Here is a 71,733-nt window from a genome sequence, read left to right as displayed (position 1 = left end):
ATGCTTCTGGCTTCTATTCCCTGGGCACGGATCGGCATGGACGGCGGCCGGGACAGCGCGAACGGAGGCCGGGGACGGCGCGGACCGGCTCTACAGTCGCGGACGGCGGCCGGGGACGAAGCGGCGGCACGATGAGGACGGCACAGACGGCGGGCGGGGACGCAGATCGACGACTGGGATGGCACGGACGATGGCCGGGAGAGACCGGTAGCTGGGCGAGGATGGCGCCGAGGACGGAACGGTGGCCGGGACGACGCAGACGGGATGGGGTGTGGCGGCGTGTGGCGTCAGGGAGGTCGACGTGATTTGGGGCGGGGGGTGGGGGAGAAGCGATGAATTTTGAATCGGGTGTGGGGTAGGAGGGCGCGCCGATGCTCGGAGGACGGCCCGTGGGTGCGCACCGGCGGGCGGGCGGGCGAGCTGGCGTAGGACGGAGGTGTTGACACTGATCTGGTCAACACACCAGAGCGCTAGTTCGTGCGGATCGCAACGATCGTCACCAGCGGGCTTCAGAGAGCGACCGGTCAGACCGGCCGCTCCAACCAGTCAGACCGGTTGAAGGCAGAAACACGCGAAGACCTAGAACCTCGAGCTCGGGAGGAACCCTGTCGGAGCTTGAAGAATTAGGGTTGTCTTGAGGTCGGCAGGCCACTCAAGACGCCCTTGAACGCCGTAGAGACGAGCAAAGAATAGCAAGGGGGTTGGAAAAGTTTAGGGTCTGAGAAAAAGGATAAAAGAGATTGTATTGATTCGATTGTGGTTCAAAACCTTTATATTTATAGGCCGGGGAGGACGTACCCCTTCCAAATCGGGTTACAATAGGACTCTCAACACAAAACCCTAACCCTACTCGGATTACTGGCCTAGACCGGTCTGACCGATCGGCCTCGGTTATTGCCAATTTTGGCCTCCAACATATGCCCCCTGCCTTTTTAGTGAGCTATGCAAGCCAAAAAGCAAGTACCTAAACATGCTCTAAGAATACAGAATTACAAAACAAGCATTGGCCTAAAATAATGCTAAGGGCGATATCCAATTACCGGCCATCTTTATCTTCAAGCGTCTTGCCAAATATTTGGGTAGTATTTCTTCAAGTACCTTCCATTCAGCGCCCTAGGTAGACGTTCTCCTTGCAGCGTCTCCACCATATAAGAATTTTCGAAGAAAACCTTGACAATCTTGTATGGACCTTCCCAACCCGACAACCACTTGCCAAACTTATTGCTCTTTGTCCCAAGAGGCAGAATTGTCTTCCAAACCAGCTCACCAACTTGAAAAGATTTAGGTCTTATCTTTTTTGTTGTAAGCTCTAGCCACCCGAAGCTTGTCTTTCTCAATTTCCTTCAAAACTTACAACCGCTTGTCGCTTACTTCATCAATATTATCCATCATCAAGTTATGATAATCAACAGCGGAAAGGTCATTTTGTTTAGCCAATCTATAAGCGTCCAGATTTACCTCAACGAGTAAAATGGCCTCTTGACCATAAACAAGCTCAAAAGGAGTAACTTTGGTAGCACCATGCTTAGATATGCGATGAGCCCATAATAGTTCGGATAAAACCTCATGCCACCTCTTAGGATTCTCTTCTATCTTTTTCTTGATGAGCCTTATCAAAATTTTGTTACTAGACTCGGCCTGACCATTGGCCTGAGCATAATATGGAGAAGAATTGAGTATTTTAATTTTGTAATATTCGGCAAATTCTCGTACCTCCTTTGAAATAAACGATGAACCTTGATCCATTATCAAAGTTTGAGGAATGTCGAATCTATGAATAATATGCTCCGTAATGAACTCAATTACCTCTCTATGTGTCATATTCTTTAAAAATACCGCTTCGGTCCACTTAGTAAAATAATCAGTCACTACCAACACGAAGCGATGCCCCTTTGAAGAAGGAGGGTTAATTTGACCAATGATATTCAAACCCCATCCTCTGAACGGCCAAGGCTTAACAATAGGATGCAATAAGGCAGCAGGCACCAACTAAATATCATCAAACTGTTGACATTCTTCGCACCCTTTATAATATCTAAAGCAATTCGAGATCATACTTGGCCAATAAAAACCGGCTCTCCTAAGCAACCACTTCATTTTAGTAGCCGATTTATGTGTACCACAGATGCCTTCATGTACTTCTCCCATAACAACACGGGCCTGATCGGAACCCAAACACTTGAGAAGAACATCATCGGCGGTCCGACGATAAAGCTCATCGTCAACCAAAACATATTTAAATGCCAAACGCCGAATATTTCTCTCTGCACCATGATCAGAATCTTTCAAATATGCTATGATAGGCACCCTCCAATCTTGCACTTCAGCCTCAACCTTTTGAGTAGAATTTTCGGCCGAACTGCTGCTCATGCCGCCCTCAGCGGTCAGACCAGTCTTTGGACCGGTCAGACCGGTCGGAGCGGTCAGACCGGTCTCAGCGACCGGTCGGACCGGTTCGTCTAGAACCAGTGAATCGGCTTTAATTCGCATCAGCTTTCTAATGCTGAAATATTTTTTCGTCACATTATAGCCTGATGCTTGTTGAGCTAGAGCATTAGCCTTTTCATTATCTTCTCTTGGAATATGTCAAATTACAAATTCATCAAAGCAAGAGATAATATCAAGACATTTATCGAGATATGCATTCAAAGCTCTATTGTAACATTGGCATACCTTGGATACTTGTTGCACCACCAGAAGTGAATCACCAAAGGCTTCAACATGCTTCACGCCCATGGATTGCAAAAATTCCAAGCCAAATAGAAGTGCTTCATATTCAACTTGATTGTTTGTGCAAAATTCTTCCAATCGGTTCGATAACTCAAAAATAGCACCACTTGGAGAGATAAGAATATTACCAATGCCAACTCCTCTCCCATCATCACAAACTAATCCGTCAAAATATAATTTCTATGGTGTGCAAGTAATATAGCCAACTTCTAAATCATGCTCATCATTAATCCGATGTTCAACAATAAAGTCCGCTACAATTTGGCCTTTTACAGATTTTAAAGATTCATAGACCAAATCATATTCTACAAGTGCATAAGCCCATTTACCGACTCTCCCACTCAAAATCGGCATTTGCAACATATGCTTAATAACATCGGCTTGACAAGTAACTATGCATGTGCTAGATAACAAATAATGTCTCAACTTGGTACAAGTATAGTATAATGATAAGCACAACTTTTCAATAAATGTATACCTTGTTTCCGCATCAATGAGCCGTCGACTTAAATAAGTGATAATATACTCCTTTCCTTCGGTCTCTTGAGTCAAAACAGCACAAATAATTTTATCTTCTGCAGCCACATAAAGCCTAAAAGGAGCCCCTCTCTTAGGCGCCATAAGCACCGGTGGCGAAGACAAATAATTCTTAATCTTCTCAAATGACTCTTGTTGTTCTGCCCTCCAAGTAAATTCGGCTTCATCTTTTAACCGAAGAATAGAAGTAAAAGAATCAATCTTCCCGGACAAGTTAAATATAAATCTTCTCAAATAATTCACCTTGCCCAAGAATTTTTTGCAAATTCTTCTAACAAGTCGGAGCCTCAACACGCTTCATGGCTTCAACTCGCTTTGGATCAATCTCTATGCCTTTCTCATGAATAATAAATCCCAAGAACTTCCCAGCCGATACTCCAAAAGCACATTTGAGTGGATTCATCTTCAAGCCATACCGACGCATCCTCTCAAGAGTCAATCTTAAATCAGCCAAATGATTACCCAAACCGGCCGATTTAATCACAATATCATCAATATATACTTCCAATATAACACCAAGTAAATCATGTAAAATCAAATTCATAGCCCTTTGATAAGTAGCACCGGTATTTTTCAAACCAAAAGTCATGACAACCCACTCAAACAAACCGATCAATCTAGGAAATCTAAACGCCGTTTTAGACATGTCTTCTTTGGCCATAAATATTTGATTGTAACCAGCATTACCATCAAGAAAACTAATAACACGATATCTGGAAGCTTCATTAATCAACATATCGGCAATAGGCATAGGATATTCATCTTTAGGAGTTGCTTTATTAAGATTTCTGAAATCAATGCACACTCTAATCTTGTCCGAATCTTTCTTCTCAACGGCCACAATATTAGAGATCCACTCCGCATATCGACAAGACCGAATAAATCCAGCTTCTAGTAAGCGATTAATTTCTTCTTTAATTTGGTCATTCATAGTAGGATTAAATCGCCTAGCAGGTTGTTTATAAGGTCTAAAACCGGCCTTAATTGGCAGCCAATGCTCAACGAAATCACGACTCAAACCAGGCATTTCAGAATAGTTCCATGCAAAACAATCAACATATTCTTTCAATAACTTTATTAAGTCGGCTTTATATTTAGCCGATAAATTTGCATTTAGAAAAGTCGGCCTAGGAACACTACCATCTCCAATGTCTATCTTTGTAAATCCCTGGCCTAACTTGTCCATGTCTTCAATGGCCTCGCACATATCGTTCGTCCGCGACCGATAGTGCTCAATCCTCTCCATCAACCAGTCTACGTCAGACCGGTCTAACCTGTTAGACTGACCGGTCTAACCAGTCGGCTCTGCGTGCCAATCTGATGACCGGTCTCACCTGAGTTGCTTGCTGCACTTATTTTATTTGCAATAATGCATCCGATTCTCCATCGGCTTTAGAGTAGCAGGCACGAACCCGTCCTTGGTGCAACTGATCAACTCAAAATCAGACAAATCCAATCCCGATAAGCACTTGATGTCATCATTCACCCCAAGAGTGTTGGAATCGGCGATTGCAATGAAAGATGAAGTATCACCATGTACCACTTCAATCTCATCACCGATCCACTGAATCAGAATTTGATGCAAGGTAGAAGGCACACATTGATTGGCATGAATCCAAAGACGTCCAAGTATCAAACTAAAGTTACCTTGCACCTCGGAAACAAAGAAGGTTGTCGCTAGCGTCTTGCTCCCCACGGTCAACTCCATCGAAGCCACCCCTTTAGCACCAATAGGATCGCCTCCACCAACGCCGCTGACCATCATGTTCGTCTTGATCAGCTCTTCATCAGTCCCTCCGAGTTTCTTGTATAATGAATAGGGCATCAAATTCACAATTGCCCCTCCATCAACAAGCATGCGAGAAATCGGTCTTCCATTAATGTGCCCCCTCATATAAAGGGCTTTCAAGTGATTGTCCGATTTCTTTGGCTTCTAGAATACAGCCTCGCGTGGCCCGAAATCCAGAAGAGCCACTTCCTCCTCCTCCGAAATGGCGTAGTACTCTTCGGAGAAACGCACAACATTTATCTCCATGTTGCTTTGCGCTGGAGAAGCTTCATAGTCCACCAGTTCCTCATCACCCAAAGCTGCAAGAAATACTGGAACTTCATCGCGTGAAGCCGAAGTGGCTGCTTCGGCTTTCTGCTCAACAACAGGCTCGACCGGTCTGAACGGTTGCGCTTGGCGGTCAGACCGGTCCTCTGCACCAGTCGGACCGGTCACCTAGGGCGGTTCGACCGGTCCTGCTGACTACACAGCGGGCTTACCTCACCATACTTTGCCCTGAGGAACCATTGGCCGATATTTGTTGAAGTGTTCATCTCTGAGCTTTTCGGCCTCTTGCTCCTTCTGCTCCTGGCGCCTCAAGCGCTGCAACCTTCTCTTTTGTGAATGGCTTAAACCCGACAGGCACCACCTAGGTTGATGATATTTGCTCATCGAGCTGCTGCTACTGGCCTCATGATCATTGGCCAACACACGCTTCTGGGAACCCGTTTGAGCCGATTTGCCAAATACCATCGGCTTCTTTCCAACATCTTTAATGACCACATTCACATCACCGACTTTCACAATCTCGTCGGCAGTGGCCTTCCCAGAATCAACTTGCATGGGTTGATCCTCACCCTCCTTCTTCTTGACGCGATATTCTTGCTTCGGAGGATGAGATTGGATTGGCCTCTGTTGAGACCGGTCTGACCGGTCAGGCTGGACAGGCCTGACCGGTGCAGCATGCTGCTGCTGACCAGATTGGCGTGGGCCCAATCGGTAATGCACCGGCGTTCTGGAGCCTTCCCTCTAATAATGTGGAGGATATGGCATGGGGAAGCACTACATCTTGACATCTTTGTGTTTCCACACCGAATTTGTAGCATTTGATGCCGGAGGCATCCATGGCATGGTAGCATATGCCTTTTGAGGTGGGAACATAGTGACGACATCACCTCTGCGTTTGTTGGGTCCTTCCTTCATTGGAGAACCACCTCGACGTGGGGGTGACCAAAATCTCTTTTTTAGTGGTCGATCTTGTTGAACGGCCTTCGTGTACTTATTCAGAAGCTGGCCAAAGGTTGGTTTCTGAGCAACAATCTTCACTTGAATCTTTGGCACATTCTGTTTCCATGTACCCTCTTCCGGGTGCTAGGGCTTCAAAGTCCTTGGTCGGCCCTGGGGCTGACCGATCGGACTAGTCGGTGAAACCAGTCTAACCGGTCGGTCCTAGACAGCAGGCCGACTTGCAGCAGCGGAAGAACTTTCTTGCCCCCCGGGCACTTGAGCTTTGACAGTAATTTTTATTAGCTCCTTGCCATCAGGAGCCTTTTTCCAAAACCACTTCCCTGGCCAGAATCTTGTCATTGACATTCTTCGGCCTTATTTCACCAATCACCACATTTTTGCCTTCTGCTCCTTCGGCTTGTTCCGTCTGAAGCAGCACCTTTGCATTGTCAGATCAATGGTATGTGTGTTGGCGTGAACAGGGAACGGTGTCTTATCAACTTTCATCTCAGGAAAGATCAATCGTCCTTCATTCATGGCCGATTGAACCTGGCGACGGAATACATTGCAATCATTAGTAGCATGAGAATGAGAATTATGAAATTTACAATAAGCTCGCCACTTTAACTCCTCAAGCGGCAGTATGACATGAGTAATCTTAATATGTCCAAAACGCAATAATTCATCAAATATACGATCGCATTTAGAAACATCAAATGTAAATTTCATCTCTTCTTTCCGATTCTTTTGAACCGGCTTAAGTGAAGCACATGAAAAAGGTTTGGCCGCCGATGGCCAAACAAATTCAGCAGTGTAAACCTCTTTATCCTCATCGCTCGACAAATCAGAATCATACTCAACAACATGGATATTTGAACGATGAGGCTTATATGCATCTCTAGAATTTTAAACTTAGTCTCTTGGCTCATAGCTCGAAGTTGCTAACCGTTAATAGAATAATAAACAAGACCTTCGAGTCTTTCCCTAAGATGCGAACGCAAACCACCAAGAGCAATATCAGCTAAATTCTTTTCAGGAATAGTCAAGTTGAAGCATCGGTTTTTAATATCCTTAAATCTTTTGAAATAATCCAAGACTGATTCATCTCGGCCTTGTCTAGCCGATGTCAAATCTGTTATTTTTGCCTCATTATCCCCATTGTAAAAGTGATCATGGAATTTTTGCTCTAATTTGTTCCAAGATTGGACCGAATTCGGGGGTAAAGACGCAAACCAAGAAAAATTCGTCCCAATTAAAGATAATGAAAATAATCGTACTCGCAAAGAATTACTGGAACTAGCCTCACCAAACTGAGCCACATACTGACTAATATGTTCCCAAGTTGACCGATTATCATCCCCATTGAACATAATGAAATCAGGAACCCTCCACCCCGAAGGGTAAGGGACTAAATCGAAAGCGTTGGGATACTGTTGCTGATATAAGCGGCTTTTACTAGGAGCTAACCCTAATTGACTCAGCTCGCTTCTAAAAAGTTGGCTCAGATCTTCTTTTATTTTAATTAGATATGCCTTATAATTCTCAGCATTTGATGTTTGAGCACCAGAATTTAGACGATTTACTGCTGGAGCAGTATCGCTCATCGTCTGTACTGCATTATGAGGGCTATTTCTAGTCAAATCGTCCCAAACATCCTGTGGCATAGCAGGTGGAAAAGTTGGCTCGCCATATGATCTGGTGGTATATGGCGGAACAAAGCCCTCCAATTCATCGGTTCGGCCAGTAGCAGCCGAACTTGGAATTGGCGTGAGCGCGGGAATGGACGCCGAAGCCAGCACCATGGTACTGGTCTGACCGGTCTGAGGGACCGGTCTGACCGCACCTGCCGCTGATGCAGTGGCCTGACCGGTCGATGCGACCGGTCTGACCGGTTCGGCCGTGGTTGGCTGAACGGTGCCTGGCGGTGGTGTTTGCCCAGCGAAATAATTCGGTGGTATACCATACTGTACATTAGCATTAGAAGCAGGCACTGCCGAACTCTGAGCAATATCCTTAGTGGAATAAGACGTATTCTACAGATTTGCCCTTTTCCATCTTATCATGCATGTCAAACAAAAGATTTTGCGTGACAGTTTGCGACTTCTCAAATTTATCCACAAATTCCCTCAAGAAGTGAACAAGAGGGTCTTTAGGAGTACTTACATCGGCCGTAGGAGAAGTTGACGTAGTAATAGGTGGAGCGGGCGGGATAGTAGATTGGATCCCCGGCATGACGAATTTTTCCTTCTCGATCACACCTTGCCGGGTTTTCCCGTAGCATGCAAGCATCCTCGCCTTGATCTCCTCTTTCTGCTGCTTCAAATCAGCTTTGAACTTCTAGCGTTGCTCTTCAAGTAGATCTTCATAACTGACGTTGATGGTATTCGCCGGATCCACCTTAGAAGCATATCCTAATTCACCGGTCCTTGTAACCGATGTAGATTGTTTCTTCTTCCCCAGCGGAGTCACCAAAAAGTATGTTGACGCTGATCTAGTCAACGCACTAGAGCGCTAACACATGTGCGGATCGCAACGATCGTCACCAGCAGGCTTCAGACGGCGACCAGTCAGACCGGCCGCTCCAACCGGTCAGACCGGTTGAATGCAGAAACACGCAAAGACCTAGAACCTTGAGCTCGGAAGGGACCCCATCGGAGCTTAAAGAATTAGGGTTGCCTTGAGGTCGGCAGGCCACTCAAGACGCCCTTGAATGCCATAGAGATGAGCAAAGAACAGCAAGGGGGTTGGAAAAGATTAGGGTTTGAGAAAAAGAGTAAAAGAGATTGTATTGATTCGATTGTGGTTCGAAACCCTCAATCGGCCGCAGCCTTTATATTTATAGGCCGGGGAGGACGTACCCCTTCCAAATCGGGTTACAATAGGACTCTCAACACAAGACCCTAACCCTACTCGGATTACAGGCCTAGGCCCAACCGGTCAGACCGGTCGGCCTCGATTATTGCCAATTTTGGTCTCCAACAGGAGGTTCGATACACCACATGGCGGCGACGAAGAAGAAGGGAACCACTGGTGCCGCTTCGGAGGACACAACGACAATGACGACGACGACGACGACACCTTCGCAGGTCGAAGCGGCAGCGACGCAGGCCAACAAAACCAACAGCGATGACATCTCCGTCGACACCATCACAGACGGCCAGCACGAAGTCAACCTGCTCAACCTTGGCATCTCTGCCGAAGACATAGCGGCGATGCGCCGTATCGACGCTCGCCTCGAAGAAGTGTGAAGGGCTCAATAGCAGGCCTTGGAAGTAGGGCCTTCACAGCGACAGATGCTAACGAGAGCGAAAGGGAAGGAAACCATGCTAACCGAAGCAGAGCGACAAGAGCAATACAATAAGCTAAAAGAGGAAGAGCTTCGCTGAAGGGCGCTGCAAAAGAAGCTACAACCACAACGAATGCTGTTTGAGAAAATGCAAGCACAACCACCACCACCACCGAAGGAGACGGCCACAACCAACCCGCGGCAACACGAGCCACCAAGGGTCCACCCAAGGATCATACCGATCGAAGACATCTCTGACCGTTCCGAATCGGACGGCGAAGAGAACTACCGAAGGGGGCTATCAGCGAAGAACAGTATTATCCGAAGAACTGGAGGAAACACAATGGCCCCATCGCCTCAACCTGGCAGTATTGCCCAATTTGACGGTGAGTCGGACCCCGAAGAATTCCTCCTCAAGTACGAAGCCACCATAGAAGTAGCAGGAGGAGGCACCGCATGCAAGGCGAAGGCATTCGTCCTAGCGCTGCGAGGCCTGGCCCAGCGCTGGTATGCAAACAACCCCCCCCCCTCCCCTGGAATCATATTGTCCTAGAATTAGCTTCGCTCTGAGTTGCGCATGAGTTTCCGAGCCATAAGGCCCGATGAAGTCACATCATGCGACTTCAACAATTTGAAGCAAGAAAGCATGACTCTACAGGAGTACCTTCAAAGCATCATGAAGCTTCGCGCAAGAGGGCCAGATGTTGCCGACCAGAGCATCATCAATTCAGTAGTAAAAGGGATCAATCTGGGCCCATGCGGAGAATACATATCCCGCCGCAAGCCGAAGACAGTCACCAAGTTATTCGAAATAATGCAAGAATATTGCATATCTGACAGTGCGAAGAGACGCAGGCTCGAAGAGATGAATGAGCAAAAGAAACCAAGAAACAATGACAGATCGCACTCAAAACATGGCACGCTGATCAGGCGAAGCACCAGAAAATAGTGAACAACGTCTCCGAAGAAGAACCTCTAGACTCCAGACACCATCGCCGGGGAAAAGGCGAGAGGGACTGTCATGATGAAAGATCCAGCTACGATGATCATCACCATCGCGAAGAGTGACACCACAAAGGACGAAGAGACAACGGTGGCCGAAGAGAGAAAATCCCATTCTGCTATTTCCATGGTAAGGCTAAAGGTCATTGGACAAACGAATGCCCCTTTACCATCGAGAGGAAAGAAGAGTTCGATCGGCAGAATTCCCAGCCAGCAAAGCCAGTCAATCACACCTCGTAGTTGCCGCAATAGTCTTCGACGTCGGCTACCACTTGGGCTCCAACGCCAAATTGGCCGATGTCATATCCGGTTTACAACTACAACCCGCTGTCGTACGAGCACCAAATGCCACCTCCTCAACAACCAATGCCAATGCTACCCCCTCCACAATATAGTTAAACATGGTCGAGGAGCTCCACACCACAGTCTTATGACCCAACAGGTTTACCCCCACCTCCGAAGCTCGAGCCGGGGTAGATACCAGAAAGAGCAAGCGATGCACCCTCCGGCAGCATGGTTAACATCATCAATGCCATCTCCAGAGGATCCAATGAACCAGTGCACGAGACGAAGAGGCAACGCAAAGAACACTTCAGAACTATCTCTCATGTGAGCAAAGGCAAATGCTTCTGAACACCTTGGTCGCATGTTCTGATATCCTTCACACAGGCAGATCTTCGGCTGCAACACTACCCCCATAATGACCCCCTCGTCGTCAGGGCCAACATCGGCAAGAATTTAGTACACTTCGTAGGAAATGATGTAGGGCAAATTTTGGTAGACAATGGAAGTTCCGCAGACATCCTGGTGTGGCAATGCTTAGTCAAGATGGGATTCACTGAAAAAAGGCTTGCAGAAGTCGCAGTACCCGCTCATTGGCTTCGGAGGAAAGAGGATCGAAGCTCTCAGCAAGATAGAGCTCAATGTCATGTTCGGCGAAGGGGCCACACAGAGAACTGAAGCAATAACCTTCGATGTGGTGGACATCAACCACCCCTACAACGCCATCTTCAGCCGCAATACTCTAGTAAACTTTGCAGCAGTGATCCATCAGTCATATTTATGCATGAAGCTACCTTCGGCCGGTGGAGTCATTACAGTCTTCGGCAATCAAGAAGAAGCAAGAAGATGCGAAGACAATGCATCTAGCGCTAACATGAGTGTCCATGTTATTGAAACACCAGGAGAGGACACCGAGGCTGCAATTAGCGAAGACCCAGAAGAGTCAGGAGGAGTATCTCCAGCAGAGCACATGAAGAAAGTATCTTTGTGCGAAGATGTGCCCGACCGAATGGTAGTCATCAAAAAAGGGCTCGAAGATGCCGAAGAGGCCAGACTCATACAGTTCCTGCGTAACAATCAAGATGTGTTCGCTTGGTCCTCATCGGATCTGTGAGGAGTCAGTCGAGTGGTCATCGAACACAAACTCAAAGTAAACCCGAAGGCGAAGCCAGTAAAGCAGGGCCAGAGAACAATGTCCGAAGAACGGCAGAAAGTAGCACAGGCCGAAGTGCAAACATTGCTGGACGCGAGCGTCATCAGCAAGGTTTAGTATCCAGAGTGGCTGGCAAACATTGTCATGGTGCCGAAGAAAAACGGGAAGTGGCGAATGTGCATAGACTTCACAATCCTCAAAAAGGCATGTCCAAAGGATGAATACCCGCTACCGCGCATTGACACGTTGGTTGATGCGGCGGCTTGCTCGGAGATGCTGAGTATGCTAGATTGTTTCTCCGGCTATCATCAGATCTTCATGAACAAGGCAGACAAAGAGAAAACCAGCTTCACCACTCCCTTCGGGGCATATTGCTACGTGAGAATGCCAGAAGGCCATCAAAATGCAGGGTGCACCTTCAACAGAATGATCAAGACTGTACTGGGGGAGCAACTGGGAAGAAACATCTCCGCATATGTCGACAATGTGGTGGTCCGAAGAAAGAAAAAGGAAGACCACATTCAAGATCTTCGCGAAATGTTCGCGAACCTTTGCCGGCATGGACTGAAACTGAACACAGAAAAGTGTGTCTTCGGCGTCCGGAAAGGCAAACTACTAGCCTGCATGATCACTGAAAGAGGAATCGAGGCAAATCCGGAGAAGATCGAAGCCATCAGGCAGATGAAACCGCCAACTACAAAGAAGGGGGTGCAAAAACTAACAAGCAGGTTGGCTTCGCTAAACCGATACATCTCCAAGTCAGTAGAGAAGTGTCTTCCATTCTTTAAAGCATTGAAAGGCTCCGGCAACATGGAGTGGGGCGAAGAGAAGGTGAAGACCTTTGAAGCCCTCAAGCAATACATTGAAAATTTGGCAGTCATGTCTAGCCCGTCAGAGAAGGTAGAGTTGCTGTTATACATCGCTACATTAGGCGCAGCTGACAGTGCCGCTCTCGTCGAATAGTGCACAGTCGAAGGGGCATTGATGCAGGTGCCCATATATTTTGTTTCCGAAACCCTCAACGGCTCAAAACTGTTGTACTCAGAAATGGAGAAGATGGCATATGCTGTGGTCATGGCAGCGCGAAAGTTTCACTACTATTTCCAAAGTCACAAGATCAAGGTCCCAACCTATTTCCCTCTTCGAGACATATTTCAGAACAGAGAAGCATCCGGCAGAATTGGCAAGTGGGCTACGCAGTTAGCCGAACACACTATTGACTTCGTCTTCAGGTTAGCAATCAAGTCACAGGTCTTGGCAGACTTCATCGCAGACTGGACTCCAGCTACACCTTCACATGAACAGCCAAAGATTGAAACAATATGGCAGCTCAAGTGTGATGGGGCTTATCAGAGAGATGGAGCTGGGGCTTCGGCAGTCTTGACAGCCCCCTCGGGAACGCAGCTGAAGTACGCAGTCAGGCTCGACTTCAAGGGGTGCATGAAAAACATCGCAGAGCACGAAGGCCTACTCCTGGGTCTTCGGAAAGCAAGAGTGCTGGAAGCACGAAGGTTATCAATCTGGTCCGATTCCGAGTTGATCACGGGCCACATCAACAAATCTAACAGAGCACTGAAGCCAGAGTTGGCGAAGTACTTGGCAGCAGTACGAAGTATGGAAATGTATTTCCTTGGGTTCAGCATACGCAGCTTCCCCAGATCGCAGAACAAGTAGACCGATCAGCTGGCGAAGGCAGCAGCACAATTTGATCCCTTACCATCAGATGTGTTCTTTGAAACATTAAAGCAGCCCTCCATCAATTGTGCCGAAGAGCCTGCAAAGTTCATCAACGCCATAACCAACGAAGACTAGAGGGCTACTATCATGGCCTACCTTCGCGGGCACTTCGTCCCGGAGGATGAGAAGGAACAAAAGAGAATGGCGCTCCGCGCCCGAAACTTTAAAATCACCGGCGAAGAATTGTACCCAAGGGGGGTCTGCGCACCACTTCTAAAATGCATTTCACGAGACGAAGGCAGGCAGCTACTCCAAGAGATACATGCAGGGATGTAGTCTTTGCACATCGCAACAAGGGCCCTAGTAGGCAAAGCATTCCGCGAAGGTTTTTACTAGCCTTCGGCGGTGGCCGACGCACACGAGGTAGTGCACACATGCCCAAATTGCCAAAGGCATGCACCATACAGTAAGTTTCCGCCAGACGAAGTACAATTACTGCCTCCGGTATGGCCCCTCGCACGATGGGGCATCGACATTGTTGGGCTACTACCTACAACACCAGCAAACTACAAGTACGCTGCAGTCGCAGTTGAAAATTTCTCCAAATGGGTCGAAGCCAAGGCGCTCAGAGACATCACGGCCGGAGCCCTACAGAAATTCTTTTGGCAGAACATTGTATGTTGCTTCGGTGTTTCGAAGGAGGTTACAGTGGACAATGGCAAGCAGTTCGACTGCGCAACTTTCAGGGAATTCGGTACACAATTGTGTACAAACTTGTGTTTCACTTTGGTCTACCACCCACAATCAAATGACGCGGTTGAGAGGGCCAACGGCATCATCTTCGCAGGCATCAAGAAAAATATCACCGAGCTGCCGAAGGAAAAGTGGGCAGATGAGCTGCCAAGGGTCATATGGTCTCATAACACAACAGAGTCTATGACCACAAATTTTACCCCATTCAAGCTTTTGTACAGCGAAGAGGCAGTAACACCAGAGGAAATCAAACTCAAATCTTGGAGAATAGCCGAAGGGACAGACATGATCGAAGAGGACATGAAGCAGCAATCAACCTAGCAAGTATCAAGAAGAGACACGAAGGTGGAAGAACAAGAAAGTGAAGCCCAGAGATATCAAAGAGGGGGATCTGGTGCTTCAGAGAATACTGAAGGCCAAGCAAAAAGGCAAGATGTACAGCAAGTGGGAAGGTCCATTTATCGTTGCATCCATGGCAAGGCCGGAGGCTTGCAGGCTTCGCACGCTGGAAGGCACCGAAGACCCATATTTATGGAACAAGGACATATTACAGAAGTACTATCTGTAAGAACTGTGTAAGAGCCACCGGAGGAAAATAACCGAAGGGGCTCGTAGATTAGTTTTTTCTTTTTTATGCAAATTCTTTTTTCGTTTGCGAAGATTCGCACAATGTATCCAAGGGCCCGTACACTTTTCCTCTCGGGGGAAGCCTTCGCGCATCCAAGTTGGGTGTCAAAGGTGTCAGGTTTTTAACGAGATGGAACCCTATGTAACCCCTTGTGAAATATAAACAAGGCCCCCGCAAAAAGAATCTAAAAAGCACAGGCATATTCAGAAGGCGCCGAAGCGTCTATCCCTCTTCGTCGAAGCGAAGAGGGGAGTCATCGGCGCAAATTGCAAGCTATGACGCTTGAAAGAAGTAAGCACGGGGCGCAATCCCGAATAGGGGCCTCGCCCCCCTTAGCTTCACTTCCAAAGAAATAGAGAGAAAGTCATGTCGTGCGAAAGCCGAATGCTAGGGGCGACCTTCTCCGGCTAAAGAGCCGAAGGCCCCTAAGAAAGTCCTTACATGCAAAAGCCTAAGATAGGAAAGTCTGGTCGTGCGAAAACCGAAGGCTAGGAGCAATCTTCTACGGCTAAAGAGCCGAAGGCCTCCTAAGAAAGTCCTTACGTGCGAAGGCCAAAGGCGAAAAAGTCATGTCGTGCGAAAGCCGAAGGTTAAATATATCCTCCTCCGGATAAAGAGCCGAAGGCTCCAATAACAAAAAAAATGGGGTAACCAGCCAATCAGTTCATCGCCCCCGCCAGTCGAGCGAAGGGGGGGTGGCGCTTCGCAAAGTCAATTCGCGCGCGACGGCCGCGCCGATGAACAAAACAAGACACGTTCACCCTCGCCCGCGCAAACGGGGAGTGGCACTTCGCAACACAGATTTTGCGCAGCCAAAGGGTAAACGAAGAAAAACAATACATTCATTACAAAGTACAGTTTGTTACAATAAACACACATCTCGCACAAAGGCGAGAAGACACAACGAATCATACAGTTACATCCGAGGACTCCTCCTCTAAGATAATGCGGTCCACCTCAGATATGACTTCGCGGACCGCGCAATCTAAAATTTCTTCGGCAGTTCGGCGAAGAAATGCTTCGAAGCCGTCCCCTGCAATTGAAGGCAGCACAACATTAACCAGAGCCTTAGTCGAAGACGCCTTTGCGGCAATACATGAACTCATGAGGAGACAAAGGTTCTTCATCCAAGGGCTCTGGTTTCGGTTCAAGGAGACCGGCGGGAGCACTATATGGCCTATCTGTGTCGAGGATTCGTTTTGTTTCGCGACGAAGCGTGCGGTCAGCGAGAATTTTAGCATGCTTCTCTGGATCGCGCTGAAACTCAGCAAAAAAAATGCTTCGTATCGGCATTCCGACGCTCGTAAACTCGTTTTCTATCAGACCAAAAGTCTTCAAATGAAACCCAGGGTTGATAGGTATGAAACTTCGCCCAAGATGCACCAGCAACATAGAAGTCCCCCCGTTTCAGAACTCGAGGAAGGATACCTTCGGTCACCTACGCATGGGCCAACGCAGGGTCCTGCGCTGATACCGAAGATGTTAGTTTTCAAAAATATTATTTACAACCACAAAAGTTGTTCGCACAATCACGAGCCGCGACCCTCACACCTCACCAGCCGTAGGGCGAGAAGAAGCCGCCATTGTATGGTCTTCGAGCATCGGGGCTTCGCCGGCGGCCCCCCGACCTTCTTCGCCAAAAGGCGGCACGACGGTCCCACCAGCTTGACGATCTTCGCCTTCAGGTCCTTCTTCGGGTGCCACAGGCGCCATAGCTTCGGCGAGAATGGGTTCCACTGCGGCATCAGCTTTAGCTTGGAGCTAAAAATATCAATACCCAGAAACGGTGAGCAATGCTCAAAGCGAAGAAACAGAGGAATCACAGAAAACAGGAAATCACCTGGGGCTTCATCCGTTCGACTTCGCGTCGCACAATAGCACGGCCTTCGCCCTTGAAGAAGTGGTCCATGAAGTTCTTGGCAATGTTCTTCACCAAGGCCGGCAGCATTCCAGGACGGACAGATTCCTCCCCGGCCAGCGAAAGCCTTTGTCGCAGAGGGAACGGAGCTGCGCCTTCGTCACAACGCCGGTGTTGCCAGCTTCAGCGGGAAAAAGACCATATACTGCAGCGCTCAGCGTGCGAACGGCAACAACATCGCTGATATCTTTGTGGAAATAGGCCTCAGTGTCCAGCATTGCGACACACGCACGAAGCCACTTGAAGAACACCTCCAGTCCAACAGTGTCAGTATCTTCTGAAGACATGTCGGGGGCCACAAGCCCGTATTTCTCAAGGAGATCAGGCAACTCCTCCTACAACTTCGCAGCACCAGTCTTTATTGCCTCCTTAAAAGTATGAAGCCAAGTCCGCATCAGGGTCCGACGGGTCTCCGCTTCCTCGGCAACCTTCTTTGTCACTTTCGCCGCGTCCTCCGCTTGAACGGCCCGCTCGGCCGTTGCCAGAAGTTCCGTAGTGAGGGTGGCCTTCTCCGCCGCGGACTTGCCAAGGCGCTGTTGCAGGGCAGCCTTCTCCCGCTCAAGTGCGGCCACCTTCGCTTCCAGATCTGAAACAACAGACTTCAAGCTGCCCTCGGACGTCAACTGCCGGGCCGCACACCGCGCGGCCACGAAGGCCTTGAGCGACAAATCTTGGGCGTTCTCTAGCACATTTTCTAACCCAGTTTCCATCAACTCCTTCTCCATCAGTGGGAAGCAAAAAGAATCCCCCGCCTCAGTCAGGAGGGCATGCTCTCGGTCCCGACTCTCAAAGCGAAGAGACTTCACAATGTTGCCGCAAAGATGCCCGGCCGCGGGCTTCGCACCTAGCTCGGCGGCAAGAGCCTCCGGATTAGCATTGCAAACAAAGTAGCTGCTGCTGTCGGAAGAGCTACTCTCGTCTTCGCCATCATCTTCTTCGGAGCTAGAGGAGGCTTTACCCCTCACGGACGGCGCCTTGGCATCTTGGCCAGATGCAAGAACTTCGCGAGCCACGGGAGAACTGGGGGGAGATGATTTCAATTTGCACCTCTTCTTTGCCCCCTCACCATCGCTTTCAGCGGCGGTGCTGAACTCTAGGTCTAGGCACGCTGGGGCCACATTCAGTGGCACCACCTTCTTCGGAGCAGGGGTGGTGGCGCTTCGGCGGATGGACGGTTGCTATATTCGCTCCCACCGTCCTCGGACACCCCTTTGCTTTGCAGGGTCGATGGATGCAACATGGCGTCGAGAATTCGGCTCTGCTTTTTCAGCGCCGCCGAGGAGGACGCATGTTTCCTCTTTGCCTTTTCCAAGGCGCTCGTAGGGGTGTGTTGGCACTCCTTAAGTACCCATTTTATTATATGATTAGGAGTGGTTTTGGTAAATTCTTCTAGATGATTCATGTACTAACCCGCCACTTGGCACCCGAACTTGACCGTTTTCGATTTTGTCCGGGATTTTGGAGCATGTTGTATTTCGGCAGGAAATTGGACATTTTCGGAGATGTTTTGACGCATGGTCACAACTGGGCTAAGATGAGGAATAAGGAGAAGAGGCCGCACGTGAAAGATGGAACCGAAAGGGTCTAGAAAGGGCCCAGGCCGGCCGGCCTGGGGCCCTCTGAGCCTGCCGGACTAGCCCATTTGCAGGCCCAATCGGCCTCAGTTTTCTTCAGAGCAAAGTATTCGTCAACCCTAACCTGTGTTTTACCAAAACCACCGACCAGAACCGCCTATATATACCCCGAAGCCGCCGTCAAAGAGGGGGGTCGCAGAGAGATTCGGAAGAGAGCATCCATAGACGAGTTTCAGAGATCCATTCGAGTTAGACACAAGAGAAAGGTGACACCGGAGGCCTCATCGTCCCTCGGCGCCGCTGCAAGTTGGAGGACAGCAAGGGATCCACCCCTTGCTAGAGATTTCGTCACCATGATCGACTATGCTTCGCTTAGCTTCATGGGGTAAAGTCCTCGTTTGTTCATGGGCTTGTATGGAGATCTTGAGTTGTAATTGCCAAATCCTTTATGAGATTGATCTATCACGATTCTTGTTGATGATGCTTTGATGCCTAATAGTTCGCGACTTGGCTTTGGGTTTGCTTTGCTCTTGCATGGTTTACTTAGATTACATCAACTATCATGTTCTTGTTGATTCGTTACCGATTATCCTCGTGTAGTGACAGTATGCGGGAGGGAAAGGTTTTGATCTTGGAACACACCTTTGGTAGATTAGATCCGTTCTTCGTTGCTTGGTGATTACATCTCTAGTGATCCTAGACCCTATGGACAAATGCTCTTCATATCTTGTGCACAAACCTATCATTGCTCACTAGTCTAGATTGGATTAGATTTGTTAGATTAGATCTATTTCACACTCAATCACTCAATATAGATTTTTTACCAACATCATTAGTGTTTAGTTAAGCATAGTAATACACTTGTTCTGTGGATTGATAAACCTTGGGGGAATACTCTAAGGGAAAAGCTACACGATCTATGCGCTTGCAGTACGTAAATTGGCGCTCTAAGGAGCGTCAACAAGCTTTTCTGGCGCCGTTGCCGGGGAACAAGCAATTTTGCTACGTTTAACTTTGTATTAATTTTGTTGGTTACTAACACCTAACCTTTTCCCTAGAAAATTTTTGTTTTCTTGTTTTTGTTTTGATTGTCTAGATGGCCCATCTCATTCAACACATGGAGGAAGGAGAAAAATCACTAAGGGATTATGCAAGCCCGCGATCGGAGGACTTCGACATGCAAAAATCAGATTCAGTGTTGCGAGCCACTGAGTACGTGATCAAGCCTCAAATCATCAAGATGGCGGCGGCAAACCCCTTTAGAGGAGATGAGACGGACAACCCATATAGACATATCAAGTGGTTCACAATGCTATGCAACACGGTACAATAAGACGGAGTTCCGCTAGCTTGGTTTAGATGGAATCTTTTCCCATACTCACTTGCGGAAGAAGCGAGAAGATGGTTTGCACTTGCATCCTTCGAGGTTAAAGGAAATTGGGATGACTTGATGAAGAAATTTTGCGAGTGGTTCTTTCCGTTAAGCAAGGTTCAATATATTCGAAAGCAAGTGATCAACTTCGCGCAAGGAGAAGAAGAAGGGATAGATCAAGCATGGGATAGATTCAATGGATTGAATGAACAAGGACCGAAGCTCGGATTTTCCGGTGAAGTACTCTTGCATACCTTTTACTTTTCCCTAACCCCCGAGTGCATGCAGTTTGTTCAAATGTGTGCAGGAGGAGATCTCATGGAGAAAACACTCAAGGAAGCCGCCCAACTCCTACAAAAAATCAGCAAGGGTGCGGCCATGCGAAGAGATTGGGAAAAACGATGTTCGGCAAGCTCCGAGGAAGAATCTCAAGTGCAGGTGCTTGCTGGAATTTTCAGAAAAGAGACATCGGAAGTGAGGGAAGAACAACCGAAGCATGGGAAAGTCATAGAGACAAACCACGATGAAGGAGCATCGATCCGGGGTGCAACGAAAGACGACCCGGAAAAGAAAGGAAGAATCTTGGGCACCGCCAAATCGCTAAGGGAATTCGAGCAAATGGATTGGATACCAATTGACTTCGGAAGATTGTTCGACAAAGCAAGACCACATCCAAATCAGCGAGGAATGGCGAAGGTGATAGCGGAAGACTTTCCACCGGATAATCACACAGGATATACATTTGGCAAGGAATCGGCCGGTGATATTATTCGGAAACTTTTTGAAGAAAAAGAGGAAGAGATTGACTTGGACGAAGTGCTGGAGGTCAAAAGGATCATGGGAGTAAAATCGGAATCATCACCCTACGCGCACATAGCCCAAGTATATGCGATTGGAAGCGATCAAGGCCAAGGTAATCCATCACCCACACCTCGTGTTGATTGCAAGATAGATGGAATAAAATGTTGCAATGTTTTATGTGACGTTGGCGCCCATGTTAGTGTGATGAGTTCCAAGGTTTATGTTGAGATTTTTAACGAAACACCGAACCTAGATGCTACAATCATTAAATTGATCATGGGAGATGGTAGATTAATCAAACCGCTAGGAGTGCTTAGAAAACTAATTGTTGCCATAGCGGGTAAAGAAATTCCTACCGACTTTTTTGTGATTAATGCTAGTGATGATGAACATGAAAGCATAATCCTTGGAAAACCCTTTCTCAAATTAGTAAATGCTATTCTAGATGTTGGAAAAGGGATTGTCACTTTTGATCTAGATGGAGGGAAGCACACTTTCAAATTTCATTCAAAACTGTCTCGTGTTTTACCTCTACCTCTTGATAACGAAGGGGTAGAGAGCATTCGTTTCATTGATTCTTTCAGGGATCCTCTCCAACGCGCTTTGGAGAATGGGGACGCTCAAGGCGATCAAGATGGAGAACTAGTGGAAACAATGGAAGAGTTGAAGCCGCAACACGGGAATTTGGAGGAAGAAAAATTTGAAGACATTGGAGAATTAGATCAAGAAGAGGATTGTGCACCCGATGTTGAGATGAAGCCGCTCCCCAAGGGATTGAAATATGAATTTTTGGGAGATGGCAAGACTTTTCTGGTGATTGTTAGCGACGAATTGAGCCCGGAAGAGATGGAGAAGTTGCTGAATTTATTAAAGAAGCACAAAAAGGTGATTGGCTACTCGATTAATGACTTGAAAGGTATTAGCCCCGCTTTTTGCACACATCGTATACAACTCGAGGAGCAATACAAGCCGGTCGTAGAACATCAAAGAAGGTTGAGCCATGCTATGCGTGATGTGGTGAAGAAGGAGGTAATCAAATTGTTGAATGCCGGAATAATATACCCCGTGCCACATAGTGAATGGGTAAGCCCCGTGCATTGCGTTCCGAAGAAAGGAGGACTCACGGTTGTAAAAAATGAGAAGGAGCAATTGATACCACAAAAAACCATCACGGGATGGAGGATGTGCATCGATTATAGAAAATTGAATAAGGCAACGAGGAAGGATCATTTTCCACTACCATTCATTGACGAGATGCTAGAAAGGTTGGCAAAGCATTCACACTTTTGTTACCTTGATGGATACTCGGGATTCTTCCAAATACCTATTCATCCAGATGATCATCATAAGACCACATTTACTTGCATGTATGGAACTTTTGCATATCGGAGGATGCCTTTTGGATTGTGCAATGCGCCCGCTTCTTTTCAAAGGTGCATGATGACTATATTTTCAGATTTCATAGAAGGGATTATGGAGGTATTCATGGATGATTTCTCGGTGCATGGTACTAGCTTTGATAATTGCTTGGCAAATTTGGAGAAAGTTCTTAAAAGATGTGGAGAGGTTGATCTTGTGCTCAACTGGGAGAAGTGTCATTTCATGGTGAAAGAAGGAATTGTTCTCAGTCATGTTATCTCCGAGAGAGAGATAGAGGTGGACAAAGCAAAGATAGAAACCGTGGAGAAATTGCCACCACCTACGGACATCAAATCTTTGAGGAGTTTCCTCGGTCATGCCGAATTCTATAGAAGGTTCATAAAGGATTTTTCAAAAATCACCAAGCCATTGACACAACTTCTCCAAAAAGATGTGGAATACACCTTCGATAGTGATTGTCTTCACGCCTTTCGAACACTCAAGCAATCTCTCATAAGTTCTCCTATCATGCAACCTCCGGATTGTAATCTACCTTTTGAAATCATGTGTGATGCAAGCGACTGCGCCGTAGGAGCTGTTCTTCGACAAAAGAAAGAGGGGAAGGTAAATGCTATCTACTATGCAAGCAGGACTCTCAATGAAGCCCAAGTTAATTATGCAACAACGGAGAAAGAATTGCTTGCCGTGGTATTCGCCTTCGAAAAATTCAGATCATACATAGTAAACTCTAAGGTGATAGTTTATACCGACCATGAGGCAATCAAGTATCTCTTGTCCAAGAAAGATGCTAAGCCACGCTTGATTCGATGGATCCTATTGCTACAAGAATTTGATGTGGAGATAAGGGACAAGAAAGGGGCCGAGAACATTGTGGCCGACCACCTATCAAGGATGAACCATGGAGATGATGGAAAAGAACCTATCGAGGACCAAATAAGAGATGATCACCTATATAGAATTCTCGACCAAGATAGTTGGATGAATGATATAATAAGGGCAATAAAAGGGATGCCCTTGGATCACTTGGACAAGAATGCAAGGAAAAGAGTGATCGCGGAAAGAAGAAAATACTATTGGGATCCACCATACTTATTTAGATATGTTGAAGATGGAGTCCTAAGAAGATGCATACCGAGGGAGGAACGTGAAGAAGTTCTAAGAAAGTGTCACTCGTCGGGATATGGAGGACATTATGGGCACTTTAGAACTCAAGCTAAGGTATGGGCTAGTGGATTCTATTGGCCTGAGATGCATGAAGACGCGAAAAGATTTGTTTCGACTTGTCCGGAATTCCAAAGGATGGGGAATATCTCACAAAGGAATGCCATGCCGTTGAACTACAACTTGCAAATAGATCTATTTGATGTCTGGGGAATCGATTTCATGGGACCATTCGTGAACTCACATGGGTTTGAGCATATATTGGTGATGGTGGACTATGTTTCTAAGTGGGTTGAAGGTATGCCATGTCGGAAGGCATCAACGGAGGAGTCCATACACATGATTAAATCAGTTATCTTCCCTCGATATGGCATCCCGAGAATCTTGATAAGCGACGGAGGAACACACTTCATGGCAAAGACTTTGGTAAATGCTTGAAGAAATTGGGAATTGAACATAGAGTGTCCATGGCTTATCACCCCCAAACAAACGGACAAGTGGAAACTTCGAACAAGCAATTGAAGGACATTTTAAAGAAGACCGTGATAAAAGGAGGAAAAGATTGGTCGAAGAGACTAGATGATGCACTATGGGCATATCATACGGCACACAAAACCCCGATTGGTATGACTCCTTATCAATTTATTTATGGAAAAACATGCCACTTGCCGGTTGAGCTAGAACATAAGGCGTATTGGGCGATGAAGGAAATGAACTTTGATGCGGAAGCCGCTGGAATTAAAAGGAGAATCCAAATAAGCGAATTGGAGGAGTTAAGATTGAAAGCGTACAATAGTGCAACAATTTACAAAGAAAGGAAGAAGAGATGGTACGACAAGCGATTACAAAACAAGGAATTTAAAGAAGGAGACAAGGTCCTACTCTACAATTCAAGATTCAAACTCTTTGGCAAAGGAAAATTGCAAAGCAAATGGGATGAACCATACGTCGTACACTCGGTTTCACCCATGGGAGCGGTGACAATCATGGATGTGAAAGGCGACCAATATGTGGTGAACGGACAGCGACTAAAGGTATTCTTGGATCCCGACGTCGTGCCACTTCATTACATCGACATATATACCATGGATGAGGAACCAGAATGTCAAGCCTAACGACGTTAATCAAGGTAAGTTTGTAAATATTCTCTTTTAGATTTTATTTTCGTAGTTTTATTTTTATTCTGGACGAACTTTGAGTAAAACATAGGCTCATAATTTGTTGGTGGGCACCTCGGAAAAATTTGGAGTCCAGGGGGCCCTGGGCCGGCCGGCCCAACACCCCTAGGCCGGCCGGCCCAACACCCCTATGCCGGCCGGCCTGAGCCTCCTCGTACGCGTTTCGGTCTCGATTTTTTGTAGGTACGAGATAAGGAAATTTTGAACCCGTGTCTTATAGATTTCGCATGCCAAATACGCAGAGATATTGGACTTCTCGTCCAAGTCTTTTCAGGATTTAAATAGAGGCGCGGTTTAGATCTATTCTCTCATACTTTTCAATCTAAACCACCACCTCGTGAGAGACATCAACAATGGCCGTTCCAGCGAGCGCAAGACCCATGATTGCAGCAATGGAGATCAAGGAGAGGGGCATGGCATCCGACACCCCCACGCCAAACCAGCCGACGCCTAGCCCCATCTCGGCGACTGGTGCACCGCCCCTCCTTGTCGAAGCAAAGCGGTGTGAAGCGAAGGCCCCTCCGAAGAAATTTAACACCCAAGCACGAATGAGCGTCGGAGGGAAGGGCCTTCTGTGGTGCAAGAAGAAGCTAGCTCAAGCCCAAAGGGAGGTCGTCGTCATCAGCGACGAAGATGAGGGCGAGAAGCGACAAGACAAAGAGCCACCCGCACCTAGGCGTTCCTTGTGCCTTCTCGGAGTTAAAAGGAAAAACTACATCGAGCACACCTCGGAGCCGAAGGACTATGTGGGGGACAGCGATTGGGAGAGCTACATGAGCCCCCGGTTCATGGGGCGCCACCGGTCGTGACTACGATGATGATTGGCCGGGGTGGGCCGAAGAGGAGAGAAGGGAGGAAGACGACCCCTCCGGAGGTGACAGTGGCAAGAAGAAGAAGGACGACGATGAGCCCGAGGACGACAGCCCAACCGTGGCGGGCATCACTCCGGGTGCTGTTTCAAGTGCCGCAATGAAATCGCGGATCTCTGCGCCACCATTGATAGGTGTCACGATCAACTCATGGCAATGGATCGAAGGATGGATGACATCAAGAGCTTGGTTGAGAGAGACTACAACTTCCTTGTCCGCAACATAAGAAAGTTATTCGGGATGGTCGGAGATCTACAAAAGCTAGGAGGAGGGCGCCCTAGATGCAATTGCTCTAGGTGCCATTGAGAACGCCGACGAGCGTCACACCCGTCTTTTATATCATTGCGACGAGGACGCCGCATAATCTAAGCATGGGGGGAAAGGTATGATGGCTCGTAGATTGAATTTTGTTAGTCTTTGTTTAGTCGAAAGTTTGTCGTGTGCATGTCTTTAATTTCGTTTGTGAGAGTCATAGTCTAGTTGTGTGCTTTATTTTTCGCATGTGTGAGAGTGAGTCTTAATTAGTGTTGAGTCATGAAAACAAAATAAAACGAGTCTTTGTTTTTTGTTGGATCATTCAATTTTATTTATGCATTTAGTTTTACTTTATTTTCTTTAAAGCAATTGTTCACGAGCGTTGTCATGAAAATTAATTCGTATTTGTGGAGCTTAGTAAATTATTCGTCCATGTTAATACCCACACTTGAGCTTTGATCTAGCGCTTGGTTTTTATTACGCTTGCGAGTAAGGCATGATTTGGAGGACTTTAATTTCATAAAAATAATAAAACCCCTACAAACATAAGGTTGATCAAGTTCTTGGCAAGTTGAGAGTAAAAATCCTATCATCCACAAGCTATATTCGTTCCACCATAAGTATTGGATGTACATTGAGTTGAGTTAGGATTTCTTTCTCTTGGGAGTTTTAATTTCAAGCAATGATCATGTCCATATTTTTCATCTCTGAATTGCTAGCCACATCAATATTCGGTAATAAGAATTCCTCATTGGAACAACTCATGAAATCTACCAGATTCCAAAACCCGAACCTGAGATTATCTTGTTTATTATCCTCTTCCTTGACCACAACCCAATTATGAGGATACGTTCTGTTCCTGCGCATGAGTTGTATAAAACATAATTTTGGGATAAAGAAAGGAAGGAGTACTGGAAAGATGGACCGAATCCGACCTGGGAAAGCCCTAGGCCGGCCGGCCTACACCCCTTGGGCCGGCCGGCCTAGGCCCCTCTAGACTCGGCTCGGGCTCCAAAAATTCAAGGAGCTACTTTGAAGATTTGTGTATCTATGTTTTATAGAAAGTGTCCTATGAAAAAGGTTCGGAAAAGAGAAGGAAAATTCGGGAGAAAGAAGGAAAAGAAAAAGAATAAGAAGAAGAAGAGAAGAAAAGAATAAATGAATGGATTCTATGGTTAGAGAAGTGCAAAGAGATATCACCTCGTTGTTTGAACAATATCCTCAATTCCAACCATGTGCAATCCGACAACGAGGACAACTCTTGTGCCTTGAAGTCAATCTTTTTGTATGCCTTTGCACATGTCCACCATTCTAAATCTTCTTACCCTTGAACCCCTTACATTATGAAGAAACTCTCATGATCATTGGCTCGGAAGGTAAGCAATCATTAGAAGGTTTTCTTAACTTGACAATATATGTATATACTTTGCTAGCCTCACCTATAGCCCCACTTTATACTTGAGAGACTTTTGGGAGATGAGAGTTTGCAAATAATAATAGGATAGCCACTTATATCGAGAGACATGAAAGGACTTGTGTAAGAATTTTTGGTCTAACCTTTGTGGCAGGGTATTTTGCTTCTAAAAACTAAAAAAAAGAAAAAAAACCTCCAAGGATGGCAAGAAAAGCAAGTGTTGTCGATATTCGAGTTGCCGGTTAAAGGTAAGAGTCGTGGAGTAATATTGGATGAGTTTTTAAACGCCCATGATATGATTATCCTCGTTGCTCCTCTGACCTTTGTTTGAAGAAATATTGTTAGACTTGTTTGTATAAGTAAATTTTGCAGTTTGAGAACTCTCGAGCAACCCATGGAAGGACTTGATGATTTGATTTGCTCGAGGACGAGCAAAAGCTAAGCATGGGGGGAATGTTGGCGCTCCTTAAGTACTCATTTTATTATATGATTAGGAGTGGTTTTGGTAAATTCTTCGGGATGATTCATGTACTAACCCGCCACTTAGCACCCGAACTTGACCGTTTTCGATTTTGTCCTGGATTTTGGAGCATGTTGTATTTTGGCAGGAAATTGGACATTTTCGGAGATGTTTTGACGCATGGTCACAACTGGGCTAAGATGAGGAATAAGGAGAAGAGGTCGCACGCGAAAGATGGAACCGAAAGGGGTCAGAAAGGGCCCAGGCCGGCCGGCCTGGGGCCCTCTGAGCCTGCCGGCCTTGCCCATTTCCAGGCCCAATCGGCCTCAGTTTTCTTCAGCGCGAAGTATTCGTCAACCCTAGCCTGTGTTTTACCAAAACCGCCTATATATACCCCGAAGCCGCCGTCAAAGAGGGGGGATCGCAGAGAGATTTGGAAGAGGGTATCCAGAGATGAGTTTCAGAGATCCATTCGAGTTAGACACAAGAGAAAGGCGACACCGGAGGCCTCATCGTCCCTCGGCGCCGCTGCAAGTTGGAGGACAGCAAGGGATCCACCCCTTGCCGGAGATTTCGTCACCATGATCGACTACGCTTCGCTTAGCTTCATGGGGTAAAGTCCTCGTTTGTTCATGGGGTTGTAAGGAGATCTTGAGTTGTAATTGCCGAATCCTTTATGAGATTGATCTATCACAATTCTTGTTGATGATGCTTTGATGCCTAATAGTTCGCAACTTGGCTTTGGGTTTGCTTTGCTCTTGCATGGTTTACTTAGATTACATCAACTATCGTGTTCTTGTTGATTCGTTACCAATTATCCTCGTGTAGTGACAGTATGCGGGAGGGAAAGGTTTTGATCTTGGAACACACCTTTGGTAGATTAGATCCGTTCTTCGTTGCTTGGCAATTACATCTCTAGTGATCCTAGACCCTATGGACAAATGCTCTTCATATCTTGTGCACAAACCTATCATTGCTCACTAGTCTAGATTGGATTAGATTGGTTAGATTAGATCTATTTCACACTCAATCACTCAATATAGATCTTTTACCAACATCATTAGTGCTTAGTTAAGCATAGAAATACACTTGTTCCGTGGATTGATAAACCTTGGGGGAATACTCTAAGGGAAAAGCTACACGATCCGTGCACTTGCGGTACGTAAATTGGCGCTTTAAGGAGTGCCAACAGGGCGGCACCCTGGACCTCGGCAGGTTTCACCTTGGCCGAACGACGAGGCTCGAAGAGGCCCAGGGCATGGAAAACCCAGTTCCGTCGAACTCCGCCAAGGTGCCCCGCCAAGGCTTTGTGCTCGTTCGTGGAGACCGGTCTGACTGTTTCGTCGGCCCGGCTCTCAATGACAACAGGGTCAACACCTGCATGGCCGAAGAGGCACAAGGCATAAGTGACAAAGCGGGGCAGCAGCATTCGCAAGAGTGAGGAACCAAGGGATAAAAAAACTTACATTCGGCCCGAAGGTTGAAGATAGTCACGAAATCAGGTATCGGAATACCTTCGATCCAGTGATCCTCAGCCAACCAGCTGGAGAGGGCCCAACCAGCCCTAACGGGGAAGCAGTCGCACACGACAAACTCTTCGATGATGTCTCGCATGCCGAAGGTCTTCGACAGCTTCCGAAGCAACGCAATCAGAGCCTCGTCCTCGGCTCGGACGTGGGAGGCAACCTTCGGCACATCACCAAGAGCAGGGATGTGGTCGATGACAAGGGGATGAGTCTTCGTCATTGGATCCAACGTAACCTTGTGGTAGAACTAGTGGGACGACCAATCAATTGCTGGGCAAGGCAAGTTCTTGTGGAAGGCAAAGGTATAGCACCCGTATTGAGGGATAGCTGATATCTTCGCGCCATCCGAGGATTGCACGGAAATCTTCTTCGGTTGATAATGAACCCTGAAAGCACGAGCAAAGCCCTCGGCGCTCGGAGCTATTTGGCAGGTCTTCACCATCCACATGTACAGACTCAACCGAAGGATCGACGTCGGCGTCATCTGGTGCAGGTAAACCCCAAATAGATGAAAGATGTCCACCACCACGGGGTCTAATGGCATCCGAAGACCGGCGATGAATAGGTCGCGAAAAATGACCACTTTGTCGGTGCGAGGCTGAGCAATCATCTCACCCTTCGGCGGTGCGCGGACATCGTCCGCAGAAACAATGCCTCGGCGAACCAGGTCGTCGAGGAGAGATGGTGTCATCTTCGACAGTCCAAGTACAGTGGTTGTTGGCCCCTTCGACAGATCCTTCTTCGGCACCATACCCGAAGACGCAAAATTTTCTGACGTCGCCACCTTCTGAACTGCTATAACCGAAGAGAGTCAAAGAAGAACGAGCTCCGAAAGAATCTTCGCGAGAGAAGATGCAAAGAGACCAGGAGACAACGCAACAAGTAGTAGCACCCACTATGCGCGGTGCCGGTATTTAAAGGTGGGGGGGCGGGCACGACCGAACCAAAATGCCAGCGCCGCTAAGTGAAAAGACGCCCGCACCCCCGTGCTCCGCGTCTGAGGCAAGCAAACCCGAGGGGCAAAGTCGTCTCTTCAGAAGTCAAGGAACTAACTCTGAAATTTTTCTCCCGCTAAAATTTTCTCCGCCAACTTCTGGGCGCAAGCTAATAAACTAACTCCAAAAATTTTGTTTCTTAGGCGAAAATGTGAAGCATTTTTTGTAGAACGGCACGGACTGCGCTTCGCCAACCACCGCTGTGGCGCCCAGCCTGAAGGGTGGCGCTTCGGGCGCCGGCGGCGCCCACGAGGTCAAAGCCACGCCCCTCCCAAGACTCGGACCGAGGCTTCGAGGGGCTACTGTTGGGGACACCACCTTCGGTCTGGACACCGAAGGTATGCGAAGACCAAGCGGCCCGCGCGTCGAAGCGAAGGATGAGCGAAGAACGTGAAGGTCTTCGGTCGTCTGGCCAAAGACGCAACAAGGATGCGTCTTCGAGGCGCATATGCTACTTAGCAAAGGATGGAGGGCCTTCGGAGAGTACGACGAGGGTGTTTGTAGTGAAGAGGGTTGCATGAGATAGCGGGGCCCATCTAAGCTGTAATCCACTCATAACTGCAATAGGGAAATTACATGTACGTCCAGGAATATTCTAGAAATATGACCGTTGTGTAGGTTTAGAGTAATATTTGCACTTGGAAGACGAAACTCCGCCTATAAATACCCCTGTAATCCATATTGATGGGACACATTAAATAGAGAGAGAGAAAACTTCCTACTTGGTTTGTGTGCATTTCCTTACTGTTGTAGTGTTCGCCCGTTTCAGAGACAATCTCCACCAACAAGGCCGCGCATGGCGGCGGGCGGAGGACGATAACGCCGGGCGTGCGAGATCGCAGAGATGGCAGATGGAAGGGATGGAGATCCCGTTTTTTTAAACGGAGGTTGCGGGATAGGTGGGCGGGCTGGGGCGGACGGAACGAAAATCAAATGACGAAGGACGAAAGACCGAAGGCAGACCAGACCGCTGAATTTTTTATCACTCTTAGCCTCTTTTTAGTAGTAGAGATATGCATGTTGATGCTAACATTTTTTTAGGTTTTAGTTGATTCAAATAAACTTCTAGCAGTTTCCAGTGCCTCAATATTTCATAGCAGAAGATGTGACGGTCTAGAAACACAACATATCAACAAATCACTAGGATGCGAAGTTTTGCCGCATTGCTAGCTGAGGAACCATCAAATTAACGTACAACCGGCCAGCTTTGTCGCCGGAGATCAGTCTGATCAGACGAGACGCCGTGTGGGTGTGCCTCTCTGGTTCTGAGCGGAGTGGAGGACAAATAAACCTCCACGCACGCAAACTCCTGCCTGTACTCTGTGCCACGTGGACTGGTAGGCCACGTAACTGACACGAGTCGAACATGTAACGAGCAATGTGCAGATCTGCAATGGATCAATGGGATCAATGGGAGTACTCGATCTTGCTCGAAGAGGCCGCTTTACTGCTGCAAATCTGCAATGGATCAATGGGAGTCTTGGATCAATATAATAAGCAGGGATACTAGTACATGGTTGAGCTCAAGACGTTTGGTCATGCATGGTCATGGATATGATGGATTCATGGCTTCATGCACGCATCATCGGTGAAGTTAAAAGATCAAGCCGAACACACCCTCGCGCGCCGTCCGATCTCCGATCCCGCTTCGGTCAAACCGGAAGCGCATCGCTTAGCCAATGGCTCTGATAATCAACCCTCGGTCCACTTATATTAAAAAATATTTCAAATCCGGCCACGTTTCTCCCATTTAACCGCTTAAGTTTTCCAATATTAGAACCCACCGTCCTCATGTTACATTTTAACACTTTAGCCCTCATATTTTTAAATAAAAAATACATTTTAGCCCTAAAATTCTTTATGTTTAACCTTTCTGAAAATATCTATTTAATCATTTTAATTAGTTTTTCTCGCGTTAAGCCCCGCAGAGCTGTTTTTAGCATATATCTTTAGCATTTTAAGTGCATTTTAGATGTTCTTAATATTGTTTCGATCGTTGTAACCTATAGAACTAGCTTTTAAACTTCTTGTATCTGTTTACCAATATTTAGTGTATGGTTTTTAGTTCTTTTCATTTATTTGCTTGCATGTGCTTGTATTGCTATTGTGTGGCTTCTTTGTGACGCCTACATGAGAAGCCATTGGAGAACTCCCTAGAGCAAGAGTTTCAAGAATATAAGCAGTAGCAAGGGACTAAAACTTCCTAAAGCAAATGTTTGGAGAATATAAGCAGTAACAAGGGACTGAGGAAAGTATGTATATTCTTTGATCATACTTTCATTCAATAACATTTATTTATTTTTACAGTTGAATTCACAGACCATATATATTATCCATATACTTGAAGCCAGGTTATTTATCGCTGCCTGCTTAGAGTGGACTCTTTTATTCTGTTTTTATCATGCGTTGGGAGAGGTTCACTCACGAAACCTTAGCGGGCTACTGATTTATTAGGGAGTCCTTGAAAAGATTTAGTGAATCCATGTTACTCACCTCAGAAATATTTTGGAGCCTTGCAAATCCGGGCATAAAGACACACACGATCTGTAGGTAAAGTGAACAACTTTTTGTACAGTGTAAAACTGACATAGTGCCACGGTTAAGAGTATCCTGAACCTTCTTCATGAATTATAAGAATATTTTAAAAACTAACCGTGAGAAAATTATAAGAAGTTTTTAATATGATTGTGATATCCACAAATTTTTTATAATTTTAAAAAGATTAAGATATTTATAAATAAATTAACTATTGGAGTTTAAAATTACATAAAAACTAACAAATGATAAATCTATAATAATGTTTTTAATATGCATTGTGATGTGGATTTTGATCGTTACTGGAATACACATTTATTTATATTCCTAAATTTAGTTTGATTAGTAATAAATAACTATGATATTTTATAACATTTTATTTTTATTTACTATAGTTTTGATCCTGAAACATATCTAATTTATGGCTTGATTTTACTTTCGTTCATACGTATAATTTGATTCTAGCGCAGCGCACATAAAATTTAGCACTTGATTCGCACATACAATTTATCACTTGATTTGTTATTTTAAAAATTAACCAACGGTATGTAAGACAACTCACTCTCGCCGTCGCAGTTCTGATGTAAACACTTGCTACTGTTATTCACTTGCTATTCACTCTCGCCGTCGCCGTCGTAGGCATGCAAATTTTGATCCTAACCCACATCTGATTTATCGCTCAAAGTCGGATTTGACGGAGCTCAAAACATTGTTCATGGATGGATTATTCATGCACGCATCGGTTGAGAGCAGGGGATTCCCCTGTTTCCTATGCATCAAGACACGGGAGAAACCCCAAACCAGGACAGATTGAGCCACAACCTCATCTCTCATCAGTGTCGTCACCGACTGAAACCGACGGCACACAAAATACACTTAAAAACAGGATACATGTACAAGCCAGAGCTAAGCTGAGCTGACCTGACTAAAAACAGTAGAGATGAGCAGATAAACGATGTACGTACGAACACACGCACCATCAACACCCACACATGCCATCACTATTACGACGTTAACGCGGCGCGTGCAGCGCGCGTGCTTGAGATGTAGAGGCGAGATCAGACCCTGGGGCCCTTGGGCACGCCGGCGGCGCCGCCGACGCCGTAGTCGGCGTGGTCCCGGTAGCCGGCGCTGCCGCCGAAGAGGCCCGCGTGGAGCATCATCACGTAGAGCAGCTGCGTGAAGGCGAGGATGATGACGAAGGCCTCGAGCACGCGGAGGCGCCACCCGCGGTGGCCGCCGATGTGGATCTCCTTGCACGCCAGCCCGAAGGCGAGCGCGGTCACGGCCCAGGCGATGAGCGACGACGCCGCGCTCGCGGCGAGGCTGTCGTGGCGCCACGCGCGGACGTGGTGCACGCCCGCCAGCTTCGACGCCGCGCCCACCACGCCGGCCAGGATCGCGAACACCAGGAAGTAGAACGTCGCGCCGTTGCCGGCCACATCTGCGAGCAAGACGTGTGAGTAACCCAGCACTACATCGACACCGATGATCCAGATTTAACCACAAGAACTAATCAAGCGCTGTAGTACCCGGGTAGTTGGTCTGGCCGTTGATGAAGTGGTTGAGGTTCCAGCTCGCGAAGCCGATGACGATGAGGTACATGATGAGGTTGAGCACCATGAGCGGCGCCACCATGTTCCTCCCGACCCCGGCCATTGTCGTCGTCCAAGCCTAAGCTAGGTGGCTCTTCTTCCTCGCAGAATCTAGAGCAGAGCGAGCCTAATTAAGCTTGCACAGCCCAGCAATGGGAGCAGGCGGCGGCACTCAAGCTAAGCTGAGCTCTAGCAGCAGCTGCAGTTCTGAAGACTAGTAGCAATGGACAGCAGGCTAGTAGCTCGACGAAGCAGCAGCTCCCGCTTTTAAAGGCAAGGCGGCCGGATAGCCGGGGGACCAACCTGGCTGCCGGGCTTATCCATCCGATCCGCTGCCGACTCGCCGAGGGCCGCTGGATCGGACTGCGCGTGAGGCTCAAGCTTCGGCGGCCTCTGCATGCGCGGGGGGGCGAGGAGGCGGCGACGCGTGTGCGCACCCGCGCCAGCGCGGCGCGCCCAGGCGGCGACGCAGGGTGGGTGGGGGAGGGACACGTGCGCGCGCTCGGTGCCCGCGGCCGGGAGCCCCGCGCGCGCCGGAGCGAAGCGTGCGCAGGGGCGGCGCCAGGGGTATGCCCCTGTATGCCTAGGCATACCCAAGATTTAGGGGGAAATGTCAACATGTATTCATAGATGTATATACTCTATTCATTGCACAAAGAGTGTAGTTTTAGAAAATTCAAACACATTACTCATTCAAAAAAAATGACTTTGTTACCCATAATTATTTCTACCAATTGTGATTGAAAACTGTATTATTTATTTGGGTTTCTGGATCCTTAATGAATGCAGACATTGAAACTAAAAAAATAATATCTACTGAATATTTGATTCGCTCTATACGTTCTTTTATGCAATGCTTTCTTGGTATACTTGATATTGCTTTAATTAGATGGATTTCATTACAAGCTAAAACTGCATTCTTTGTGGGACAAAATTTGAATGCCAAAAACTATACTTATTTTGGAACGGAGGGAGTATCATATACAACTTATGGATCCAATTCAACAAAGCCTAGCAAGGAAGCCCCAAATTCAAAAGAATCATTCTCTCCGTCTCTGCTCGCGGCTCGCCCTGAGCCCCCTGGCTCCGTGTTCGCCCCAGTGCACCTCCGGCCCTCGGCTCTGAGCCCTCCGCCTTCGGCCCGCGGCCCTTCGCCTGTACCCTGGATCGGCGTCTGGCGGCACTCCGGCGACCGGCGTCCGGCTCTCTCATCCTGATCACCTCCCCAACTCGGCAACGACAACTCCGGCAGGGGTAGGCCGCAAGCCCCTCGCTGTCCCAGTGCCAGCGCCCCAGCATCAGTGCGAAGGAAGCCGCCACCGGTTGTTATTCGCACCGTTCAACTGCACTATTGTTGCACGCTCGGCTGCAGCTACCGCGTGTTGCGGCAGCGCAAAATGGCGGTGGGAGCTGCAGCAGTAGCCGAACGGTGCGATTATGAATTTGTTATGCAACTTATCGTCAACTATACTGTGTATTAGCTTCGAATTTTTTTTTTATGTTTGGCATACCCAGCCGCAAATTTCTGGCTCCGCCACTGAGCGTGCGCCTGCCACCGCTCGCGCTGGCGAATCCCGGCGGGGCGGAGGGTTCTAGAGAGGTCGCCACGGCCACCGCCACCGCACGGATTCGGAACTTGGGAGTGTTCTGCTCGTGACCGGGCGCCTCTCGAGGTCGGTCGGGCCCGTCCGTGCACGCCAGCGCTTGGCGTGGGAGGTTTAGACTTGGTCACTTTTGGCGTTGGCGTGGAGTGTCACTGGTTGACGTGTCGAGATGGCCGTTGAGCGGGTGGAAAGCCCCCTACTTTATTTGCCGTATAGCTGCGCCTCTCGCCCTCGCACGAATAAAGTTCAGGAGTTAGGCTTGCTACTCTTGTAAGTGATTTGAGCTTGCCCCTAAACCCCTCCTCACACGCAGCGCAGCGACACAACCTCCCCGAGGCACGAGGCACAATCTCTCGAACTCTCTCGGTGCGACAGTTTGGGAGAGGCGAAAAGGAGGCGGTCGCGTCCCCGTGTGCTCCCGCCGGCGAGGACGCCGATCCTCTCCGCATTTGATGGCCGTTCCGGCGTCGGATGTGAAGGGGATCGGTGCTTCTCGGCCGTGTGGTGTAGTTTAGGTCCTAGTATATCTAGGTTTCGGTGTCCGGCTGTGGCGGCGAGGCGGTGGCGGCGGCGCAGCGAAGGAATAAGGTCCTCTCGAGTTCTTCCTCGCCTTGGTGGTGCTCCACTCCGGTGCCGCCAACGAGCTCGTGGAGGTGGAGTTCGGCTTCGCCGGCTCCTGTACAGGTGTCTGCGTCGGCCATTGTTTCGTCGATGCGGCGGAGCGGCGGTGCTCGTGACGCGTTTCGTCATAGGTGCAGAGATGGCTGTGGCAGCTGTGGTCGGATGGCGAGCGGATCGGCCTCGACTTCCTCTCGGCGTTAGTCGATGGCGGGAGCCGATTCGAGATCTGTGGAGCTTGGGGCGCGTCGCCGGCCGAGGTTTCTTCAACGACGACATCGTTCCAGCCTTCGTGTTGGACGGCAACTGCGGCTCACTAAAGCTTTCAGGCGATGGAGCTCCTTCAGATCGCGGCGGCGGCGTTTCCTTCCGGCGTCGGAGTTGTTTGGGGAAAGGGACCAGGGACTTAGTTGCAATTTTCTTTTCTCTCGAGGTCCTTTTTGTAAAGTTAGGGGGACAGCTGTACTCTGTATCCTTATACGTACTTGTACTGGTATGTGTACGTTTCCTTAACCATAATACAGGTATGTTGTTAAAAAAAAGTGATTTGAGCTTTTCCTTTCCATTCTCTTTGATGGAACTAGTTTTTTTTCCGAGTAAATTGATGGCTACTCCCGCCATCCCAAAAAGAATGTAAATCTCGTTTCTCGAAGAGTCAAATAATTCTAAATTTGACCAAATTTATATAAAATAATATTAATATTTATGTTATAGCATAAGTATCTTTAGATTAATCATGTAATATATTTTTATACTACATCTATTTGAAGATAAAAAAATGTATAAATTATTTTATATAAATTTGGTCAAAATTAAAATTATTTTATATACGAAATTTATATTCATTTTAGAACAGAGGGAGTAGTTAACTTTATATAATGATTAAAAACAAACTCTTCTTATCATCCAATTAATATATCGTTATATACTACAATGGTTTTCGACGAATACTCCTCGATATCGGTGTACAGTGTTATCATTTTTTAAAAAAAATACAGGAGCACTGACATACCATCCATATCAATTGAAGAGAGTAGAAATCTAGGTTTACAATAGTTCAATTAGACCATTCACTTCTCAGTGGAAGTTTCATGAACGTGATTAGCTAGAGTGATACATCACTAAAAATGTTTAAAATTAGGATGAAACACCTCCCCTCAATGGATTGTTTCACTTATTGTTGTTTCCTAAATTTACATGCAAGACACAAACTGTCTAGGTAACCGTGTATACATAGTTCCATCCAATGAAACTCATTTCGCCTCTCTCTTCATTGATACACTGCCACATCATTAGAAATGATGACATTATGGTCTATTTAATGCCCATAAAACTCCCACTAAAAATGGCCTTACATAAAAAACAGCAAGAAATCTAACTCAGAAACAAAAGAACTGAACATTAAGACACAAGGGTTCCCACATGTCCTTCCATTTCATCCTTGATCAGCTGTCCAACCTGGATCAAGTAACCTGCTACATCTCTTGATTTGCATTGTCATTGAAGCAAACAGCAGGACATAAAAATTAATGATAATGTCAATTTCCATCCGGATTCAGAGAACTTTGTATCCGAACAAAATAAAGTGTCACAATTTCAGAGCCTGTCACGTAGCTCATTAACAAACAAAAAAACATAGCCAAAATATGGATAGACGTAATTGCCGGTGATGAAATAAGAATATATTGATTAATCATATCGAAATGCCTCTTGTTTTGAATAAACAAGCAGCTTTACCGAATAGACATTATTATTGTTCTATAAAAAAGAATAACGTTAGTTTCTCAAAAACAAAAATCTTCGGTGATTATTGGGTGTGCCGAAGCAACAAAAAAAAATCAGAATCTAAGTGCTAAGTTTTAAAGCCCAAAACTTTGCTAAAAAAATCAAAGAGGATTCTCTTTTTCTTAATCTATCAAAATTGAAGAAAAACCAGCCTGTCTAGACAGTCTATATTGTTGGTAATACTTTCATCTTCTATTAGTTCTGGATCCCAGAAAACTCTTAGCAACTCTTCTGGATTTTACACCGGATTGTCGACACCTGTAATGTGTATAAGAGGCCAGTGAATTCAGCGTATGAAGAAATCACTGAAAAATTTGGAGCAAGAATGTAGACAAAAGGAAGGAGATTACTATATAAATGTTATGTCTATGCCTTTTATTTTGGATGCTCTAGAATCAGTTCTGCCACAGTTGATATGTTTAAATGATCAAGATTGGTAACATGAAACATTTTCATTAGATTTGTCTTTACAAATGCTCTCAAAAAAGTAAAATTTGTTAGAATATGTTAATGTTGAAGTTATAAAAAGTAGTGGTCACACTTATCTCACGAAAACCGCGCAAAGTTAATGACATTACATTGTGAATAATTAATTCATATAATGTGCTCAAATTTCACTTGCTCATTGGAACTACTGTTTCACGACAAGGCTTGTGTTCTGAAGAATTATAATATGGTTGATCTGGTCTATGACACAAAATGTTCACCGTTTGTACATTTAGATGCAAATACTTTCATTATTGATGATAAAAATGTATATGTTCAGAAGATGTAAAGGCATTGAAATAATGCTAATATTTATATGCTACATAGAAGAATATCAAGAAGCTAACTACAATCAAAACCGATCCATCAAATGGAAACAGAAAAGATGAACATCCAATGACCCAAAAGATTCTTGCAAAGAAACGATACCTTATTTTAAATGAAAATAATGGATTTATCCTTCTGAACAGTTTTGGTTGTGAATTTCACATCTGCAGAAAATAGCTTTATCAATGAATGAAATATAATGGATACAACAACAACAACAACAACATAGCCTTTTTTCCCAATCAAGCTGGGGTAGGCTAGAGATGAAACCCGAAAGAAATAAGTTCAAAGTTCAGGCACATTGATAGCTAGTGTCCAAGCGCTTCTATCCAAAGCTATCTCTTTAGAGATATTCCAATCCTTAAGGTCTCTCTTAACCGACTCATCCCACGTCAGTTTAGGTCTACCTCTACCCCTCTTTACATTATCGACCCGCTCAAGAACCCCATTACGCACCGGCGCCTCAGGAGGCCTTCGTTGGACATGTCCAAACCATCTCAGCCGATGCTGGATAAGTTTCTCCTCAATTGGTGCCACCCCGACCCTATCCCGAATAACTTCGTTCCGGACTCTATCCCTCCTTGTGTGCCCGCAAAACCACCGCAACATCCGCATCTCTGCTACACTCAGTTGCTGGACATGTCGCCTTTTTGTAGGCCAACATTCAGCACCGTATAACATCGCCGGACGAATTGCTGTCCTATAGAATTTGCCTTTTAGCTTTTGTGGCACCCTCTTGTCACAAAGGATGCCAGAAGCTTGCCGCCATTTCAACCAGCCAGCTGAAATTCTATGCCTAACATCTTCATCAATGTCGCCATCCTTTTGTAGCACCGATCCTAAATACCGAAAATTATCCTTCTGGACCACCACTTGCCCATCTAGACTAACGTCTCCCCCCTCATGCCTAGTCGCGCTGAAATCGCAATCATGTACTCGGTCTTGGTCCTACTAAGTCTGAACCCTTTCGACTCTAACGTGCGTCTCCACAGTTCTAACTTCCTATTAACCCCTGCCCTACTCTCGTCAACTAGCACCACATCATCAGCAAAGAGCATACACCAAGGGATCTCACCTGAATGAAATATAATGGATAACAAGAGAAAAGTATACGAACTAAATTCATTACCTAGAACACTGAAGGATTGTCATTCTGCCTTTGAAATAAGAACTTTATCACATTTCAGTAGATTTGAATTGGAGATCCATCAAAACTCTCTTTTGACCAATAATTCCAATATTTGATGCTTAGATCAATTTTGATTTGCCTAGTTGCCAGATGAAACAACTTCAGCAAAGGACACATTCGAAGGCCTGAAGATGTCGTTCTCTCTTACTACTCTGTTATAGACAAGCTTGAAAGAACGTGACCCGTATGTCTTGTTAAGCAAACTTATTGGGATTCTCAGAGTTTGTTTCCGCCGGCTTTTCCCCTTTACATATATCCTGAAACTACCTTCATCTTCATTCTTCATGTTGCTTCGTGATTGATTCGTTACACCAATGTCAAGACTGTTCACTGCATTCATGTCAGGATTCAGCTCAATTCTAACCGCATCCTTTAATTGTTTATCCTGATCATCATGTTTGTTGCTGATGAAATTGTCACTTCCTACCACTGCAGGAGTCTCCATTTCCTCTCTGGCCGCTACAGCATTACTGTCCAATGAAGGTCCTATACTAACAACAGCTGCATCAGATTGAATATGTTTATCTGCTAAAGACTGTGAAATGGGGTCAACAACATGTGGCGGGGGGATGAAGTCGATTGTATGGCCACTTGACCATGCTGACACTTGCACAAATTCTGACGGAGCTGAGCCCATATAAGGTTGCCATCCATAATGATTAGGCTGAAAAATATTAGTGGTCATGGGAAATGTAGTGCTTGGAACCACCTTTGGTTGACTATATGGTGGATAAATAAATGGCACAGGATGCATGAGATTAGGAGACCGAGGAGTAGGACGATACAAATGATGAGGGGAAGTGCACAAAGGAGGACCACTTGGCACCATAGTTGAATGCCCAGGATGCAGGGATACATTCACAGGCCAAGGTGCTACTCCCGGCATGGCACCTGGTGGCGGAAGACCAACATTTCCAGAAAGGGGGCTAAGTACAGCTGGTGGAGATGGATTAAATGGTGGGGCAGCGGCAGATAGCTTCTTATTAGGCATCTCTCTCAAATCAATATTACTTATCAATAAATTAGGCTTGGACTTCTCATTTGCAACACCTACAAGACTCCCTGTGTTTGTTGTAGATGCCAAATCTGATATAGGTTCTATACTACTGGGCAGAGCTTCAAAAAATTCCATGTCAGACTTCCCACTCTTTTCAGCTTTAGCAGATCCAGTAGACTCAGAAAACTCCATGGCTGCGCCATCATTGCCACCACTTGATGATTCTTCACTTGCGTTACTGAACACATTGGCATCTTCTTCTTTACTATTTCCAGACTCACTACCAATTACAGACATCGGCAAATTTTGTGAACCATCTTTGCCTATATTCTCAATCTCTGGTTCTCTTCCAGAAAATTTAGTTTCTTCTGATTGCTGGATTTGTTCTGCTACATTGGCTACTTCTTTAGGATCATTGGCATTTGAAGAGATAGGTCTCTGTTCCACTTGGAGTGAATCAACCAAAGAATCCTTCATTTCTTGTGCAATGATTTGACCAAGTGATGGTTGGTTCTGCGGTACATCATCTCTAGATTTCTGAATTTGAGTCTTGGCAATTGTTCCAGGACGTGCCAATGCAACATCTTTGTATGATGGAGCATTTCCACTACTTGCAATTAAAGCTCCATGTAGCTCACTTTCTTTGTGATCTATTGAGGTAGGATTGTGTGCTTGTGAGTATGTCACCTGGGATTCTGCTTTACCACTCACCTGCTCTGTACTCTTAGTATCTTGCACCTCTGTGGGCACAGTCCCTGGCTTAACCCTATAGGTCACAGCCTTATATATCTTGCGACCAAACCTGGCACCTGATGTCTGGACTTTCACATGCTGCTGAGGATCTGTATACGTTGTAGGTACGACAGTTCTCTTCCTTAAGAAATAGTAGCGATTATTTGAATAGGAATTCCTGGCCTTGTATTGTGAAGTATATGTTGGATCATGACTATCAGGGTCATACACCTTTCTGGCGGTGGGACGGTAATGCTTTATCTGCTTTCCTGGTCCCCCAGCTGATTTAGGTCTTTGAACAGGCTGCCAACCATCTTCAGGTTCTGCAGTTTCATCTTGAAGAACCTCCTTAGGTACATTAATGTTCACCTCGGGTATCTCTAGTGGCAGCTCAGAAGGTGCTGGTTGCTCAAACGATTTCGGACTCTGTTTAACCTCAGCTTCAGACATAACATCGGTACCATCATCTTTTGGCAGCTCTTTAACATGCTGTTCCTCATCTATAATGGGAGTTGAATCCCTCGGAGATGCTTCAGGACTTGCTCCATTCGAACTTTCATTTGAATGTGATAAAACCTGACATGATGAGTATGAGGTGAATAAAATTATTAAACAAAAAACAAGAACTGGCATAAAGAAAGATAGGTAACCAACCTTTATACTGGAGTATCTCCGTTTGCCAGATTCAGAATCTCTTCCTTTGTTCTCTTGGTTGGGATTTATGTAATCAAGAAGATCAGACACACTGGAAGTACAATGTAAAAGTCAATATAATATCTAAGTATCCATCTAAAACTGAGTCATCAGAATATCAGCAAACCCAGTCTTTTGTATACTAGCCTATCGCAGAAAATCTAAGGATTTATTTCTCAATCAAAGTTTCACCTTAGGTGTCCTTTACTAGCTATTGATGCGTCAGGTTTCCGAGTTCCATTCCGTGCAGCCTCTTGTTGCTCAATTACTTTGGACTCAAAGTATTCAAGCCAGGCAGCAGCATCCTGCATTAAGACAAGGCTAAAAGGTTAAGAATCGCCCTCTAAGTCATAAAGGAGGAAAATTTTCTTTCTTCCCAAAATAAAGGAACTGTCATCTTGGACAAAGAAATGCTCTCTAATGTACATCTTTGACTAATGACTATAAATCTGTATATATGTAACTCATCCCAGTTGCTTTTTGTTTAGACTGTTGAAGCATCTCCATATATAATTAGTAGTAAAAATTCAGTGAGGTTCCTATTTTCTTCCTCTTATGGTTTACTAAAAGGATTCTATCACTCTCATAAACAAAAGCATCTTTTCTAGTATGGGAACTTGAAAAAATTAAAGGACAACCATGTCATCTGATCTATTTAATTCCTGTGGAGCAGCTAAAGGATTTAAATCTACAATTTAAGGGGGTAATTCGATTAGTGTGGAGTATTATGTAGTAGATTTGATAGCTATACAAGTAACACTATTCTCATATTACAATTTCAATGTTTTGCTAATACTAGTAAAATGTTTATTTGACTGCACGCATTTTAAAATGATATCTAATTGGAGGAGGTACTTCTTGTGCATGTCAACAATTTCATTTCATGAAAGGATACCTGAGTCCGTAGGTCATCTGGTCCAAGCTTTGCACGAAGGATCTGTAAGGTTGTTTGCTCATGCTGAACACTCAAGGAATAAGCTTCCATCAATGAGAGAGCTATGGCTATAGCATGGTAGCTGGCAGCAGTCTATAGATAACAGAAGATCACTACATAAGTATTGCCCAACCAACAGTATAACTCTTTTGAGAAAAAAAAAAGATCTTAGTGCAAGCATATCTAGCATGTCCTTGCAAGAAAGGAGATATCCTATTCTAAACTATATATATAGAAAAACTATTACCTGTATATGATCAGGCCCAAGTAATTTCTGGTTGCATTTTAAAGCTTTGTGCAAGTATCTGAGAGCTACATGCACATTGCCCAATCCTTCTTCCATCATGGCTACATTGATATATGTAGCAGCTGTATTTGGATGAGATGGCCCGCACGTAAGATGCAGAAGATATAACGCACGCTTGACATACCTAATTTACATCAATAGTTAATGAGCTTTACGAAACTAGAATATGAGTAAATATAGAAGTTTGCAGATACTGTCACAATTAATTCAAAACATCAGAATTGTACATTTAAACAGGACTGATCAAATTGTAAGACACATCAGAATTGTACATTTTACCAGGACTGAACAAATTGTAAGACAACAAGTATGATCCACTTCTGTTTTTAAAATGCTTTCATGTTTATATCTTGGAGCTTTAACCAGATCATAAGAAATAGCCCAATAGACAGATATCATTAAAAAAACAACAGAAATTGACATATTTATTTTGTCCTTGGCATTGTAACTTAAACTTTCCTTTTAGTGTTGTGTGTGTGTGTGATCAGTAGGGGCTTGACCCCTCCTGTTACATAAAAAATTAATAAAAATAGGACAAACAGCAATCTAACTTGAGTACTAGATTCTGCGGTAGAAATTATTTTTTGACAATTTTTTTTGTCCTTTCCAACCTTTCCTCATAAAATGAAGAAAAAAAATGCACATATTCATGAATTATCTAAGATATTTGGAAAAGAAACATCATCTCAGGATTCACCCAAATATCAGTATTCCATTGCATCTGCTATTCCATAGCTAACAATCTGTATAACTTGTATCGGAACTATCATCTTAAGGATAGGTTTTATTTCAAATAAAACTTATACCAATAAAGAGAAAAAAAAACATGCACATTCCATGTGACATTTTTTTGAACAGAAGCTAGAATATGGGTTATAGAACAAACAAATGCATGCCCTAAACAGTAAATATGTTTTGTTTTATCTCCTGCCAATCATCTTTTTTTTTCTCGAATAAGGAGAGCTGCGTATCTTTGTATTAAGGAGAAGAAATGGTCCAATTACAGCATAACCACACCTCACCTTGGACCAAAGTGAGGGTAGAAAAGAGAAAACACAAAAAGAGCTGTTACAGATAAGATGCACTTAAGGACCAGATCAAAGCCATTGCACACCGTTGACCCTACTGTCCTATACACGGCCAATCAAGATCAAGATCTTAAAGATTGTGAAAAGATACAGTATTAACTTAGCTAAGACCAAAAAAGAGTATTGTGGTCCATTAGGCTGTTATGAAAACATAGATGAGCTCAATGAAACACAAAATGGAAGAGTTTTATGAATATTCCTTACTTTAGAGCCAATTCTGTATGTTGTAGACGGTAGTAGAATACAGCAAGGTCTCCATAACTCTTCATTGTATCAGGGTGGTCAAGTCCAAGTTCCCTCTCATTGATGTCTAGGGCCTTCTGCTGATAAATAGTAGCCTGCAGTTTCTTGGACATATTAAAAGCTAGAACAAAAAAGTATGTCAAACTTTTTATCTATAGGCACATCCATTTTAAAAGCATTTATTCAATGGCCATCACACGCTTTCAGGTATCATGTTACTGACAACTTCATCCCCCCCAGTTGCACTCTGGCATGATATCAACCTAAAAGTTATCATTTTTCCAATACGAATCCTTGCATATTACTTTAGTTCTATGATACTTTGATCCTGTAATATATTATCAAAGCAGGTAGAATCAATGTTCTGAAACCATGTAAGGCCACCTAGAATTGCCTGAAAATGTTTAGCACTTCATCAAATGACCTGATTTTCAAACCGCATAGCAATATCTACCTGATTAAAATCACCAGTATGGTACAAAACAACGGCTAGCAGGCTATAAGCTCCAGCTGTCATTCGATGGTAGGGACCACATACAGTTATGAGCTTAGAAAGAGCCTGCATTTTCATATCGAATATTACAAATCAGCGGAAAAAGTATATGAAAGGAATTGCAACATTTAGACATGATTTTTGAAACATACCTTGGTCCCATAATTGACAGCATCTTCAAGTTTTCCCTTGTCAAGGGCAGTTTTAGAGGATTCTAGCAGTTGCCTTCCATCTGCAGATGAGCATGCGACTTGCTGCATGTTATGAAAACCATATTAGTTGGGTTTATGTCATTTCCTACAGTGTCTAACAAAGTATTAATAAATAAAAAAGTTCTAAACTACTGATGCTCATAACCGACGTACATGCCATCAATGTATATGATTACATATGATGAGTCAAATTAATTTCAAACAAGTAATAATCCTATCCTGCAAACCTTACCTTATGTACAGGTACCAGGCTGATAATGTCCTGCTTATGGAATGTGAAAACAGAATCCATAACGAAATCTCGGGGTGCCAATTCAATGCCCACCTAACAGCGGCAGTTATCCTCAAATTAAATTATGCCAAATCAGGATGATTTTTTAAAAAAATAAAGATACAAATAGTAACTTTTACCTTATGGCATAGTCCTCTCAGGATAGCATATTTCCTCACATCATTGTAATGTTTCTCTGTGAGCTCATATTCATATCTCTTTTTCAAGAATATCACAAGCCATCTCCATACTAGGGGATGCACACTAGGACAACTTCCAGAGACACCAGATTCAGGAACACCAAGCAGTAAGTTCAGAGCTGCAGCTATTGTTAGTGCTAATTGCCGTGTGTCTGAAATAGCAGCAATCACGGATCGAACGATATGCTTGAATGCTCGCACTATCATTTCATGCACACATAGGGACTGAACATGTGAAAGCTTCTCTGAAAGCTTGACCTAAACAGATAATTAGCTGGTCAGCATTATAGAGTAATTGGAAAGAAATCGCATTCATTCAGTTCAAATATAAAACAGAACTAGAAACTTACAACTCGTCCTAGAGAGCGCATCTGTAGGCCTCTAGTATGCATGAAATCTGTCAAAGTCCTACCGTCAACAGGTGAAAGCTCCAGAGAACCAAAATCAGCAACCTGAATATTTTCTTTGATTAGGCTTCTTAACTCAAAACAATGAGCATGTTGATTATATACATCACTCAATCACTCATAATCTCATAAAACACTTGATTACATGGAGATGTCCCCTGGCTGTCATAAAAACTCATTATCTAGTATATTGATACATACCAGCTTAGGAAGCGCGACTTCATCATAGTACTTCAGAGCCATCTCAATCAACTCAGAAGGTGACTGTAGAAAAAACAAGGTTAGTCTTCATGCATGATTATGATAAAATGAGTGTTAGCTAAGCAGGAACAGTAAAAACTCCAACATCAGCTAACTCAAGACAAACACGAACAATGGATGAAAGAATAATTATCTTTTCTTTCAGAGAGAAAAAAATTGTTTCACTTTACAAAAAAAAAAAAAACTGAGCAGAAGATTGAAGCACAAAAGTAAATGAATATAGCAAAGAAAGAATAGTACCTCTAAGGGCTTTCCTAGAACAAGTGTGTCAAACAATCTATGTTGCACCAATTTCAACACTCGTGCATGATTGAACATATTAGTTGTGCAGAAATAAGAACTGTATTGAAAAAGCTCATATTTGAGGTTGTCTATAACTGGTTTAGCTTAGTCAGAGTCCACAAATTTCATACTATGGGTCAGAAAAGAACCACTTTCTTAATACTTCAACAGCTCAGCTTGATATCCTTCTTATTAGCCAACATCATATCATGTGCAATGTGGCAACCTAAAGTTACTAGCTATATATATAAAACACGTATGGCTCCCAAAGATATAGATCATATGAAAAGTTTGTTTAATATTTTATCAACATCTCAGACAATAAGATCAACATAATACAAAGCAACATATAGCTAATTTGACTTTTCAGTTGTAATGAAATGCAATGCGTCACCTTCTGGTGGAGCCCAGTTTCTGATTCTTTCAACCTTGTAAAGGCAGATTCTGGTAATAAATCCTTCAGAAGGTTCTCATTCTCTGAAGCATTAGACTCTCCTTGTGGTAATTCAATAGGTTTGTCTTTCTGACTTTCTGCAGAGATTTTGGTCCCCAATGAGGATCCAATGTCAGCAGTACCAGCATTTTTCAAGTTCTTAAGGGCTTTCAAAGGCTTCCCTAGCCCTTCAATCTTTGTCTCTTTCAGAGATTTGTCCACTGTTTTCTTCTTATCCTTCTCGCCACCTTGCTTTTTATCCTTATCAGAATTTTTCTGATCCTGCAAATGCTGAACCCAGCAGGCACCAAGTTCCCATCTCATAAATGATTGTTTCTCATTTTCCTCTTCCTCAAGCTTTTGAAGACTTTCCTTCAACAATTTCTCAACAAAAGTTTGTGCCGTAGTTAGTTCTTCATGCCTATGATTTTGTGAAAGGCTTGATATCTTTTTCTCTCCAGTTGAATTGGCTTCATTAAGGAGCATCCTCAAACTAAACGAATGAGCAGAAGTTAATCAACAACAGACAAATATAGGTATACAAATTAAATACTGAGAATAACATAAAAGCATTGTTACTCTTGTTATTAACCTGTTAATGTTCAATGCATGTGCACCACCTTCAGGTTGATCTGCTATATTTATTGGCTTAATAGAAGAGGTCACTTTGGCTTTATTGATATCGGTAACCTTTGCTACTGCAACATACCCACAATACCTGAGGTTGATAATGCCCAAACTGTCAACATCCTGCAAATTAAAGAGAAAAGTAAGAAATACTACATTTCATGCAGAATATGGACAAGGTAACCTTAATTCTGAAATTATACATGGGCAGCCGTGTTTTCATCTGCCGTTATTCCTTTCAAAAGGTTCCTTTCTGCAAGATCTTTAGAGTCCATTCCTGTCGCTTGGATTCCATCTATCTTAGTGTCCAACTTGCAGCTTGCATCTGAAGAATCTCTTGTGACAGTGATGCTAAAATTTCCCACTGTCTCAGAATACAAAACTTCATCTATCTTGGTTGATTCTGATGTCCCTGTACTCTCCATTACATGCCTTACTGCTGCAATAGCCCGAAAGATGGCAACATCTACAAAGAGGCTGTGTAGTAGGAATGCTCTCCTGTCACGGATTTCCCTCTCCTCAGCAGTTTTGCAAGGCATAGATGTCAGATAAAGGAATTCATCTGCCCATGGCAACATATCGCTTTTGCCATCCCTTCCCCAACCACCTCCACTGCCTCCCCAGTTTTCATCCTCAGCAGGAAGAGGAGGAAAGGTTGATGGTGACTGGGCAGCAATTGGAGGAACAAGCCATGTGTTTGCACGAAATCCGTAAGGGAAATTTCCAAACTGCAATGTATGAGCAACGCCAACTAGGTGAGGACATAAAAATGGAATAGGAGAAAGATTTATCAAACATAGATGCAGCAAAGAATGGAGCACTTGGGTAACAGAAAACAAGACAAGATGCAACGAATTCGCTAGACATCAGTGCTGAATTAAGGTACTTCTACAAAAGCAGACAATACTATAATGTGACCAATATGGAAGAAACAAGTTATGAAACTACATTAGCATATCTATACGAGTAGCTAAGGTATCCCAGAAGGCCAGAACACAACCAAATTTTTTATTTGTTACTTGAAGTACACGTAAACCAAAATTTATCTAACTCTGTTCTCATATACAGTCTAGTGCATTCCTGAGTATTACATAGTTCTGATACAACTAATGTCAGATAGTTTCCAGGGGTGAGTCAAGCCTAGGGTAGCCACAGCTCTAACCCTAGGCATTGAACGAAGATGCTAAAGTAACTCTAATTCTAGCTCCACCTTGATAGTTTCCATCAATGCCAACAAAAATTATGAATTGAAAATTAACTTGAATGAGGTTACAGCAAACCTTGTTTCGTTCCAAAAATGCCTTCATAAGATCTTCATAAGCCTAAAACATATCAAAGCAACAATAAGAATAGAGTTAGAAGTAATGAAATAAGTAGTATGAAACATCAAGTGTGATAGACAATCTTGAAACTTAAAACTGCCTTGTGATTAGACACCTCTTGTTGCACTATAGCAGTTTTTTTTTTTAAACGAAACTACAGCAGTTTATGGTTCTAATGTTTCTCATCAAAAGCTCTCAAAAGATGCAAATGCAGATATTTTTTTCTGCAGCAGTATGTCACTGCTGCAATTAAAATAGCACCAGGCAAATATTGCTTTTAGTTTGTAACCTTGCAAATAGATTTATCATCATAATCCTAAAATTACTGCTAGAGTAATATTTTCAGTACTGAAGAAAGATGTGCACTCTTCATACACAGATACCAATCGTTTTGGTACAAAGTGAAGGAGATCCTCAAATTCTCCATGTACTACGAATTACCTCTTCTATTGTATAGGAAAAACAATAATCCAAGTAGAAACTAAATAATAAGGTCAAATACCTTTGGCATTCAAGCTACTGTTACCCTATAATAGAAATCATAACAAACAAAGTCAACAAGTTCAGTGAGATTGACGAACATTATCAAATGCTCTACTAAGATGCCTCAGAAGGTCGACAAGGTTATGGCACAAGACACGCTGCTTCCCCAAACTGAAGAATCCCTTCCTCCGAGCTTCAACAACAACGAATTTCCCACTACAAAGCTTTGCCTGTAAACCAGACAACGATTCTGATTAGGGCCAGCACATTATACGGAAAAATCATGCGGGAACTGTGTCACAACGAAGGTAATGAAAAGGCCGTCACTGATCCATTTTACTTACCTCGAGAAAGAACAGATGGTCATCCGAAGGCTGCTCCTCCTGCCGAGGCTGTGACACGCGCCTTATAACTGTAACGAATCAAGAGTTTGGATAAATTCAAGTGAACATTGAGCGGCTCTAGCGAATTGAGGACGCGATGCGTGATGAGGAATTAAGATTGGGAGCAGTGAGAGGCTGTCAACGTTCCCATACAGTGGAGTGGCGGCGTGAGGTTGGCGAGGGAGAAGAACTCGTAGAAGGCGCCGAGGCGGGGGCACGCGCCGCTCATCTCGGCCTCCAGCTCCGCCGCGGCCGCGGACTCCTTGGCCGCCGCCTCCTTCGCGGCCGACGACTCCTTGGACGGCGACGCCGGTGGCGGCGAGGCCGTGCGGCGCCCGCCAGAGGACCCGGAGGCGGCGCCCTTGGAGGTGGCGCCGGAGCTGGAGGGCTCCTTGGCGGCATCGGTGTCCTTGGGGGACGGCGGCGGCGGAGGTGGCGGCGCGGGGCCGAAGGAGGTGGTGCAGGCGACGATGTCCAGCAGCCGCCGGATGTGCGCCACCGCACTCTCCTCGCTGTACTCGTCTGCTTTTTTTATTATTTTCATTAGTGCGAGTAATTCGAGAAATACAAACAGGGAAGAAGTAGAACAGGATTTAGAACTTTGTTTTATTTTTATTTATATTTTTTGTCTGTGGTACGCTCTCAAAATATGGTTTGGTGAACTGCACACTTCGCTCTTTGATTCAGTCCCTGTGGGCACATTGTCCCTATTAATCGACTCTTTCGCAACAATGGAGGTGAGAGAATGTTAGGTAGAAAGAGTATTTTTTTTTCCCAAATGAGGGTTCCATTGTATGGTTGGACAATGATTTTCCTTAAGAAAGAAGATATAATTTTGAAATTTTTGAAAAGTTGATCGAGTTATGCTCGTTCAAATGAAGGTATGGTTCTTTAGGGTGTTGAGATAATGGATTGGTTTCCTAACATGAAGAATAGGAGACACAAGTGAAAGAAAGGAGGGATTTTGGAATGGAATTCATTTTATTCCGAATAACATAAACTTGGAAAAGATATGATGAATGACCCGTTTCAAAAAAAAAACAATGAATCCCGTGAATAGGAAGTGTAGCTCACCAAAGTGTGACAACAAACAAATACTAGCCGCAACTTGTTAATTCTGACCTCATAAGGTAATATCGCCACAAAACAAGCAAAAATATGCTAACCTAATGTATGAATTTGGCCTAAAAAAGCCTTCATAACTCTAGAGCCAAACTCAAATTATACTCTAGGTTGATACATTTCCAAATACCGTAATAAAACCTAAATTATTAGGTATTGACTAGGTAGGAGATGCAGCAGCTATCAACCCTATGAATTCCCATGGGGCTCAAGATGGTCGTTTAACTATCTCCGTTCCAAATTATAGGTCGTTTAACGTTTGACATTAAGTTTGACTACTAGTCTTATTCAAAAAAATCGTGCAAACATAGTCAAATTTAAGTCATTCTTGAAGAACTTGTATTAATAAAGCAAACCAAAACAAAAAGAAGTGATATTTTGCACAAATTTTTGAATAAACTGAGTGGTCAAACTTAAGGTTGAAAAAGTCAAACGACCTATAATTTGAAATGGAGGGAGTAATAATTTTTCTTGAAGGAACACCGATATATTAATAATGTTTGTAGCTTTATCACTCTTTTAGTTGGAAAACAAAAAATATTATTCTTTAACCGCTTTAGTGCTATTATAAAAATATAGATCCACAAGGGAATGATCAAGAACATTTGGTGTGTTGTTCACGCGCCATATGAATCTAATCAAAGGAGTAGCTACTTTTGATTAAAAAAAATAGCACTCAAGAACTAATATGAAGCCCATAGGTATAAAAACCCTTTCCTTACATAATCACGTCAGCCAATATTACACTTTGATTGCACATGTTACTATAACAGAGGATGTCTTGGTTTTTACCTTCCACCAGGGTGAGCGTGCATGGCTTCAATGTCGCAATGTCAGCAGCATCCTTCAACTGACCATCACGCGTCTACAACAAAAGCAAAATAAAATGAGTCATCGCCATGAACTCATCACCCTTTTGGAAAAATCCTGGAAACATGCAAGTAGGCTAGGGCAAAGATTGAGTTTTGATGGAGCATATTATTGGAGCAGATCAAGCAATGGTATCAGTCGATTAAGCCAAAAATTAAGTACTTCAAAATCATACAAAAGCAACATCGTTCTCGTTTCATAGCACTATATAACACCATATGAACATAATAAATATAGTAAGAACAACCCATCCGGCTTGAGGAAAACGAGTTTATTTGTTACGGAATTTTCTTTTCGACCAACCCATGGATTGACTTTGCCTGCTGCCGATACCTCATGTGTGAGGGAGTAGTTTGTGATGGCGCATGTGGCGGTGTTGACGCAAAGCAGCCGCCTCACATCGATGATCCTGTCCGTTGAAATCCCCTGCACCCGAGGAAACAAATATGGAGTAAAATTATGAATAGCACCTGAGCTGGTTTTATACTGTAAACCTATAGTTTGTAGTTTACGCTAAGATTTAAAAATAGAGAAGATGAGGAGTAAAAAAAAGGTACAATGTTATCTTCAATGCCGCTAAGGATCTGTAATTTATATATATGCAACCAAATCCAAGCTGAAGCTTTAGTTTGTTCCTATATATCTCAAGTAACAAGATTTAGTTCAACTTGTTTACATGTGTTTTTAATGAGAATTCTGTTCTCATTATATTGTATAGTTCAGTGAGGACAGATGAGATAAATGCTACGAGAGTACGAGGAGAACGACTGCATTGGTGAGGACATGGAAACCAAACCTTCAGAATCACATCAGACTGGTCCGGGAGGTTCACGATGATGTCAATGGCCACTGGGAGAACTAGAAACAACAAGAATGAAGGACATGAAGTTAATTGATAAGCCCAACGATCATATCACCCGATCATGAATTGTGTCAAGAGAACTATGGACATCAAAAGCAATTACCTTTCTCATCTTTCTTCTTCTTCTCACCCTTGGCCTTCCCGCGCTTGCTCTTAGGCGCCATGCACACGCCCAACGGCGAGCGAGCCCAGCTCAATCAGCCCAACTGCACAACAGATGCGAAACCAAGACATAAGTAGCTGCTCAGAAGGTTTGACACAATAGAATGGCTCTCAAGCACTAGGATGTAAACAAGCACAGTAGTGGGGAATGCAGCAAGATTTGGTCACTTTTCACTAGATACACTGAAATTAATAAATTCGACTCGGAGCCTTTCAATCTTCAGTTGCTGGAAAAAGATTTAATACACCGCCATTCTATCTTCAGTACTTCTGAACGGATTAAAAACGAAAACTTTGCGCCTTTTGATCGCATGCTTATTGCTTAACAATCACCGTGACCGCCAAATGACAGAAAAAAAAGGCGCTGCTTTCTTCCTTCTATTCTAGTATATGATGGCATCATAATGATATGATTGATAACAAAAGGCGGTGCTAATATGTAACATCGTCATGAACGATGAACCTATCAACGCAGCAACACACACACACACACACGGTTTGTATCTTTTCACATGGCTGCTCTCGGAAGAGAAACATGTGTGGCACATGTTTTGATTTGAGTTGAGGATGAGGGCGAAGAAATGGTTACAGAGACTAGTTCCAGAAAAGTACAGTGAGGACAAATTAGGGCGCTGTCCTTGACATGTGGGCATACAATGTTCATAACAACAGGAAGACGTGAAAGAGAAATACTCGTTGTGTTTTCTTGTATCTGTCCGGCCCACGAATATTGACTAGAAAAAAAAGTGAAACACTGATGGTGTAATAAGAAAAAAAAAGGAAGCAACTGGTTTAATATTTAAATTCCATCTCTCCTGTTCTCACTAGGATTAACTTGACTTGTGCGCACAATATGACTTCACTATGAAGTTTAACACAAAAGCCGAAAAGAGGTAAAATGGAATTCAAGAAGTTGGTTCCGTTCTGGCCAACTACAAAGGGATAAGGAGTATGAGGCGGCTGAACCTGTGGACATGAGAAACCCAGTTGCGTTCGCAGGCACCATACATACCGACACAATTCTGTTCAGCAGAAACAGAGAGTTGCGCAAAGAACATGTCTCGGATGCTCGACACGCTCGCCGAGATGCTAAGCCGTGAACGGAAACCAAAGCTATGCTTCCCGTAATTGGCCTGAAGCGCCCGGCACAAGGCAACCAAAGGCCAAAGCCCGAGCACGCAATGTTCAAGGGCAGCCGAGCAAAGGGCCAAACGGCCGAGCAACGGAGGCACGCGAGACACTTTACAACCAGCAGCCAGAAGGAGGAGGGCTCCAAGAATTTACCAATGGGCGCTGGCGCCCCAGCTGCTGCTTCCTCAGAGCACACGCCCCGTGCCTGACGACCTGCCTCGAGGCTGTGGATGGAAAGTGTAATTCTTCTGGGACAGGGCAGCAGGTGGCTAGTCAGAGCTGCTGGAGGCTGCCATTATCGGGATAAGAGAAGGAGAGTGAAAGGATAGAGCGGGGTGGAGAAGGAGGAGAGCCCAGGCCGGGAGGTGACCAGACCAGGGGGAGCAAGGCGAGGCGAGTGCCAAGGACGGAAGGAACCGATAGCGAGACGGGGTCGGGAGGCAGGGGTCGATAAGGGTGGAATGGTGGAGATTTAAGATAGGGTCCTCACTGGCCGCTTCTGCTCGCAGGCTATTGGAGTCGGAGATTCACGGGCCGGACCCCCAAATCGCGCAAAACGTCTGCAGAAGCAAGGGCGGTTTTTTTATTTTTATATTTTTTATTTCCGTTTTTTACAAAAATATATTTTCGATTTGGAAATTTATAGAAATATACCCCGGCCACCCCGCTGCCGGGCGGCCGGGACCTGACCGCCCGGCTTTCGGGCGGCAGGGGCTTACCTGCAAAAAAAAAGACGAAAAAAATTTGCAGACCGGTCCCTGGGGACCGGTCGCCCGGCAGCTGGGCGCCCGGCCTTTTTTTGCAATTTAGCCCTTTTCGCTAAATAATTTCACATATGTGTCCTTTTTATAACTTTTTGCAGAAATAGACCCTGAGGGTCGGCGTTGTAATATGTGGCGCCGAGATAACACGTCTTGGCGCCACAGATCACGGCGCCGAGGTGCCACGCACGCACAAGCAATCTAGTGAATCTTCGAACTTGCCTTTAATATTTTCGGACATTTTCAGGAGACTGGAATACTGTGAACCACACATCAAATATAACGGTAAGAATTAAGAACTACAAACTGCATTACACAATATAAACCATAGGAATTACATCATAATACAACGTTAATGAAACACACATCAGACATGCAGTGGCATGGCGGAATCCGTTGCAACTACGGTAAACAGATTCTGAACTAAGCTAACATGTCTTAGGTAATTTAGAAAAACACAACAAACACAACGATGCAGCATGTAACTAGCACTAGGTAGTCCTAGTAGCCGTACCCCCACGTAGCAAACTGCGTTGAGCCTTCTCCGCAGTATCCACCCATTGCAGGCGGTGCAGGCGGTGGTGCCGGAGGGGCAGGGCCCTTCTTCTTGTGACAAGGACAGTTGCAGTAAGGAATAGTGCATGGTTCATCCTGTGAAGCGGCAGCATTGCTGATATCATTATCTTCGTCGTCTTTGTTACCCTCGCTCACTTCCTCGTAATGGTTTACCTTGCATTCCAGATCAAAGATCTTTATCTGGAGGTATTCGATGAACTCCTGAACTGAATCAATTGGTGCAGGATCGACTCACCTGGTAAAACCACAGTTTTCTGGAGCATCTGAAGACTGCAAAATAAACTTCATGTAAGGTATCTCAATGAAGATAAAGAAATAAAACAACCGAATATTACCCATGCGTGTGGGCATTTGAAGAAACGTCGACCGCCATCCATCCCGTCGGTGCACATCTGCACTAAGCAGTCCTCACCATGTCTGCATTTTGGCCACGGTTCTCTACTGTTATCGTATTGTCGTAGAAGAGTTTCATTGGTAAATTCACTCTTGTGCTGTGGCAGAAACTCAAACACTGGTTCCGGAAAGAAATCAGGTCCAAGAGGCTCCTCCCATATTATGGGGTCTCCCTTTCTTCCCCCTTTTCCTTTCCCAAAACCGTAGTAATTCTTCCCGTTAGACCCACCTCCAGACATTGGGTATACAATGAGCTTTGTTGTTTGAGTGCTGCTGGAAGTTCACAAACTTCGGAGTATTTATAGGCGCACAAAGGTCTGATACCCAGAGTGTAGAGTGTAAATGGACCTGAAAAGCCTACATGACAACACAGTGAAGAGGCTAGCTGACCGAACACTGAAAATGCTAGATTCAATTATCGAACTGACTACTCGATGCATCTCTGTGCATGCAGAGCATCTAAGTGCATGCAGACTCACAGCACTGTATCGCTGCCGCTCGGTCGATCGTGCCTAGATGCCGCCTTCCCCACTACACGCCACAGACCTTCGCTGTATAATGACAGTTCCGTCGTCCTCGCCCGAGAGACTGCTTTGAATGTGAGCTGGTGTGGTTGCCGTGTTGTCACATCTTTTTGAAATGGTGAAAGGGCACTACTATTGGGCTGTCGTCTTTTGTCACGTTTGTCTGGGCAAACAATGCAACATATGCGAAACCCGTGATCGCCGTGCTGAGCAGTGGCAACATGTGATCCCGTACTCGCAGCTAGATACACTATGGTCCCTATTTTGAGCTATACGAGCGTGTCACGAAGTTTACTCTGTATGCGGTAGTCGTCATCATCGTCGGCGGGATCTCGGCCGCTAACTCCTCCCGCAACTAACTTGTCCTTCATTAAATCATAGAAAAAATTCGCAAGAGCTTCCCTTATTTCACGAGCATTATGGAACCCACAAACATAACAAGTTCACATCAATCACACACATCTAAATATTTCTAATATTTCCTTATATTTCCTAAAATATTTATAAGATTTTCTAACCATTAATAATAATTTCTAATATTTTGTAACATTATAGAAATTTTCTAATATTGTCTTGCAATTTTTAAGATTAATTAATTAGATTGCTAATGTACTATATCAACGCTAATCACTACAAGTAACTACACCTAAATGTACCACTAATCAATCCTAATAATAATTAAAATGATTGCTAATCTACTGTTTGAACAAAATAGTTTCTATAATTTTTTATAATTTTCTAATATTTTCTACAATTTTCTAACATTCTCTACAATTTTCTAACATTTTCTAAAAAATTTCTAACATTCTCTACAATTTTCTATAATTTTCTACAATTTTCTAACATTTTCTACAATTTTCTAATATTATCTTGCATTTTTTTATTTTCTAATACTTCTCTAACAATTTTCTAGTATTTTCTAATACTAAATCTAACACTTAATGTACTATATCAACGCTAATCACTATAAGTAAATGCACCTAAATGTACCACTAATCACTCCTAACAATAATTGAACTGATTGCTAATCTACTGTTTCAAAAAAATAATTACAACATAATCTATTTATAAAATGTGGAAAATTTTAGTTACCTAAAGTCGTCGGCTTGAAAATCCGACAGAGCTTCGCCGCTTTGCCTCTCCCTCACCCCTCCTCTCCCTCCCTCCCTCTCTTTTCTTTTTTTCTGGATTTTTAGTAAGGCAAATGAGGGGGAGGAGCAGCCAACACCCTTATATAGGGGCGGGGGGGGGGCGGCCGCCCCGCAGCCGGGTAGCCGGGGCATATTTCTGTAAATTTCCAAATCGAAAATATATTTTTATAAAAAACAGAAATAAAAAATAAAAAAATAAAAAAACCGCGAAGCAAGGGGGCAAGGGGGGAGATGAGCCCCCCAACCGTCCAAAACCGGCGAGAGCCTTCTCCTGCACTGCATGCTGCTACCTGCTGCTCTCCTTCTCATGACCTCTTCTTGTCCCTCCTCTTCCTCTTCCTCTTCCTCTTCCTCTTCCTCTTCATCATCATGATCATGATGTCATCTCTGCTTTGGCAAGGTAGGAGACCCCTTTAACATCTTCATCTTGATTGATGAGTTCGGGGATGACGGCGGGCGATGGGATGCGCATGTGGGGTGCAATTGGTCGTGCCTCCTTATTGGGGTTTTATCATCAGGAAACAGGACTGAAGAATCAAGGGAGGGATGATGGATGGGCTCCTGGTGGCTGGTTTTGTTTCTTGAAAGGTATGGGCACACTGCAAATGCCCCTTCTCCAAACAACTAGAGACATGCTCTTCTGTCGTCTCTGACAAACATTTTAAGCTCCTTCCCTCCTGTGGCAGAGAGACAGGCATTTCTGCCGACAGACTTCACTTCACTGAAACACAGTGAATCAACTCTAATACTACGCAACACTGTGAACATTCTTGGTAACAGCGATAAAATGAAATACGTTTGCTAATTTAGAGTGCTTGTTCGTTGGCGATTGATAGCTGATGAGACCCTTTTGCTTTTGGGAAATTTTACAATACTTGGAGAGGCGTCGGTAATCGTTTCATGTGTCTATGATTTGTGGGCCCAATATAAGAGAAGACATTGGGAGGCGTCGATAAGGCGTCGAGAGATGTTAGATGTGTGTATGGTTGGTGGGCCCATATATACCTGTAACGCCTCCCAATACCTCTAAAATTAGGATGATTAGAAATTCATGACAATTTCTTTTCCTTAGTTATTTTTTAATCAAGGATAAAAAAGTAAAATTAATTGGACGTCTTGCTCACCGACGACATCGCGGCCCTCGCCGTGACGGCCTCGGCGGCGACACTTACCGCGGGCTCCACGCCGGCGTTGTCAACCTGCTGCGCTGCAGCGACGAGGGGAAGCCTGAGACTGGCTGGACGCCGGGCGGCCGTGCTCGCTCAACGCCGTCTGGGCCAAGTAGGATCTGCTCCGGGCGGCCGCCGGCATCAAGGAGCTCCGAATGACGGATCAGTACCCAACGAACGCTGAGCATCCGTGAGCTCGTCAATGGTTTGTCTAAAAATCCTCTTCAAAAATAGCTCATCAATGGTTCATTGCTCTCGTGTCTTTTGCCCATTGCTTGCTCTCGAACCTGTCGCCATTGCTTTGCTTCTCACCCTCCCGTCCACTCGAGCCTAGGATTTCCCGTCGCAGACTCGCAGTATGATGTCTCCAGAGCTATCCTAGCTTTGCGTGAGATCCATGCTGTGACAATGAGCACGCGGACCGCCGCCACCGAGGCACGACCGTGCGGCTCTTCGTCCACGGCACCGGAAGGCACGTGCTCTTCGCAAAGGCCAGCGAGGGCGCCGCCGCCTTACTCTCCTTACTCTCCGCCCTTTAATAATTACTATTCTACCCTTCAATAATTAAAATTAGTTAAAAATAATATTATGGGTGGGTGTTGGGAGGTATTAGAAAGCATTAGAAAGTATATTCCCAAGCATTGTAAAAGGGCTCTTCGCTTTTTATGTGGAGGGTCTTATCCTTGACAACTAGCTTGAAATTTAAATGACTGAATATCTTGCCTTATGGATTGTTAAAAAACAAAAACTACATAGGCAACTTCGCAGCAAGGTGCGTTGTAATGAAAACAATATGTTCAAATACACAGGATGGCTACTTTAGTCTCCGAAGCTTTCAGTTCTCAGGCCATATAACACTCCAAACTATATATTTTACACTTGACCTCTACACTACTACATACAAATGTACAATCAGGTCAGGCACTACCTAATCATATTTTTCGTTAATCCTCTTTGTAAAAGTTATGCTTTTGGTTGACATAAAACCAAAAGGCACAACTTTATCATACCTATAATTTTCTTGAATATTTCACTAATATTCAGACTGAAAAATTTCACAACAACCATAGATTTGGTTTTTCTCTATATTGACATTAAGTTATAGAACTAACATACATCGTTGAAACTTTTGCCCCAAGAGACTAATGTGGTGTCTCATTTTTGAGGAATCACCTCACTATATAGATAACTCTACAAACCAAATAAGAATTTGAGGAGGGGGGGGGGGCATTATGCTCTCAGCTTCACACCTCCTGTGTTATTTTGCGGCAGAATGCGTATGCGATTCAAGAAATTAACACCAGGCAGCGGCGGATCCAAAGGGGGGGCTGGGGGCTCCAGCCCCCCTAAGAGCCCCTAATTACATGTAAATCACTGTAGCAAAAGCCTCAAATTACTATTAAATCTTCACACAAATCAACATATCCATCGTTTCAGCCCCCCTTGTCTCTCATCCTACATCCGCCACTGACACCAGGATTACCAATCCAGTGAAACGCCTCTCATGGGATCATGTCTCCACATCTTCAGTTTGATCTCAACATGCGTGCCATGTGGATGGAAGACCAACCTGAACCACAAATTAAATCCAGACATCCAGTCCCGTTTGACTATATATGGCGAGTGGATCCACGAGATGCCCATCTCTTTCTTCCTCTTCAGACCAAGACAAGGGAAAGCACACCTCTGACTATGATTCCCCTTTGAAGAAGAAAGAAACAAGTTATACACATGCCCCATATTAGATCACAATGTTCTTCCTTATTTCGTTCCATCCATCAGTTAATATGACTTTTCTTGAACTAAACATGTCGCCCTCCCTGGCGACTCGGGGGGGGGGGGCGACTCCACCCCACCACCCGACCCAACCCTAGACCGTCTCCAATGGCCAGCGGCGCCGGCAAACGGTTGAGCCGAAGCCAGCTCTGCTAGCCTCCTTCCTCCCTCCCTCCCCTCTCTCTTTCTCCCCAATATCGTGAATCATGGCCATGGATGCTGCTTCACCATGTGGCGGCTGGATCCAGTGTCCACTTGCCAAATTTGGGCTCCCCAAGATTGGATCTGGCGGTGGCCCCACTTCCTCGGCAGGAGTCGCTTGGGGGCCGGCCCTCCCTCATCAGCTCGTGGCCACCGGCCCTTGGTCTAGGGTGTCCTCTTCATGGATGGCGGTGGCGGAGGCGTCTCTGACCATGGCATGGCAGTGCCTGGAGGAGGGCAAGCGTCGGCGCCACAGCATGGGTGTACGGTGGTGCAGCCCCCCCCCCCCCCCCCCCCCCCCCCCCACACACACACATACTGGTAGCGCGGGATAAAATGTGTCGCCTGCCACTTGGCCCCATCTCCACCTGCTACGGTTGACGCCTGTGGCATGGCCCGCCTGTTAGTGTCCCTACCATTCCCTTGCGTGTGCCACTCCTAGCAGTGGGTTCCGCTGGCCATGGTCGCTGGTCGCTTGATCCGCCTTAGGGTGGCTCTACCTGGGGGCTAGTCGGGGGAGCCACAGTGGCGGGCAACATCTTCTTAGGGATGATGTTTCATGTTGTAGCCGCTTGTTTTGTCACTTCCATTGCCATGGTAGCTTAGGTCGTCCTGGTCGTTCGTTGGTCTCCAGCAGTCGACTGGCTGCTTCAATTTTGCCGGATGCTTTACCAACGATAGCGGATGCTTTGCTGTCATTGCCCTCTATTGGTGGATGCTTTGCCATCCTCTTTTTGTTTGAGTGGATGCTTTGCCGGATTGCATCGTATGATGGATGCTTTGCCACAGCTGTCATAGTGAATTGGTGATGTTTTATCTTTAGCCGGTCCAGTTGTTTAGCGTCATCTTTTTGGTTTTGCGAGGCTGAACGTGTTCTCTCTCCCTCCATTTTTTTTCTTGCTTGCTTGTTGTTGTGCTAGCTCGCGTGCCACTAGCTTAGAGGTGCATTGTAACTCAGCGCTACAGGGTTCTCTCTTAGTTATGTCGTCATAATTGTCTCAATGAAAAACAGCTCAGGCACAGTCGTAAAAAAATAATGCTTTTCCTTCTCTACAAAAGAAAGACAAACGGTGTCACTCAAAAGCGGGAAGACTATATCGCGTGTGCTACAAATTCGGAATCCATCACCTATAGGAAATTATTTAGAGTGGCGGATACATGCGCGCATGCAGCCACGCAGCTCACCTTGTAACTTGATGCCATGACTGTGGTTCTTTCTTCTCTTTTCTTTTCTATGTTCTTTTCTATTCCCTTTTTTATCCTTTTATTTTTCCTATTTTTTATTTTTCTATAAGCCTACACATACAAAAACTTTTTCCTTTCTCCTTTTACTTATTTTCCTTTTGTAATCTTATCTTCATTTGACCTTTTTTCCTTTTTAACTAGTTTCACTTCTTTTCTGTAGTTTTGTCGGTTACCACGATTAGGGACACCCTAATCGTGATACTAAAATCACTCTGAAAAACACAAACACGTGTTAAGGCAACTGGGCCCACGAAAGCCCACGGCCTCTTTCCAATCTGGAAGAAAGTAAAGGACTCAAAGAAGCCCAGCATGCGGCCCATTCGCACCCCTCTCGGGCCCGCGGGACAATCTCTGCCTCGCTCGAGGGCTCCCATCGGGACCCTCGACTGTGCCCCGCATCTCCGCCTCGCTCGAGGGTAGCGAATCAACCCTCGAGCGGACAAATCATCTCCGCCTCGCTCGAGGGCAGCGAACCCCCTCGAGCAGGTAGCTCAACTCCGCCTCGCTCGAGGCCACCCCTCGGCGCAAGGGACAAACGGCCCTGCCGCTCAACCTCCCGTCGTACGGAGGCATTGAATGCCAATCACTCCTCTACAGTGCTCAGGACAGACGGCGTCAGGCCGCCATTCCCCACAGTGGCAGTGACCGGAGTCCCATCCGCCAACTCCGGTCACTGCTCCGCCATCCCGGACGCTGTGGCAGCACTGTGAGAACTGCGACGCGGGACGAGACGCGCTCGGCACTGTTCTCATACTATTCCGCCAACTCTGGCCGACCGGACTCCACCTCATCACACGTATGGCCCCGGACCACCCTCCTGCTTGGGAAGGGGTCCGGTGACGCCCCGTGCCCCTCCGAGAGGGACGCACAGCACACGCAGCCGGAGTCCCGGACCTCCCCCCTCGAGGGGTCCGGGACCTCCACGCAACCCTCGAACCTCCTTGGTGCACGCACCAGCACTTTATCCAGGGTGGTCCGGGACCGCCGCGTGCCTCGCAACCGTTGGAGCATGCAGGGCCCTGACCTGCAGGGCCCAACGGAACACCACATCTGAAGGACTAAACATCCTACAGTGACGACCATGCTGCCTGCTTGAGTTGGCAGGACGCCGGCGCAATCTCCGCAAGACCACGGACGACTGCCAAGCCCGACACCATGCCCCACAGTGTACTTTCTACAGTGTTCGACCACTGCACCCCCACGATTCGGTGGAAGACGACGACTTTCACGTTCCCCTACTCATGTACTCCGCCCCTCCTTATAACTATAAAAGGAGGAGGCGGGCTTCCTTTAGGGGGGACGTTCTGGACATCAGCAACCACGGTCACCTACACTCGCGATCATCATTACATTCTCAGCACCACTGAGCACTCACCACAACCGACTCATCTTCTAGCAGAGACTTGGGAGCCTCCCTCCCTCTCTCGCCTCGCTTGTACCCCCCTACTACAAGCACTCCGGGTGCAAGATAATACAGTGCCCTCGCACACCCTCTTGCTGGACGTACGGCCCCGTGGCCGGAATCAGTATAAACCCGTGCGTTACTGTGTTGCCTCTTGCATCAACATCTGGGACGAGGAAACACGCATCATTTACTAGTTGGGATCCGGACCCCTGGGTCGGGACGCCGACAGCTGGCGCGCCAGGTAGGAGCACGCTGCGTGATATTTTCTCTTTTGTTCCCATTTGATCTCCAGGGATGGCGGGCAGATCCAACCCATAACCCATGGGCATCTCGAATCCGCTCCCAGCAGGATTCATGATCTGGTTCGGGAGTCTCGAGTTCAGAGCAACCGGCAACGGTTACCTCATGCAGCTCCTCTCGCCCAGACGCAACCCCGTCACTCCGACTTCACCAGCCCAGCGCAACAGGTGCTCGGGCCACCGTTCGCGACAAGCACGCGCGGAGCGGCGCCGTGCGGCACACCACAGCTCCCCCACGTGGGTTGAGGCTGGCATGTCGCAACTCAGCATTGCGGCCAACGGGGCCACCGCTTCGTCATCACGTGCCTCGGCATCATATGCACCGGCACCATCAGCTGCTGCAGCACCAGTGCCTCCCAGGGGGGGCTCGACCTCGCCGTCGCCTTTCCCCTTCGGGATGCACAACGCTGCCACCTACGCCTCTTCAATCAACACTAACTTCACCGAGTATGAGGATCTACCAGGTCATCATCTTCTGTCGATCCGCAACCGCATCGCATCGTCTCCCGACGAATCCTACCCCGAGATGGCGAGCTCAATCGCCGACGACTTCAACTTCTTCATGAACAACTTCACTGCCGAGGAGCCCGAGGACTACTCCGGGGTCTGCGACCCCGACGCATTCCGCTCGTTCCAGCTCGCGACGGCCTATTGCCTCTCCTGCTCTAAGGACTCCAGCGAGGGGGATTATGATCCCGCCCGGGAGTGTTTCATGGCCGACCTTGTGGACGAGCAAAACGATAATGCCCCGGGCGACGACGGGGACGGCGGGGCGGACGCAGTGGTGAACCAACCGCTGGTGTCGCCTGCGGCCCCTTCTTCTTCGTCAAGCTCGGCGGCGCGGCAAGCCCAGCTGGCACAGCTCAAAGAGCTTCAAGCTAAGCTCGACGAGCAGCGCCGGCAGACAAAGGAGCTGCGCACCGCACTCGAGCAGCAGCGCACCGCGCGTGGTGCACATGCCCAGGCAGCGGCGCGCGTTGCCCGGGAGCGCATTCTGGCCGACGACAACGTCGAAAAACCTCCAGAACTGAAAACGGCCGGCGAGAAACTCGTCGCTGCGGCATACCTACTCCAAGCCATGCCCGAGCCATCAACACCTTCGGGCCGCAACCTACGCCGCGAGGCACAGGCGCTCATCGAGCAAGCTGCTGTGCAGCAAGCTGAGAGCTCTGCGTCTCGTATGCGCTCGAAAGCCCCGGAGCAGCCCGGTGGGACTGCGCACTAGGACCACTAGGCTTCGGTGCACACTCCACCAGCAGCGAAGGGCAAGGCAGCCGTGATGCCCGGTGCAAAGGCACCCTCGGTGCACAACCGCATCGGAAGGCCTCCCGCGAGGGAGCGACTCCACGACACACGCGGGCACACCGAAGACGGCGACGACCGCTACATTGTCGGCGGCAGGAAGTACACCCCTCGATGGGGTGGACGTTTCGATCCCGAGCACGACAGGGGTGAGTCACCGGAGCCTCCGGGCACCCGGGTGTTCAGCCGGGAGATTCGAACTGCTTCTTTTCCCCCGCGCTTTCGACAACCCACCACCCTCGTCAAGTACTCGGGTGAGACCGATCCTCCGGTCTGGCTCAACGATTACCGCCTAGCGTGCCAACTAGGCGGTGCGACGGAAGACGCGGTCATCATCCGCAACCTCCCTCTTCACCTCGCTGATGCCACACGAACGTAGCTCGAGCACTTGCCCGCGGACTAGATCCACAACTGGGCCGACTTAGTCAAGATCTTCGTGGGCAACTTCCAGGGCACATACGTGCGCCCTGGGAAGTCTTGGGACCTCAAAGGATGTCGCCAGAAGCCCAACGAGTCCCTGTGCGACTACGTGCGGTGCTTCTCCAAGCAATGCACCGAGCTCCCCAGCGTCACCCACGTCGAGGTCATCAACGCCTTCCTCGAGGGTACGACATGTAGGAACCTGGTGCACGAGCTTGCGAGAAGCCGACCCGCCAACACGAATGAGTTGTTCGATGCCGCCACCAACTACGCCGCCGGCGAGGAGGCTGTTGGTGCCATCTTCGATGATAAGCCGAGCAAGCGCAAGGACGATGCGCCCGCGGAGGGCAGCAACATCAAGCCCAACACCCCCGCCAAGAAACAGAAGCGGGGGAGGAAGGGAAAGAAGTCAGTCCCACCGAACCAGCGCGGATCGGGGCAGGCAGAGGACTCCGAGGAGGCCTTCGATGCCGCTCCGGACCGCAAAGGACCTCGAGGCCCCCCTCGAGGTGGTGGCGGCCTGTTCGATGACATGCTTAAGAAGCCGTGTCCTTACCACAAGGGCTCGATCAATCACACCCTCGAGCAGTGTGAGATGCTCAAGAAGTACTACAACCGCGTCGCACACCGCGACGAGGATAAAAAGAAGGATGCTGGCGACAAAGGTGGAGATGACGAGTTCCCCCCCAGTGGAGAACGCCTTCTTCATCTTTGGAGGACCAACGACGAACATGACCTCTCGGCAGCGCAAGCGTGAGCGCCGGGAAGTTTTCTCCATCACCAAGGCCATGCCATCCTACCTCTACTGGTCGAAGGACACCATATCCTTTGGCCGCGAGGATCACCCCGACTACGTCCCGCATCCGGGACGATATCCACTCGTTGTCGACCCTATCATCGGTAACACCCGTTTCTCCAAGGTGCTCATGGACAGAGGCAGCAGCCTAAACATCATGTACGCTCACACCTTGGAGCTCATGGGGATTGGATTGAACAAGCTTCGCCCCAACAAGTTGCCACTTCATGGCGTTGCGCCGGGGAAGCGAGTCCAACCCCTCGGCCGGATCGATCTGCCTGTCTGCTTCGGCACGGCAGCCAACTTCCGCAAGGAAGTACTCACCTTTGAGGTGGTGGGGTTTCGGGGATCCTATCATGCCTTCCTTGGGCGTCCCTACTATGCCAAGTTCATGGCCATCCCCAACTACACCTACCTCAAGCTGAAGATGCCGGGTCCGAAGGGCGTCATCACCGTCGGCTCTTCGTTCGAGCATGCCTACGAGTGCGACGTCGAGTGCATTGAGCACGCGGAGGCTCAAGCGGAGGACGAGGCCCACGCTGCCACCCTCGACAAAATGGCAAGCGAGGCCTTGGACTCCACGCACCGACACGCGGGAAGCTTCGAGCCCGCCGAGGGTATCAAGAAGGTACCCCTTGACCCGAGCCACCCCGACAACAAGGCGTTACAGATCAGCGCCACCCTCGATAGCAAATATGAAGTGGTGCTCGTCGACTTTCTCCGCGCCAACGCAGACATCTTTAAGTGGAGCCCCTCGGATATGCCTGGCATACCGAGGGAGGTCGCCGAGCACTCCCTTGATATCCGACCCAACTCCAAGCCGGTGAAGCAACGCCTGCGACGCTTCGACGAGCTCAAGCGTCGGGCGATTGGCGAGGAGTTGTAGAAACTTCTGGCGGCCGGGTTCATCAAGGAGGTATTCCATCCCGAGTGGCTAGCTAATCCTGTATTAGTGAAGAAAAAGAGTGGAAACTGGAGGATGTGTGTAGATTACACTAGCTTAAATAAAGCATGTCCGAAGGTTCCCTTTCCTTTGCCACGAATTGATCAGATTGTAGATTCTACTGCGGGGTGTGAACTTTTATCCTTTCTTGATGCTTACTCCGGTTACCATCAAATCAAGATGAAAGAGTCCGACCAGCTCGCGACTTCTTTTATCACACCTTTCGGCATGTACTACTACGTCACGATGCCCTTTGGCCTCAGAAACGCCGGAGCTACGTATCAGCGGTGTATGCTCTACGTTTTCGGAGACCATCTCGGGCGCAACGTAGAAGCATATGTCGACGATATCGTTGTAAAATCCAGGAAGACGGACGACCTGGTTGCCGATCTCAGAATCACATTCGATTGCCTACGGGCCAAAGGGGTAAAACTCAACCCCGAGAAGTGCGTGTTCGGGGTGCCTCGAGGCATGCTCTTGGGTTTCATTGTCTCCCAGTGGGGCATCGAACCCAACCCTGACAAAGTCTCGGCCATCACTCGGATGGGACCGATCCGAGACCTAAAGGGGGTACAGAGGGTCATGGGATGCCTAGCGTCCCTCAGCCGGTTCATCTCGCGTCTCGGCGAGAAAGGCTTACCCCTATATCGACTCTTGAGGAAAACCGAGCGATTCACGTGGACCCCCGAAGCCCAAGAAGCCCTCGACAGGCTGAAGGCATCGCTCACTCACGCCCCCATTCTCACACCACCCACGGACGGCGAGCCCCCTCTTTCTGTACGTAGCCGCGACGACCCAAGTGGTCAGCGCGGTGGTCGTTGTCGAAATACAAGAGGAGGGCCATGCTCTGTCCGTCCAATGGCCGGTGTACTACATCAGTGAGGTGTTGTCTAAAACTAAGACACGCTATCCGCAGATTCAGAAGATGCTCTACGCAGTGGTTTTGGCTCGGCGCAAGCTGCGCCACTACTTTGAGGCCCATCCCGTCACCGTGGTCTCGTCTTTCCCCTTAGGAGAGATAGTCCGCAACCGGGAAGCCGAGGGTAGAATTGCCAAATGGTCTGTGGAGCTGATGGGAGAAACTCTCACCTACGCCCCCCGCAAAGCGATCAAGTCCCAAATCTTGGCTGACTTTGTGGCCGAGTGGACGGACACTCAGCTACCCCCACCACAAATCCAGGCCGAATGCTGGACCATGTTCTTCGATGGGTTGGTGATGAAAACCGGCGCCGGTGCCGGCCTCCTCTTCATCTCACCCCTCGGAGAACACATGCGGTACGTGATACGTTTGTGTTTCCCTGCGTCTAACAATATGGCGGAGTACGAGGCCCTCCTTAGTGGCCTCCGCATCGCCATCGAGCTCGGCATCAAACGCCTCGACATGCGCGGTGACTCTCAACTCGTCATCGCCCAAGTAATGATAGAGTCTAGCTGCCACGACCCGAAGATGGAGGCATACTGCAATGCAGTGCGCCGCCTCGAAGATAAGTTCGACGGCCTAGAACTCAATCATGTCCCGCACAAGTACAACGAGGATGCCGACGAACTAGCCAAGATTGCGTCGGGGCGGACCACCGTCCCCCTGAACATCTTCGCTCGCGACATCACCAAGTCTTCCGCCGAATTCAAGGATCCGGCGGAGCCGAGACCCTCGTCCGCCGGGCCCTCCGACGGGAACACCCCGGCGGACGAGGCAGAACCCATGTACATTGACTTCGGGACCACCTCCGCGGACGAGGCCGAAGCAATGGAAGTCGACGAGGTCCCCATCTCGCAAGATTGGCGCGCCCAGTACCTTGACTGGATGATTCGAGGGGTCCTACCCTCGAACCGCGCTCAGGCGTGGCGCCTCGCCAGGCGGGCCCAGTCCTTCATTCTAATCGACAGCGAGCTATACAAGCGCAGTCCCTCGGGAGTCCTGCAGCGATGCATTCCCATCTCCGAAGGCAAGGAGCTGATCCGCGACATCCACGCTGGCGTCTGCGGCCACCATGCCGCAACACGTACCCTCATGGGTAACGTGTTTCGGCAAGGTTTCTACTGGCCCACCGCGGTCGCCGACGCCACCGACGTCGTGCGGACCTGCGAGGGTTGCCAATTTTACACTCGAAAAATGCACCTCCCCGCACACGTTCTGCAGACCATCCCCATTACATGGTCTTTCGCTGTGTGGGGGCTGGACCTCGTCGGTCCGCTGCAGAAGGCGCCCGGGGGCTTCACCCACTTGCTGGTGGCAGTCAACAAATTCTCCAAGTGGATCGAGACTCGACCCATTGGCAAGATCAAATCCGAGCAAGCGGTTCTATTCTTCACCGACATCGTCTTCAGGTTCGGGGTTCCGAACTCGATCATCACCGACAACGGCACCCAGTTCACAGGCAAAAAGTTCATGGCGTTCTGTGACAGTTTCCATAGACGTGTGGACTGGTCGGCTGTGGCGCACCCACAGACGAACGGGCAAGTCGGGCGTGCCAATGGCATGATCCTCCAAGGACTGAAGCCAAGGATCTTCAACAAGCTGAACAAGTTTGGCCGGAGGTGGCTCACGGAGCTACCCTCAGTCATTTGGAGCCTGAGGACGACCCCAAGCAGAGCCACGGGCTTTACCCTGTTCTTCCTCGTCTATGGCGCCGAGGCCATACTCCCCACGGACTTGGAGTACGGGTCGCCAAGGCTCAAGACATACCAAGAGCAGCAGAACCAGCGAGCCAGCGAGAACTCGCTGGACCAAGTGGACGAGGCTCGAGACGTGGCACTCCTACATTCTGCGCGCTACCAGCAGTCTTTACGAAGATACCAAGCGCAGAGAGTCCGGCGCCGAGACCTCAACAAAGGGGACTTGGTGCTGAGGCTTCGACAGGACAACAGGGGCCGCCACAAGCTCTCACCGCCATGGGAAGGACCGTACATAATCACCGAGGTGCTCAAACCCGGCACGTACAAGCTGGCGAACGAAAACGGCGAAGTCATCACCAACGCTTGGAACATACAATAGCTACATCGTTTCTATACATAGAATTCCGAGCTATTTGTACATCGCTTGTACTCGCATTTTTAATTTCCCGAAATTATAAAGAAGTACGCTTTACTTGTTTATTTTTGGGAACCTTCCGGACCCTCGAAGGCTCGGATGCGCACGAACACTGAGGTACGCTGGCTTTACCCTTGGCAAAGCCAAGCCTCCCTCGGGGGCTACTACGGAGGGAACCCCCGAATGTCCCCAAAAATCGCCAATGTTTTTTCGAAATATTTCCGTCTCGCCCCTAAGCTTCTCGTATCCTTGGAAAAAACGGACGCAAGACGTAAGCAACTACGGTACGGGGCCGGCTGAGTCGTGGGGCCGCCTACGCATCCGGGATACGGCACCCCCCTCACCCCCCCACGCCTACGTTGCTTATGAACGCGAAATTCCTCGCAGAAGTTTATCTAAGTCGCATATGAGAACATGGAAATAAAGTAAAGAAAACGAAGGCTCGAACGCACAAGGCCTCGATGGGCCACACAGTCGATTCAGAGAAAATGAATTTCTTATATTTTATAAGCACGATTACAAAGTACGATTACAACAAACGCTAATCTATTACATGGGCTTCGAGGCCCAGACTTCCTACGGGCTACCATCCCCCCTTGCGGGTCTTCAGTGGCGTCAAATTCGGCGATGGGAGGGATGTCTGCTTCGAGCTTCCCGGCGAGGATTGTGGCGAACTCCTCCACGGCTGCGTCGGCATCGTCCATAATGGCCGACGCGATGTCCGCATCAGCGTCATCGGGAACGACGTACCCCGACTACACCCTCTGGATATCCATGAGGTAGTGTGTTGAGGCCACGGCGAGGGCCCGCAGGACACTGAGGCAGAAGGTGCTCTTGGCGTGTTTGGCAATCCGAACGCCTAGCGCTCGCAGGCGGCTGATCACTGAACTGCCCGAGATGGCACCCTCCCCCTCGAGTTCTTGGCACACGCTCACGGCGGTTTGCTCCAGCTCGGCGAACTCCACCTGCACCACCGTGAGTGCAGTGTGGACTGCTTCCTTCGCCGTGGACTCATCCGCCACCTTCTGCCTCAGCTCTGAGCAAAGGAAATCAACGTAAGCTACGAAAAGAAACAAACCAATGAAAACTCGAAGGTACTTACCCGTCATACCGTTCTGCGCCTCTTCCCTCTGGACTCGGG

At 46.7% G+C, this 71,733-nt stretch overlaps 2 protein-coding genes and 1 long non-coding RNA gene across 4 annotated transcripts; 1 reads left to right on the top strand and 2 right to left on the bottom strand.

The window, feature by feature from the left end:
- Window positions 1-33,272: 33,272 nt before the first annotated feature.
- LOC120669726 (membrane protein PM19L-like) lies at window positions 33,273-34,323 on the bottom strand. The gene is made up of 2 exons (XM_039949564.1): window positions 34,014-34,323; window positions 33,273-33,925 (listed from the first exon to the last, which is right to left on the bottom strand). The coding sequence occupies exons 1-2, from the start codon at window positions 34,138-34,140 to the stop codon at window positions 33,540-33,542; spliced, it is 513 nt and encodes a 170-aa protein (XP_039805498.1). The 5' UTR covers window positions 34,141-34,323; the 3' UTR covers window positions 33,273-33,539.
- A 3,635-nt stretch (window positions 34,324-37,958) lies between these two features.
- Window positions 37,959-55,075, bottom strand: LOC120669709 (protein TSS-like). Of its 2 annotated transcripts, none has more exons than XM_039949549.1 (26): window positions 54,754-55,075; window positions 53,411-53,513; window positions 53,242-53,303; window positions 52,779-52,871; window positions 52,368-52,440; window positions 50,607-50,975; window positions 50,415-50,482; window positions 50,169-50,300; window positions 49,546-49,587; window positions 48,469-48,993; window positions 48,231-48,388; window positions 47,600-48,131; window positions 46,864-46,926; window positions 46,606-46,707; window positions 46,196-46,513; window positions 46,017-46,109; window positions 45,725-45,826; window positions 45,534-45,638; window positions 45,041-45,174; window positions 43,689-43,872; window positions 43,403-43,534; window positions 42,700-42,812; window positions 42,469-42,559; window positions 40,026-42,390; window positions 38,999-39,060; window positions 37,959-38,341 (listed from the first exon to the last, which is right to left on the bottom strand). In XM_039949549.1, the coding sequence occupies exons 2-24, from the start codon at window positions 53,469-53,471 to the stop codon at window positions 40,165-40,167; spliced, it is 5,778 nt and encodes a 1,925-aa protein (XP_039805483.1). In that variant the 5' UTR covers window positions 53,472-53,513; window positions 54,754-55,075; the 3' UTR covers window positions 37,959-38,341; window positions 38,999-39,060; window positions 40,026-40,164. The 2 variants fall into 2 exon arrangements, with proteins under 2 accessions (XP_039805483.1, XP_039805473.1); XM_039949539.1 differs by having other exon boundaries at window positions 50,607-50,978; window positions 54,754-54,995.
- Window positions 55,076-58,219: 3,144 nt separating this feature from the next.
- LOC120669717 lies at window positions 58,220-58,810 on the top strand. Its single transcript, XR_005672764.1, has 2 exons — window positions 58,220-58,593; window positions 58,692-58,810. It is a non-coding gene; the product is annotated as an uncharacterized LOC120669717 (long non-coding RNA).
- Window positions 58,811-71,733: the final 12,923 nt, after the last annotated feature.

Source organism: Panicum virgatum, chromosome 2K (genome assembly GCF_016808335.1).
Source record: "Panicum virgatum strain AP13 chromosome 2K, P.virgatum_v5, whole genome shotgun sequence".
In the NCBI taxonomy this organism is placed as follows: Eukaryota; Viridiplantae; Streptophyta; class Magnoliopsida; order Poales; family Poaceae; genus Panicum; species Panicum virgatum.
The sequence above is the reverse complement of the archived record's forward strand: the minus strand, read 5'-3'. Positions and strand labels throughout refer to the sequence as shown.

What these genes read in the sequence shown, in the direction of transcription:
- LOC120669726 (XM_039949564.1), bottom strand. Translation starts at nt 34,140, where the DNA reads ATGGCCGGGGTCGGGAGGAACATGGTGGCGCCGCTCATGGTGCTCAAC. An exon ending in CGGCCAGACCAACTACCCGG is followed by an intron (nt 33,926 to 34,013) that starts GTACTACAGCGC and finishes TCTTGCTCGCAG; the next exon opens with ATGTGGCCGGCAACGGCGCG.
- LOC120669709 (XM_039949539.1), bottom strand. Translation starts at nt 53,471, where the DNA reads ATGGCGCCTAAGAGCAAGCGCGGGAAGGCCAAGGGTGAGAAGAAGAAG. An exon ending in AGTCTGATGTGATTCTGAAG is followed by an intron (nt 52,872 to 53,241) that starts GTTTGGTTTCCA and finishes CCTCGGGTGCAG; the next exon opens with GGGATTTCAACGGACAGGAT. An exon ending in CAGATGACCTACGGACTCAG is followed by an intron (nt 42,813 to 43,402) that starts GTATCCTTTCAT and finishes GTCTTAATGCAG; the next exon opens with GATGCTGCTGCCTGGCTTGA.